Source organism: Maniola hyperantus, chromosome 12, assembly GCF_902806685.2.
Source record: "Maniola hyperantus chromosome 12, iAphHyp1.2, whole genome shotgun sequence".
Classification (NCBI taxonomy): Eukaryota; Metazoa; Arthropoda; class Insecta; order Lepidoptera; family Nymphalidae; genus Maniola; species Maniola hyperantus.
Window position 1 is genome coordinate 136,600 of NC_048547.1, and position 72,089 is coordinate 208,688.

The 72,089-nt window shown below is 42.1% G+C and overlaps 2 protein-coding genes across 2 annotated transcripts; both read right to left on the reverse strand.

Annotated features, from left to right (window-relative positions):
* Positions 1 to 1,000: 1,000 nt before the first annotated feature.
* On the reverse strand, positions 1,001 to 1,690 carry LOC138403130 (seminal vesicle major clotting proteins-like). The gene has a single exon (XM_069502369.1). It carries the CDS (start codon positions 1,688 to 1,690, stop codon positions 1,001 to 1,003), a length of 690 nt encoding a protein of 229 aa, XP_069358470.1.
* Positions 1,691 to 40,250: 38,560 nt separating this feature from the next.
* On the reverse strand, positions 40,251 to 41,378 carry LOC138403131 (mediator of DNA damage checkpoint protein 1-like). Its single transcript, XM_069502370.1, has one exon. It carries the CDS (start codon positions 41,376 to 41,378, stop codon positions 40,251 to 40,253), a length of 1,128 nt encoding a protein of 375 aa, XP_069358471.1.
* Between the last annotated feature and the right edge of the window lie 30,711 nt (positions 41,379 to 72,089).

Genomic DNA, 72,089 nt, shown 5'->3' on the forward strand with positions numbered 1-72,089 from the left:
GATCGTCCGGGCGGCTCTAACATTACTATTCGATCGTCCGGGCGGCTCTAACATTACTATTCGATCGTCCGGGCGGCTCTAACATTACTATTCGATCGTCCGGGCGGCTCTAACATTACTATTCGATCGTCCGGGCGGCTCTAACATTACTATTCGATCGTCCGGGCGGCTCTAACATTACTATTCGATCGTCCGGGCGGCTCTAACATTACTATTCGATCGTCCGGGCGGCTCTAACATTACTATTCGATCGTCCGGGCGGCTCTAACATTACTATTCGATCGTCCGGGCGGCTCTAACATTACTATTCGATCGTCCGGGCGGCTCTAACATTACTATTCGATCGTCCGGGCGGCTCTAAGATTACTATTCGATCGTCCGGGCGGCTCTACATACTATTCGATGTAGGCTCTAACATACTATCGATCGTCCGGGCGGCTCTAACATTACTATTCGATCGTCCGGGCGGCTCTAACATTACTATTCGATCGTCCGGGCGGCTCTAACATTACTATTCGATCGTCCGGGCGGCTCTAACATTACTATTCGATCGTCCGGGCGGCTCTAACATTACAATTCGATCGTCCGGGCGGCTCTAACATTACTATTCGATCGTCCGGGCGGCTCTAACATTACAATTCGATCGTCCGGGCGGCTCTAACATTACTATTCGATCGTCCGGGCGGCTCTAAGAGTCTAACATTACTTGTTATGTAGCGACGTAAGAGCGGTTAGTTGGGGATGGGCTCGCTTGAGATTTTAATGGCCCGAGGGAACAACTTAAAAGTAGGGTTTCAGGTTATTTTGTTGGACTATGATTACAAACTGTTGCTGGAATGCACTTTAGACACAGCGTGACGAACTATGGTCAAATCCTTCTCATTTAAAGAGGAGACCTGTGCTCAGTAGTGAATTGGCGATGGGTTAAGCCATGCTATCTGTTTCTGTTGATATTTGCATACTGTATAACAAACAAATTAGCACATAGTGTGATATCAGCTTATCTCTGCTGTAAACTCTGCGTAGTGCGGTGTTGTGGGTGTCGTATAGTGTCGCGGTGTCGTATAGTGTCGCGGTGTCGTATAGTGTCGCGGTGTCGTATAGTGTCGCGGTGTCGTATAGTGTCGCGGTGTCGTATAGTGTCGCGGTGTCGTATAGTGTTGCGGTGTCGTATAGTGTCGCGGTGTCGTATAGTGTTGCGGTGTCGTATAGTGTCGCGGTGTCGTATAGTGTCGCGGTGTCGTATAGTGTCGCGGTGTCGTATAGTGTCGCGGTGTCGTATAGTGTCGCGGTGTCGTATAGTGTTGCGGTGTCGTATAGTGTCGCGGTGTCGTATAGTGTCGCGGTGTCGTATAGTGTCGCGGTGTCGTATAGTGTCGCGGTGTCGTATAGTGTCGCGGTGTCGTATAGTGTCGCGGTGTCGTATAGTGTTGCGGTGTCGTATAGTGTCGCGGTGTCGTATAGTGTCGCGGTGTCGTATAGTGTTGCGGTGTCGTATAGTGTCGCGGTGTCGTATAGTGTCGCGGTGTCGTATAGTGTCGCGGTGTCGTATAGTGTCGCGGTGTCGTATAGTGTCGCGGTGTCGTATAGTGTTGCGGTGTCGTATAGTGTCGCGGTGTCGTATAGTGTTGCGGTGTCGTATAGTGTCACGGCGCAGTATTAGCAATTCAATCGCTCGCCCTCCCGGCATGGCGCGTGGGAGGTGAACACGTGCTATATGAACGTGTTCATCTCACTCAACATCTTCGCTAACTAAACACATTCAGATCCTCACTCCATCCGAGGGTAGCCAAGGACCGAGGTAGACCCATATTAGTCTTTCATAAAATTAATAGTTTGCTAGATGGTTGCCTGCGACTTCGTCCACGTAGAATTAAGTTGTTCAAAAATCTCGTGAGAACTTTTCCGGGATGAAAAGTAGCTTATGTTCTTGCTTGGAACCAAACGTCAAAATTGGTTAAACGAATGCGTCGTGAAAAGCTAGCAGATAGATAGACAAACGCACACTTTTGCGTGAACAATATTAGTATGGAAGTATGGATTAACATGTCTGTGTGCTGGATGAATCTCAGAGCTCGGAGGCTGAGGTTGGCAGCATGCTCGTATTTCTGAATCCGCCTCCAAAATTATTTCCTCACAATATTTATCTACTGCTATTTGATGTTCCCTAGAACGTAATACTGCGATACGACGACACGTGCGTACGTACAGACACGTGCGTACGTACAGACACGTACGTACGTACAGGCACGCACGTACGTACAGGCACGCACGAGTACCAGCCTATCCTACGCCAACACACGCGAGGAGTCGCTGACTCGGCGTCTTTCATTAAGTACAAACATACAAGTAACATTTATAGCTGACAAGAATGCCACTGGACTGAATAAACAGGCCACACGACGCAGCCGCGTGGTTGGGAGCTCCTGCGTCGGCCAAGTACATTATCGATGGCTCATCTGATCGGTCGCATGCCGCGTGAATATTCATGCGGACAGGCTCGCCGGAGCACGTGCTCGGGTTGCGCGGAGCTCCCACCTCACGACACACACACGTATAGTGCTCACGTGCTGGCTGGCGGCGGTGGGAGCGGCCGCTGAATATTCATGAGGCTCGAGGCGCGTGCCGGGTAATGCACGCGAGCTAGCACGTGCCTCGCGACTCCCGCCCTCACCTCTGCTCCTATCTAAAGCCTGCCGAGTCAATGAATTCGATTTCTAATATAGCTGCAAGTAATAGCCACATTCAGTTGAAGCCTCAAGTAATCTCACAGTGCTGTACACTGTACGTGGTGTAACGTGCACGCACGTAGGGCACGCCTCGACGACGTACCGGTACGCCACAACATCGTGCTCATCAGCTAACGTTATCGGAAGTCCGTTTACTTAAATTGAACGAATATGTTCATATAAAGTAATTCTTGTTTAATCAATGCTTTTGTTATACCTAATTGATGACTTACATGTATTAACACAATATGAATAAAAGAATTTTCTAGAAAAGTGCTATTAGCATTTTCAAACAAAAAGAGGCTAAGTACTTATATTAGAAAAAGGCTATAGTATTATGTACTGTATACTTTTGTCAACCATAATAGTTTTTTATCAATCATTTGTTTAGAGTTTTACTTTCATGCCTCTATTTATGAGTTTGAATGCGTGTTCCTAGTATTTCTTTTCCGCGCAAGTAGCTCAATAAAGTTCACATTGATATTCATAATTGATAATCATTAATTGATAATTGAAATCTTTAATCGCCGATTAGAATACTGGTATATTTTGAGAAGAGACTTTAGCAAAGAAAACATGGCTAAATTTAAGAATTGTTTAAGTAATATGTTTCGTAAACATCATCTGAAATTGATTCAATCTTCAATCAAACATTGAAGCATATAATAGATTTCTTGAAATGTTTTTACTTTTTTACGATCTCTGCTTTCCTTATATTAAAATTAAAATACAACTAAATCGGAAACCTAAGTGGATCTCAAAAGGAATAAGACTATGTTGCAAAAGAAAACGAGAGTTACTATGGAAATATAGAATAAAACCTAATAATAAAAATAAACAAAATTACAAAGTATATGGAAAGCGTCTAAAAAACATTATTAAACTAACACAAAAATCACAAAATGATTATAAAATTAAAACTTCACAAAACAAATTTAAGGCTACATGGAAAATTATAAATGATAACAAACCGAAACCCAATGACAACATTGAACGTGTTAAAAAAAGCGATGAAATAATTAGTGCACCATTAAAGATTGCACAAGCTTACTTACACAATGGGGTATTTGTGAAGGTGATGACGGTTTCATAAAAATTGAGTTAGGCTTATCCCAAATTGTCCTTGCTCTTTTATTATTAGATTTTAAAATTTCACGATTTAGGAAATGTTCATTATGTAATAATACCCACATGTGCAATAAATAATGTTTGATTTGATTTGATTTGATTTGATAGTTGTGTAACATCGACCGTGGCCCGTGGGTCAACATATATACTCGATATTTTAAATAAGTACGATTGTTCTGAGAACATCAAATAAAAGCGATTAAAACACAATACACGCCATATATTGCCTCCACTCCTGTTTTTATTGTGCGTGAGATGACTTCGGTTTGAATTGGTATTTTAATTATTAAGTTTCGTTTCGATCGTTCTTCGTTTTTAATTATTAAGTTTTGAGTATCTGAGGAACAGTCGCAGAGTACGACGAAAACCTTATAAATATAAGATTCAACATAATTGTCTATTGTACCTATTAGTGGACATGAGATTTGGCATAAGTTTCTTTATTTGGTCTAAGATACCTACTTATTATTCCATTAAAAATATACAATATATTCACTATTCATATGAAACTTACAGACTATTTTACAAAGTATTTGACTTAACGTTTTTTTTTCTATAATTTAATTCGTTGAAATCAAGTAGGTGGGTCCCAGAGCAATATTTTATCCGTGACCTCCGGGCGACGGGCGACGGGCGACGGGCGACGGGCGACGGGCGACGGGCGACGGGCGACGGGCGACGGGCGATTCAGCTGCAATCTCGCAATATTAAATATTCTTTAATTAATTCGTTTATTCGCGAACAAAACCTTGAGTTTGATAGATTAAACACGCGCCCGACTCCGTTGAGAATGTATTTTATTTATTCAGTTTTTGAGATCTTGCTTTTACTCGTAACTTCGGAGAGGGAGTTTTGTTTCACCTTTCCGTAAACTCTTCATTTGAGAGCTGGTTCCGAACTGCTCTGTGGTGCGTTATTTAAGCACCAATGACTAATGGGAGGGGACAGGTGAATTGATAATTTCATCATGATCAACCCATTGCCGGCTCACTAAAGAACACGGGTCTCCTCTCAGAGTGAGAAGGGTTTAGCCATAGTCTACCACGCTGGCCATGTGCGGATTAGTAGACTTCACACACTTTTGAGAACATTATGGAGAACTCTCAGGCGTGCAAGTTTCCTCACGATGTTTTCCTTCACCGTCAAAGCAAGTGATATTTAATTATTTAAAAACGCACATATCTCCGTTAAAAAGTTAGAAGTGCGTGCCCGGGATCGAACTTCCGACCTCCGATTAGAAGGCGGACGTCCTAACCACTAGGCTGTCACAGCTTTTTATTGATAGTGTACTCTTATTGAATTGTCAAAATATTAGTGCATTGCATAGATAGGGGTAATAATTTTGAAAACCTAAAGAAGTTCTCAAGTTGATATACCTACCTAGTCGTGGACGGAGACTCGTGCCACCGTCCGCGCCACGTCTTCCAACTATAAATAACAGATTTTAAGCTTATTAGAGAGGCATGTATGTATGTATGTAGCCTTATGTAAACCGCGTCAACATAATACAAGTCAGCCAAACCATGGCGCGATCCTCCACTCCGTACTTCGCGGAGGCTCTAAAGGGAGCGTACAAATCAGCTGAACGGCTATACTTTCTACAATATGGCGCTATAAACGCTATAATCCGTAACGCGTGACAGGTCTGCATTATGGCGATAAGACGCGGCGCTATAAATTGCTCCATTGAAGCCGAAGCAGGAACGAGGGCCGCTCTGCAAAATGCCGTGTACGGACAATGACCGCTATAACGGCGCGCGGCGCCGGCGCCGGCGCTACTTACGCCGATGGACGATGGAGAAAAGGAAATATTTTTACTTATGAGTGCGCGCCACAGTGGCTATGCTGTACATTAGCTTTGGTATCACTTTTGATTTAAATAACTAAAAGTATCACTTGCTTTAATGGTGAAGGAATACATTGTGAGGAAACCGGCATGCTGAAAGAGTTCTTCCTAATATACTCGGCGGTGTGTGAAGACTATCAATCTGCATTTGGTCAGCGTGGTGGACTATGGCCTAAATTTTGAGAGGAAATCCGTGATCAGTAGCGGGCCGACGATGGGTTGAGATATTCATGCATAATTCGTTGTTGTCTGGAAAAGCTATCTGCGTAGGTAGACAATAATGATTATAATCTATCTAGGCACTTGCTTTATTCGAATCCTAGTTGACCCATCTCGGTTTTGTTCGAATGTTTTTTTTCTAGTTGGGGTTTATACGGTCACGTTACAGAGAATCCTATATGAAAATTTTCAAAAATTTACCTAGAAATAAATGCAAATGTTTTTACGACTTTAAAAGGCGGAACTGTTATCATTGCAGGATTTTATTTAAAAATAAGACACTTTTAATGGCGTGAAATACTGCAATGAAGAGAGCTCTATATACTGAGGATGGTTTAGCGCGACAATGAGGAGAACTTACCGTTACCACCATTTTACTTTGGATAACGTTCATTTTACAACCTTTTTAGTTTTACAGTACTAAACATTTACTACAAGTGCATTTTATTAATCATAATTATTTTCAACAATTCTTCCATAGCGTATGAGCTTCTTATAACCTCTTCGATATTAGTTTTTTATGCTAAACAGTATTATTGTCTAGCCGAGAAAGTACACCATGAACCATTTAGGCATTTACAACACTGTCGCAACCCTACTGTACCGCGGATAGCCCGGGCGCTGGGCGGCGGGCGCTGGGCGGCGGGCGCTGGGCGGCGGGCGCTGGGCGGCGGGCGCTGGGCGGCGGGCGCTGGGCGGGCAACAAGCGCCCTGAATAAAGACCAACACAATGCTGTCTCAGCGGTAAGCCTATTTAAATACACGCTATTTTCTTTCACATGCAGTTTAAATATTAAACTGTACACGTTCTTGCCAAGCAAGTATTATATTATTATTGTTAAGTACTACCTGATGTCTACGCTTCATCCACGTTGTTGTTGTTTACTTTTAACTCAGTTAAGGAAAAATAGATTATACTTATAAATAGAGATCGTTAGTAAAATATTGTAGGCATTATAACCAAGTTGTATAGTATTAGGCTATCATTAGGATAGGTATTGCGAAATTGGCGTTTCCCAATCGAAGTACATCTTGTATAGCTATCAGCATGGTCCAAGATCCCACAGCGCCCAGACCTACGTCATTTTAGCTAAGCTAACATTTTGTAAATTAGTACCAGTAGTAGTCTACTATTTGTAAAGCGAGTATTTTCGTACAGGTAGAAGGTGCCAAATAATATTACCTATCTACGATAGCAAATCTGGTATTTGCATAATATATTATACTAGTTGAACTCTTTGATTTTCCGGGATAATAGGTAGCCTATGTCACTCTCCAGGTCTATATCCATGTAAAAAATCTCGTCGATCCGTTGCACCGTTGCGACGTAATTGAAGGACAAACCAACAAAGCAATAAACCAACAAACCACAGACTTTCGCGTTTATAATAAGGGTAGGTATTTATTGCACAAAATATTGTTAAAAACAAACATTCAGTATTGCCAGACCCGTCCCGTGGGGTTTGTTGACGGTGGGGTTGCATGAGGAGGATAGTGACGTCGTCTGGTGGACGTCGTATTGCAGCAGTGTCAGGTCGCAGCGTCGCGTACTACCTGGCGTCGTGCGTCGTGCGTCGTGCGTTTGTAGCGCAATGAGATTCGGAATGCGTTCCTTACATTCCACTCTTCTCTGTGGCGAGGAATCACAGCGGAAAAGGCTTTATAAAACATTCTTTGTACATTTAGTCTCTGCATTATTTTGTTCTTTATTAAATCTGTGCTACCGTCCAATCAAGTGTTTTAATACTTTTTAATATGATAATTAATACATTATTGTTTTTTGAAAAAGAGTAGCTCCATTTGTTTTGATGGAAAACTTCGTCCGTGGTTTAGTGGTACCAGGTACCGACTACCGTACCTACCATAAGCAAAACGGACATTTTGATAAAACGTACATTTGAATTTTAAACGTTTGATTATAGGACTGCATTTATTTCTCAAAATAGGTCCTACAGCAATCATTGCTAATGTTGGTGCGCTCACAAATGCTATAGAGTAGTATTTTATAAAAAAAAATTATTCTTATAGAAATTAACTAAGTAAGTACGGAGTTTTTATTCTTAACTACTCCTTTAGGTTACGCATTGCCGAGATTATATTGTTAGACTGTGAGCCGGTACGGGGAGGTGGAGGGGGGGGGGATAGCTTAGCACCGGATAATCCCTATCGTTATAGATAGTTTATCGGCTCACGCGGAACACTGCGACGCGCTCGATGTGCCGAACCCTACCTACGGGAAAACTTACTTTCATTCAATTACGAGTTTGTGCGCCAAAGTAAACTAGTTTACAATTTCAATTTGTTGAGTTAGTGTTGCTCGGGTTGACGTATTTACATTGTATTGTAAGGATTTCAGTTTTGGATGAGATTCCATGGGTAATCGCTTTCTGCTGTCGGCTGTCTGAACTTGTTTACTGCCACGTGTAAGAACATTCGCTTCTTTTCATACAATAAAGAAACCCTTTCGATTAAATTCATTGTATTGTAGTCAACATGTCACACGGCTGCACGCCGCAATGGCTGACGTGATAAGAAGCATCGCTGCACGGACGCTGGCTGCTGCAATTTTCACAGAAATCGTATTTGATATAACTTATCATTATATTTTACGTCGTATTCGATTACAATACAAGTCATTTCAAAAAATATACAGCAAAGTAATGTGCTCCATTTTTTCTTTCTAAGAATTAGGGTTAGTTTTTCCTTCTAATTTTGACGTGATTAAAAAAATATATTGCTTAGGAACATGTAATTAAGTGGTGATAGCTCAGTGGTTAAGACGTCGGCCTCTATTCGGGGTATCCCAGGCTCGATCCCGGGCCTGCACCTCCAACTTTTTGGAGTTAGGTGCGTTGTAAGCGAAAACATATCACTTGTTTAGCGAAGAAAAACATGTTGAGAAAACCTGCATTCCTGAGAGTTATCGAGAGATAATATTCTCAAAGGTGTGTAAAGTGTGCCAATCCGCACCAGGCCAATATGATAATAAGACTAAACCCTTCTCATTCTAAAAGCAAGCCCGCGCTAGTTAAATTTAAAGAAATTTTAAATAAAAATCTTGTAGGTACATAAAAATTTTTGAAAAAAAAAATAATGAGTATTAAGTATAATAATATGTGCCTACATACTGTAATCAGCTGACCACTATGGGTATGAACATAATGAAATGGCCGCAATAAACCATTACTCGAGCGATACATCGCCATCGGTGGAACTCGCGTGTCACTGAGTGTTCATAATGGCGACGGAATGAAACATTACCAACCGGCCCAATATTGCGTTTGCATGTCGGTGATACGTGGGGGGGGGGGGGGGGGGGGGGCGCACTTCGCGCTATATTGCTTTTGAAGTTAAACATGCGCCATTTGGTGGAATTATCAGCTCACAACATTGTAAACATTATCATGGTGACAGAAATAAATACCCTACGTTTTGATATTCTGTATCTGTAATATTTTAGACGACCTCTCTGGCGCAGTGGTGAGCGCTGGTGTCCCCGGGTTCGATTCCCGGCAGGGGCAATTTTGGAATTCATAATTTGCACATTGTCTCTTGTCTCGCAGTCTCGAGATCGCAGTGAGAAACTGACTGAATGAAACTTAAAAAAAATCATACATGTATCTTTTCTGTCACGTGGATCTCCAGAAAGATTTTCTAAAATTCTACCTGAGTAAAATTAGTTTTTACTTTTTACGCCGGCTCCACACGTCGGCCCCAACACTGTTCGCCCAACGTATGGATCGGGAAATTAGCATCGGCCCCAGCGCAAAGCTAATTTCCCGATCCACATTCCACACGTTGCGCGTTGGGCGAACAGTGTCGGGGCCGACGTGTGGAGCCGGCGTTACACATTCCACACGTTGCGCGTTGGGCGAACAGTGTCGGGGCCGACGTGTGGAGCCGGCGTTACACATTCCACACGTTGCGCGTTGGGCGAACAGTGTCGGGGCCGACGTGTGGAGCCGGCGTTACACATTCCACACGTTGCGCGTTGGGCGAACAGTGTCGGGGCCGACGTGTGGAGCCGGCGTTACACATTCCACACGTTGCGCGTTGGGCGAACAGTGTCGGGGCCGACGTGTGGAGCCGGCGTTACACATTCCACACGTTGCGCGTTGGGCGAACAGTGTCGGGGGCCGACGTGTGGAGCCGGCGTTACACATTCCACACGTTGCGCGTTGGGCGAACAGTGTCGGGGCCGACGTGTGGAGCCGGCGTTACACATTCCACACGTTGCGCGTTGGGCGAACAGTGTCGGGGCCGACGTGTGGAGCCGGCGTTACACATTCCACACGTTGCGCGTTGGGCGAACAGTGTCGGGGCCGACGTGTGGAGCCGGCGTTACACATTCCACACGTTGCGCGTTGGGCGAACAGTGTCGGGGGGCCGACGTGTGGAGCCGGCGTTACACATTCCACACGTTGCGCGTTGGGCGAACAGTGTCGGGGCCGACGTGTGGAGCCGGCGTTACACATTCCACACGTTGCGCGTTGGGCGAACAGTGTCGGGGCCGACGTGTGGAGCCGGCGTTACACATTCCACACGTTGCGCGTTGGGCGAACAGTGTCGGGGCCGACGTGTGGAGCCGGCGTTACACATTCCACACGTTGCGCGTTGGGCGAACAGTGTCGGGGCCGACGTGTGGAGCCGGCGTTACACATTCCACACGTTGCGCGTTGGGCGAACAGTGTCGGGGCCGACGTGTGGAGCCGGCGTTACACATTCCACACGTTGCGCGTTGGGCGAACAGTGTCGGGGCCGACGTGTGGAGCCGGCGTTACACATTCCACACGTTGCGCGTTGGGCGAACAGTGTCGGGGCCGACGTGTGGAGCCGGCGTTACACATTCCACACGTTGCGCGTTGGGCGAACAGTGTCGGGGCCGACGTGTGGAGCCGGCGTTACACATTCCACACGTTGCGCGTTGGGCGAACAGTGTCGGGGCCGACGTGTGGAGCCGGCGTTACACATTCCACACGTTGCGCGTTGGGCGAACAGTGTCGGGGCCGACGTGTGGAGCCGGCGTTACACATTCCACACGTTGCGCGTTGGGCGAACAGTGTCGGGGCCGACGTGTGGAGCCGGCGTTACACATTCCACACGTTGCGCGTTGGGCGAACAGTGTCGGGGCCGACGTGTGGAGCCGGCGTTACACATTCCACACGTTGCGCGTTGGGCGAACAGTGTCGGGGCCGACGTGTGGAGCCGGCGTTACACATTTAGCGCTATTCTTTTTTTAACAACCTTAGTTACTTACCTTCCTAATTTTTTTAAAACTTAGTACCTACTTTTCTAAAATCTTGAATTTTAATACAAATTTTGTAGAACATAATATATTTTATGCCTAAACTTTGCTAAGTCATAAAATACGTAAGTACAATTTATTGTGCTTAATTAGAATTAGAACCAAACCGCTACGCCTCAACATGAAGTGTTTACGTTCATTGTTCACTGGAACTCCGCGACAGGCGACTTGCTGCCACTTGCTGCCACTTGCTGCCACTTGCTGCCACTTGCTGCCACTTGCTGCGCTCAGATATTGTTCGTGACTACTTATTATAACGAACGGGTAAGCACTGTTACAAGTTATGATACGCGACAGGTCGCGTACACCCGCACTAACTCGGTGCGGGCGAGCGCGGGTGACGTGCGGGTGTGTGGGGTGTTCGCTGCCCGATGGCCACCTCGGCCTGTCGCGAATTGTAGGTACATCCCTTGGCATGTACTTTCGCCATGATTTGGTGGAAAAGCAGCGTTATGGTGGCTAGAGAATATACTTTTATGAGTTTACATTTATTGCGCTAGTTGCAACGAGTTGCGTGCAGTCAGCAAGATCACGTCGTTTGAGTTGCTTGTTTGCCATGTTGCCACGTTGCCACGTTGCCACAGGTATGACGTAGGTAACCATTACCACACCCATGTGTGTCGCGTTTGTTTTGCGAACAAACTTCCCGAACTATGTCATGCGCATACTAAAGACAATCTACTTTTCCTTCGCAGACTTCGAAGATAAACAATTTGTATGGTCAAGGTATACATAGGGCTTTCTCGCCGTAGACTAACACCGTGATATAAATGAAAAGCTAAAGTTTAGAACATCTACAGCGAAGAGGCAAAGCTTGTCGCTTACGCGTTTCTTCGATGACGTACGATTTGTTTACTAAGAAAAAAAAGATTTTAAAATATTATCTGCAAAGACTACTTGAGATGAACTTAAGAATTTGACTGGTGCCGCCCCCTGCCGACATTGACATTATACCTGCACGTCCAAAAATATATTAATTACTTTTGGGAACAAAAGGGATTTTGTTTATTGCCTATTTGAATCTAAGCTTCTGAGCGAGCTCATCTTTCCGTTAATTCATTTGGACTTTTTGTAATAATGTAAAGTACGCGGGAGCATTATAACGCCGTGTTGTTCCCTTCCGCAGAGGTAGTAGGTAGTAGGTAGTAGGTAGGTATCTACTCGCGGGAGGTATACACAGTATACATAGTGCGGGTTCAGAGACGTCGGCATTGCGGGCTACGGCGAAGCGGAGGGAATGGATGGCGTCGTTTGGTCGCGGAGCTGCTTCGCGGCATAGATACATAGTGCGCGTTCAGAGACGTCGGCATTACGGGCTACGGCGAAGCGGAGGGAATGGATGGCGTCGTTTGGTCGCGGAGCTGCTTCGCGGCATAGATACATAGTGCGCGTTCAGAGACGTCGGCATTGCGGGCTACGGCGAAGCGGAGGGAATGGATGGCGTCGTTTGGTCGCGGAGCTGCTTCGCGGCATAGATACATAGTGCGCGTTCAGAGTCGTCGGCATTGCGGGCTACGGCGAAGCGGAGGGAATGGATGGCGTCGTTTGGTCGCGGAGCTGCTTCGCGGCATAGATACATAGTGCGCGTTCAGAGACGTCGGCATTGCGGGCTACGGCGAAGCGGAGGGAATGGATGGCGTCGTTTGGTCGCGGAGCTGCTTCGCGGCATAGATACATAGTGCGCGTTCAGAGACGTCGGCATTGCGGGCTACGGCGAAGCGGAGGGAATGGATGGCGTCGTTTGGTCGCGGAGCTGCTTCGCGGCATAGATACATAGTGCGCGTTCAGAGACGTCGGCATTGCGGGCTACGGCGAAGCGGAGGGAATGGATGGCGTCGTTTGGTCGCGGAGCTGCTTCGCGGCATAGATACATAGTGCGCGTTCAGAGACGTCGGCATTACGGGCTACGGCGAAGCGGAGGGAATGGATGGCGTCGTTGGTCGCGGAGCTGCTTCGCGGCCGGGACAAAGAGCTTTACGGAACAATTACATATTCAATATACTTACGTTCTTCCCAAAACGGTGATAGTCAAGTGGTTAAGATGTCGGCTTCTTAGTCAGGAGATCCGGGGTTCGATTCCGGGAACGCACCTTTTAACTTTTCGGAGCTATGTTCGTTTTGTTGTAGGTATTTGTTGGAACCGCCGTCCTCTATCACTGACCGAGTCTTTCTTCATCATTATCAACCATCGCCGGTTCACTACTGATCACGAGACTTCTCTTAGAATGCTGGCTAAATGTGGATTGGCAGACTTTTGAAAACATCTTCGACTCGTTGGGCTCGTTGACGCCGCCAGCGCGTTGGACCGATGACCTGAAGAAAGTGGCTGAAAGCGGTGGATGAGGAAGGTAGAGGAAAAGGCCTATGTCCAGCAGTGGACGCAAACATACTGATGGAATGGACTATGTTAATAATATATTTTGTTATAATTTTTTAGTGTTTTACCTACACTTCAAGGAAATTACTAAATATTTAAAAAAAATATTATGTCAATATTCATGTCTAAGTACTTATAAAATATGTTTTAGTAGTAGCAACAATGCCTCAAGTGGCATTGGTCTGGCCTGGTATAACCGAGGGGAAAATATTTCCACATAACATGTAATTGAGTGGTTTTGTATAATTTGTCCCTAAAGTTGAGTGCGCGGCGTCGCTGTAACTCTGTTAGTGAACTATTCCACTCCGTCGGAGTTGGCCCAACTGTGGGCCAACTGTGGTCCCGAGCAAATGCTTCTAAAACCTAAACACGGGTTAACTTATTCTAGATTTAAGTACATTGAGTTTATTTAGTTAACTAGATGTAGCCCCAAGTCCATCCGCGTTAAAAGCGGGTTGTGATTTTTCGATTTTTAACAAACATGTCTTAAATCTGCTGCTTATGTCTACCTTTAAGAATGCAAGCTCCTTTAAATAAAGATAGTATAATGAATATGCCTTCTTCAACGTCGATATCAGATGTTTAATTCAATACACTCGTAAATACTTATGAGATAACTCATTGAAACACCATGTAATACTTCTTTTACATCTTTATCACCACTTACAACAATACTTCACACTTTTTGAGATTACCTCCCAGCTCTAAAGCTCCAAATGAATTAATTTTAGAACACGCCATTTATCCGACCAAAAGTCACGTTTCTTTTTTTTCATTCATTCAACCGAAAATGCCATTGTATTGTGTATGCCATTGGTCTGAATCGAAAACAACCCACCAATTACAGCCTCTTTGAAATTTCATCCAATGAGATTATTCCTAAATCTCAATGCAGTTGTAAAAAGTATGTGATTTGACTCAAACGATAAATTATTATTTGAAAATCATGACAATAGAAATAATATGTAAAGTTGTATTTAGCAGTTTAATTGTGAAAAGGTTAGTAAGTAATCTCGGACGGGTCGACGATGCAAACGATGTTAGATTTGTGGTAAAGTTTAGCGTAATACATTGTACACCATTGTATACCATAGACAAACACTATTGGTTATTTATTTGCAGTGTTGCGTTATAATGTAATATTGTTATGTCTTATGTATTGTGAGTCCCTGTTGTCGGCTCTTTGCTTTTCGCATCCAATTTGCGCCGTAATTGCAAAATAATGCTATTATTAGAACAGTCTTTAAAATCTGCGCCGTGATTCCAGCCCCGCGGGGAAATCAGACGAGCCGCCGGGGCAAAGCGAGCCGGGGCAAAATGGGTCGGGGCTACTTGAGAGCTTAACTTATAAACTGCTTGGAGGGACTGTCTTCACTTCTGCGAGATTTTGTTGCATTGACTTGATTTTAAAGAGCAGCCTAATTTTTGGTTTAATATGAACGTGATTTACTCACAAGCAAATCATAAGAAGGCTAGGTACAGTAGCTACATAGGTACAGTAGCTACATAGGTACAGTAGCTACATAGGTACAGTAGCTACATAGGTACAGTAGCTACATAGGTACAGTAGCTACATAGGTACAGTAGCTACATAGGTACAGTAGCTACATAGGTACAGTAGCTACATAGGTACAGTAGCTACATAGGTATGTAGCTACATAGGTACAGTAGCTACATAGGTACAGTAGCTACATAGGTACAGTAGCTACATAGGTACAGTAGCTACATAGGTACAGGCTGATGGTACAGTAGCTACATAGGTACCGTAGCTACATAGGTACAGCAGTACATAGGTACAGTAGCTACATAGGTTACAGTAGCTACATAGGTACAGTAGCTACATAGGTACAGTAGCTACATAGGTACAGTAGCTACATAGGTACAGTAGCTACATAGGTACAGTAGCTACATAGGTACAGTAGTACATAGGTACAGTAGCTACATAGGTTACAGTAGCTACATAGGTACAGTAGCTACATAGGTACAGTAGCTACATAGGTACAGTAGCTACATAGGTACAGTAGCTACATAGGGACAGTAGCTACATAGGAAGCTACAGTAAGCTACATAGGTACAGTAGCTACATAGGTACAGTAGCTACATAGGTACAGTAGCTACATAGGTACAGTAGCTACATAGGTACAGTAGCTACATAGGTACAGTAGCTACATAGGTACAGTAGCTACATAGGTACAGTAGCTACATAGGTACAGTAGCTACATAGGTACAGTAGCTACATAGGTACAGTAGCTACATAGGTACAGTAGCTACAATAGGTACAGTAGCTACATAGGTACAGTAGTACATAGGTACAGTAGCTACATAGGTACAGTAGCTACATAGGTACAGTAGCTACATAGGTACAGTAGCTACATAGGTACAGTAGCTACATAGGTACAGTAGCTACATAGGTACAGTAGCTACATAGGTACAGTAGCTACATAGGTACAGTAGCTACATAGGTACAGTAGCTACATAGGTACAGTAGCTACATAGGTACAGTAGCTACATAGGTACAGTAGCTACATAGGTACAGTAGCTACATAGGTACAGTAGCTACATAGGTACAGTAGCTACATAGGTACAGTAGCTACATAGGTACAGTAGCTACATAGGTACAGTAGCTACATAGGTACAGTAGCTACATAGGTACAGTAGCTACATAGGTACAGTAGCTACATAGGTACAGTAGCTACAGTACAGTAGCTACAGTACAGTAGCTACATAGGTACAGTAGCTACATAGGTACAGTAGCTACATAGGTACAGTAGCTACATAGGTACAGTAGCTACATAGGTACAGTAGCTACATAGGTACAGTAGCTACATAGGTACAGTAGCTACATAGGTACAGTAGCTACATAGGTACAGTAGCTACATAGGTACAGTAGCTACATAGGTACAGTAGCTACATAGGTACAGTAGCTACATAGGTACAGTAGCTACATAGGTACAGTAGCTACATAGGTACAGTAGCTACATAGGTACAGTAGCTACATAGGTACAGTAGCTACATAGGTACAGTAGCTACATAGGTACAGTAGCTACATAGGTACAGTAGCTACATAGGTACAGTAGCTACATAGGTACAGTACGCGGCCGAAAGTGAACTACATCGCCCTTTAGAATGATATTTCGGCTTTGTAGAGCATTGTCTCCGTCACTCATACCTATATGACGGTTTGTCGGTCTCGACGACAGAGACAGTGCTCTACAAATTTGCTATCTCCTTCTAAGGGAACATTACTTTCGGCCGCGTACTTGCAGGTAAATGTAAACAGCTCCCGAGAAGGTTAACATTTAGTGGTCTCACTCTCGGAAGCAACCGTCATTATAACATGTTCTTTAGATTCCAACATGTTTTACATTTCCTTACTAGTTACAAGCCTTGTCAAACGCTCCCTGTTTCATTTCCATCGCGCACCTTTATAACTTGTTGACCCATATTCCGCGCCTTCCTGAATGTTTATATAATAAACATCCTATTTACATTTTTTATCCTGATAGGTACATGCTAGCCCTTGACTGCGATCTCACCTGGTGGTAAGTGATAATTCAGTCTAACTTGGCAGGGTATGGTAGTGTAATAAGCCCATACCCCTGTTTAGTTTCTACGCGCCATCGTACTGGAATGCTAAATCGCTTGGCTGCACGGCTTTGTCGGTAGGACGGTAACTAGCTATGGCCGAAACCTACCCCAGACAACAAATACATAATAGCCTAAGTATTTTGTTATAGAAGCTCAGTGAAATATGACTGTCTGAAGATGTTGAGAACTATTAAGTAGGTACGGTACATTCATCATCGTTACGCGACAGATGTCCACTGCTGGACATAGATCTCGATGCGAAGATGAATTTTAGACATTCCCACGAGATAGAGAATCAAAATTATTTATATTTTCGTCAAGCGATGCCGCGAGCGGTTGCTAGTACAAAATAAAGTAAATCTCATTTTTTTATAGCTTTGAGGTTATGAAACAAGTTGCCTAGACTTTGTGTAAAGTTAAACTGTAGGAGCGTCTAAGGTCTGAGGGCCGCATCGTAAAGCAGTAAGCGCCAACGGCCGGCGCCGGCGATGTGCTCGTAACGTTGGAGGTGACCAATCGCACATTTGCCGCTCGTCACATTCATGTGCCGTAATGTTACAAGTATCCGCTATCCGTCGCCTCATTGCACTTGACGCGATTTAACTTGCGAGTTGCGAGTAATAACTTACTAGCTAAATTGACTAAACAGGTTGCGAAGCTGAAGTGCCAATGAGCGGGGCACATAGTTCGAAAACACGATAGACGTTGGTCCCAAGGTGCTAGAAGGGTAACCTCGCATCGAAAACCGAAGCGTTGGAATATCCCCCACTAGGTAAACAGACGACTTTAAACGAGTCACAAGGAGCCGCTGGTTCCAGGCGGCGCGGCGCCGTATATTCTTAACTTCTTCGTAACGAAGCAAGTTGCTTCGTTACGAAGCAGTGCTTCGGTGGCGAGTGGCGACCTTTGTCGCGGTCGCCACTCGTTATATTATGACGATATACATTATATATGTACTAAGTGTACACAGAATTTCTGAAAAAAAATGTCAAGACTACACATTGCCCCGGCATAATCGTATCCATAGCAGGTTTTGTAAGGAATATAGTCACGGTAAAATTACCTTCATTATCAAAGTCAGGCGATCAGTTTCATTGCAAAGTCAGGCGATCAGTTTCATTGCAAAGTCAGGCGATCAGTTTCATTGCAAAGTCAGGCGATCAGTTTCATTGCAAAATCAGGCGATCAGTTACATTGCAAAGTCAGGCGATCAGTTTCATTGCAAAGTCAGGCGATCAAATTCATTGCAAAGTCAGGCGATCAGTTTCATTGCAAATACGGTTCATGTATTTTATTATACCTAACCTTAGTTAGGTATAATAAAACACTACTTCCTACTTATAGAACTACTACTACTACTACTACTACTACTACTACTACTACTATTTTCTACTTATAGAATCATGGGATAAAAACAACTAACGGTTTTTGTGCTATTAATGTCATTCTTGGCACGAAAAATCAAGATCTGTGTCTGGTTTTTAATCAACGAACGTTTCGCTTACTGTGAGCAATATTATTTGCGAAGGACGAAACAATAAACATGAGGTATTTTAGCTGACGCCGGGGCCGGACCCGCGCGCCGCGGCCTGGGACACACTGGGGGACACACTGGGGGACACACTGGGGACACACTGGGGGGCGTTATTGAGAGCGTAATAGAATTTGATGTGTATCGGCGCTCGGGGCCCGCTCTAAACAACAGACAACAACATTTATCGGCGTTTTTATATCGTCCATATGTGAAGGGTCGCGATAAGCTGCTTCCTGGGATTTCATAAGGTTCTCTGAATATACTTACAGATTTTTTCAATGCATGTTCGATCGCAAAATTATTTTACGTAAGAAGCTACTTGTTAACCTAGTGGTGTTAGCCTGATGTTAAGATGCCCGCCTCCTATTCGAGGGGTCGGGGGTCGGGGACACAATCCCGGGCACGTGCCTCTAACTTTGCGGAGGTAATAATATGTGCGTTTTGGTTAAACAATTCAAATATATCCCTTGCTTTCACGGTGAAGGAAAACATCGTAAGGAAACCAGCATGCCTGAGAGTTCCCCATAATGTTATGCAATGAACCAAAAGCTTAATTTGCTGTAATCCGCTGAAACAGGTCGAATCTGTATGGTGCAACATGCAGCATGCGAAATGCACCGCCCGCCCTCCCACTGCTAAACATGCAGGAAGAAGCAGCCACCAGGCAAACAATACGCACCACCACCAATTTTGTAATTTTGCAATTGTACATTGTAAGGTCTACATCTCCTGAGGATGCTCTGGTGTCGCGGCGAAACGTGCGTCGAGTGTGTTTGGGATTTGTGTGGTGCTGCGTGGTGGTGGTGCGTATTGCTTGTGCGTAGCAGTGGGAGGGCGGGCGGTGCATTTCGCATACTGCATGTTGCACCATACAGATTCGACCTGTTTCAGCGGATTACAGTAAATTAAGCTTTTGGTTTATTGCATATCATGGACTAACGCAAAGTAACGCCTGCTCCTATACAATACTCCATAATGTTCTCAAAGGTGTGTGAAGTCTGCCAATCTGCACTTGGCCGGCGCGGCGTGGTGCACAGTCAAACATTTCTCATTCTGAGAGGAGACCCGTGCTCAGTAGTGAGCCAGTGATGGGTTGTTGATGATAATGTATAGGGCGCCAGTAGGTTGCCCTTACAATGTGCACTGTCGTCCGATACAGAAATCGCTAATATTTTAGTGATGTTATCAAGACACAAAAATATATCTGCGAAATCCTGGGTCGCAATTAAATACGGATTCAGCTTTTTGATATAAAGTAACAGCCTGAATAGCGACACCAAATAAAAAGTTAGTTCACGCGTTAATTAAAATATTGTTTAAACAAAACCACCAAACTCTACCGTCCGTTTCATTTAGATGTTTGTCATAATATTGCGAGTGGTGGCGAGTGTGCGGCAGATTTCCCGCGAGTGTTTCATACAATGTTAGCCAACATATTTTATTAACTACATTTAACAATATCGGAAAATACGTGATGTAATATAAAAAATATATAATCTATATTAATCATGACTAATATTCCCCTTTCCCCTCCGGATTCCCCTGCTTAGGCGGATTTTACATAATATACCTACCATGCTTCATGACTACGGGCTACGTTCCATATCCATGTAGGTGATGTAGCACGCGCTACGTCCGTAGCACGTGCTACATCCTACATCACCTACTTATCACATTTTACATGCCATTATTCATAGATGGAAGAATTTTTAAATTCTTAGTCATCTATATATATAAAATTCAAAGTCCTGACTGACTGACTGACATAGATATCAACGCACAGCCTAAACCGCTGGTCCTAAAGGCATAAAATTTGGAGGGTATATTCTTTGTTAAGAGTAAGTATCCACTAAGAAAGGAATTTTCGAAATTCCACCCCTAAGTGGGTTAAATGGGGGATGGAAGTTTGTATGAAAGTCGGTCATTTTTCAAGTTTTTTTGCATGAAAATTGGTATTTGGGTTTTCGATCACAAATAAAGAAATACGTGTTTCAGGATTTTTGGAAAATTTGCCCGTAAGGGTGGTAAAATAGGGGATGAAAGTTTGTATGTGAAATCAACGCACAGCCTAAACCGCTGGTCCTAAAAACATGAAATTTGGAGGGTCTATTCTTTGTAAAGAGTAAGTATCCACTAAGAAAGGATTTTTCGAAATTCCACCCCTAAGTGGGTTAAATGGGGGATGGAAGTTTGTATGAAAGTCCGTCATTTGTCAAGTTATTTGCATGAAAATTGGTATTTGGGTTTTCGGTCACAAATAAAGAAATACGTGTTTCAGGATTTTTGGAAAATTTGCCCATAAGGGTGGTAAAATAGGGGATGAAAGTTTGTATGTGAAATCAACGGTGACCGATCAATTGACAAAAAACAAATGACAAAGTTTCATTTCCCAAACAAATTTTGGCAAAATTATGAATCGTTTTATGATCGTTATAAAACTTATGTTTCTACAAATAATTCATTTGATAAAACAAATTACCAGACAAATTGTTATTTCATAAAATATCATTTGACAAACAATTGATTTCTTTAATCGTGTTAATTAGTAAAACAACATATCGCACTTTTTTTTTGATAAAATGAATTGTTTGATAAAATGAACTGTTTGATAAATACTTTAAGAATTCACCACATCTTTTATATGTCGACCGGGCCGACGGAAGAGACGGCTTACTATAATGGGGGGTCTCTTTCCACCCAGAAAAAAGGCTCCGTCGACAGGCCCCGGTCGACGAGAAGAGACCACCACTATGGTCTTATTAACGTCTATATAATAACGTGATATATAAACGTCTTATTTCCACTAAACAAAAACTGACAAAACTAAAAAGATACAATATTTCAGCGATTGAAATTTTTGTATTAACTAAACTTCAATGGAATGCTCCTGCATTCTATTAAAGTTAATATGAATAATTATTATTGTTCTATCAGGTAAGTTGCGAGCGGTGACACTACGAGTGATTATGATTTATGCCAATTTGCAAAGTTTGCCGGCGCTCCTCACTCGACTGCATCGTAGCTGGAGAGTGGAGAGTGGAGAGTGGAGAGTGGAGAGTGGAGAGTGGAGAGCGAGCGCGCAACACTGAGGAGGAACTTGAACGTCTGGAATAATTGTATGTGATGTGTAACATCGATCTATTCGGTCAAGCGATGGGATCACCTCAAGTCCCGAGTGGCCCGTAGTACTTCCAAAAAGGAGGTGGTTCTCAATTCGGCCCGTTTTTTAAACTTTACGTTAATCTTAAACATATCTTTTTTCATAACATGTTATCAAATGGATACCTTGAACTTTAACTTTTACAAAGTATGTGTTTAGCACGTACTTATTTGTGAATTTGCATCACCGCTTTTCACTTGTTCTGTCAGCTGGAAAGTGGAGTTGCAATACTCAGTGTGGCCCTCTGACCGCCAGCTCTGCGTCCACCGCGCTCGGCTGCGTACCGGAACGCCGGCCGCACCCGACACAAATTATCCGCCTCGCTGAACGGACTCAAGCTAATATTCGCGTCGTTCCCAACGAATTATTGCTCTTTTGAGTGATTTATGTTGAGGGGATTCGGTTGAAAACAACGTTCAAAAGGATTATTTGTTGAATGAACTTTAGCTGAAAATTCATTTTTGAGGCTTCCATATAATTTTTACTCACAAATAAAAAGCCTTTGATGTTTAAGATATTTAAGTTGACATTAATTCTCCAAGACCTTTTTCTATAAGACCTATCTACCTCCCAAATTTCAAGTCAGCGGGAAGTACCCATTAGGTTTTCTTGACAGACACGACAGACGGACAGACAGACAAACAGATAGACAACGAAGTGGTCATATGATAAGGGTTCCTTTTTCCTTACGTACGGAACGGACGGGTACGGAACCCTAAAAGTTGCAAGTTCCAATTTATATTACATTTTTATTTATTTTAACCAGCAAAAATGTTTGAAAAGCTCTTGATAGGTTTCTAAGTATAGAACATCTTATCTTGCAGGGTTGGGATAGCTGACGATGATATCCCTTGACAGGGATGAAACGAATACACAATACAATATTGGAGTGTGGGTACAATGGGATAGTGTTGAGAACTAGTGGGCCGTGTAAGGGAAGGGTCGGAGGCCGGAGCTGACGAGGGCGCCACGTGGGACAGAACAATTTAATCACATCCCTTACTGCCACCAGTATCTCTCTGCGATTATGCTCGGTTTACATTATTCTCCAGCAATTATTGGATCCAGCAAGTTTTGATACTCTATATTTATCTATACTTAGAAGAAAGATTTTTCGTTTTTCAATCCATAATCCTAATCCTAGTAAGTAAATAAAATGTGAAAGTGTGGATGTTGGGATATTTGTTACTCAATCACGCTTAAACTACTGAACGGATTTGGCTTAGGAATGGAGTTAGATTATTATTAACTGGATTAACACATAGGCTACTTTTTATCCCGGAAAATCAAAGAATTCCCGCGGGATGTTGAAAAACGTAAATCGACGCGGACGAAGTCGCGGGCATCAGCTAGTAATTTTAATAATTTAACTTTAGCTTATTTTTTGAAAAGAAATTGTACACGTATTTGACAAAACTAAATGATCTTGAATTCTTCATCTATTGCATGCAAAAACGAATTCGATGCGTTGCTCCGCTGCCGCGTGAGTCTAGTCCAGCACTGGGCTAGATCAGTGCTCTATCATGCTACTGGAGCGATGTGAACCGGCCCTTACATCGTATCGCACCATGTATAATAATTTGTAGTGTCTACTCATTCATATACGTCTAAGTAAAGGTATTGTTATATTGTTTCAATGACCGTAAGTGAATTCTGTTTTTTAACCGACTTTCAAAAAGGAGGTGGTTCTCGATTAAACCCGATTTTTACTTAGTGTACGAGTATGTACTTCGATTTTTCCGGGGTTTGTGGCCCGATTTGCAATTTTTTTTTTAATCATGATAATATATATCGTCTTGTATGTTTTCTGTAAGTGGTACCGCGGTAGACGCCAGCGCAGCCTGCGGTGGTCGAATGGCGCTACTTGGCCGCACACACCTGAGCATCGCATACATCCTCCCGACTCCGGCACCTCGTCGCGCGTGGCGCGTGGCGCGTGGCGCGTGGCGCGTGGCGCGTGGCGCGTGGCGCGTGGCGCGTGGCGCGTGGCGCGTGGCGCGTGGCGCGTGGCGCGTGGCGCGTGGCGCGTGGCGCGTGGCGCGTGGCGCGTGGCGCGTGGCGCGTGGCGCGTGGCGCGTGGCGCGTGGCGCGTGGCGCGTGGCGCCACACAACATGTGAATATGGCCGCGAGTAGGAAGTTCACGAATAAGTTCCAACGGTGGTTTTAAGAGACAAAACGTTTCATCGTAAAGAGCTTCTATATAAATTGTTGTGATTCATCATTTTGAGAGCTTATAATAATACTCATTATATTTTATAATTTTTATAGTGTTTCACCTACACTTGAAGGAAATTTCTAAATAATTTTAAATACTGTGTGTGATGTGTATTTAAAATTATTTAGAAATTTCCTTCAAGTGTAGGTGAAACACTATAAAAATTATAAAATATAGTAAAAAGCAAGTATGTCATTTCTCGTTCAAAGAGCTGCATTGTAATATGGGCCTTTGAAAGTAGTTTCGATAACTGCAAAAAGATGTCGCTACTAGATGGCAGAAACAGTCGCTTCAGTACTGAGTGAGCATACACATTACAAATTTCGTCACTAGCATTAAGCGGGCTTTAGCTTAGTGGTTAGAGCGTCGGGCGCGATCCCAGGAGACGCGGGTTCGATTCCTGCCGGTTCGCAATTTTTGATGTGTATTTAAAATTATTTAGAAATACTCATTATTATTTTTCTAAAAGACATCTGCATTTTTCTCAGTTTGTAACCTTTTCAAGGCCAATCCAATGAATTCAACTTCGTGATAGATGATGAGTAAGACAGAATATGCAAAACGCACGAGAGTTTTTTACTTATTGGTTTGCCAACAGTATGTCCTAATTAGCCCAAGGAGTATGGCGATTCACTGAATAAATGCTTATGACATCAGTAGATCAGCACTGACGTGATACTGAACAGCAGTTGTGCGTAATAAATAGGTACCTACTCGAGTCTATCGAGTAGGAATCGATTATGTTGGGTGTCGTATACGGTGTGTCAGTGTCTAGCAGTGTCTCAACAGTGTCGCAACTCGCAGTGTATCAGGCGGCGCCGATCCCGCAGGCGATATGTCACGCCGATCCCGCAGGCGATACGTCACGCCGATCCCGCAGGCGATATGTCACGCCGCACGCGTGCAGATGCTGCTCGCTTGAGATAAACTTCTTACCAAACTACACTTTTAACAGACACTGCACGTCCTTTGTGCGAGATACGGTTAGCTGTATTGATTGTGTCGCGGGAAATTGCCTCTACTTGAACTAAGCACGTACATATTTCTTGTATTCAAATTCTTTCTATGAATGTGTAACTGCTTCTAGCCTTGCAATTCGCTTTGTTCGAAGAAAAAGGTGAAGTGAGTCACTTTTAAATACAGAACCCTCAAAAATCGTAAATCTATCTACTTAAATATATAAAAGGATTAACTGACTGACTACGCAATGCACAGCTCAAACTAATGGGCGAATCAGGCTGGACATGCAGATAGCTATTATGACGTAGCCATCCGCTATAAAAGGATTTTTGAAAATTCAATCCCTAAGGGGTGAAATAGGGGTTTAAAGTTTGTGTAGTCCAGGCGGACGAAGCCGTGAGCATAAGCTAGTTAATAACAAAAGTTAAAGTAATAAATTGTTTATTGTATTAGTGTAACTTTACTTATGAACGGAATTGAGATATTGGTGATAAATTAATAAAAATGTCTTAAAAACTAAAGGTACCAGAAATGTGGTCTGGGTCCACAAACCAAAGACATAGGATTTTCTAGTGCAAAAGCTAGAAAAAGTCTGTCTTCTATTCTTTCCGAGTAGAGATAACATCATCATTTCATTAAACAATACATTAAACAAAGGACAGAGCTTGTACCGGTTTCTAACAGAATATTAGCGAGACTTTTTGTCTTTTTTCTAATAGCAGCTAAAATGACGTTGCGCCTACTCGTCAGCCCGGGGGAAGTTACCGTAGCAGTGAGATGTAGGCCGAGTGGAGCAGCTCGGGCTGAGAGCTGCTGTAAGCCGCTTACAGGATTCCCTCCGCCGCCGCCGCCGCCGCCGCGTGACATTATCATAATTGTCGGGAATTAAGGAGGCTCGGGAAAATGTTTCATTCAACAGAGGTCGCGGATCTCCAAATAAGTTTCATTATTAACTTTTAAGTGTCCAAAGTGCTTGTTACGACGAGCGTCTAACCTAACACTCGTATTTAGATTTTTTTAAATAACAATAGCGAGAAACTGAACAGGCTGGTCACCTGATGTTAAGTGATTACGACCGCTTATGTATATTTGCATGAGCAGAGGAACCGCCAATGCATTGCCAGCCTTTCAGGAATTATTTGATTCGCCCCATGTTGAACTCTAGTGGGAACTCCTTCGAAGGGAGTTGGTTCCACAGTTTTTAAATACAATATATCAAACATTGCTAAAGCGTTGGGATTTGGCCTATAGTCTCTGTGGGTAACGCTCTAAATGTCTTGGCTTTCATCTAAAGCGTTGAGATTTGGCCTATAGTCTCTGTGGGTAACGCTCTAAATGTCTTGGCTTTCATCTAAAGCGTTGAGATTTGGCCTATAGTCTCTGTGGGTAACGCTCTAAATGTCTTGGCTTTCAAATGTAAGTTAACAATTATAGAATACTATTAAATAAACGAAAGTGTCTGAACTACGAGTAGTCGTTAGTAGAGTAGTCGTTAGTAGAGTAGTCGTTAGTAAAGTAGTCGTTAGTAGAGTCAAATTATGAAACATCTTACTTGAATTTGGGCCTTCAAACTCAAATCATTTACTCAAATTGGGTACCATTGTACACTTTTTAGGGTTCCGTACTTCAAAAGGAAAAACGGAACCCTTATAGGATCACTTTGTCGTCTGTCTGTCTGTCCGTCTGTCTGTCAAGAACATGGTACTTCCCGTTGACCTAGAATCATGAAATTTGGCGGCAAGGTAGATCTTATAGCTGACATTTGGCGAAAAATCTGAAAACCGTGAACTTAGAGTTCGATCACACAAAAAAAAAATTGTGGTCATGAACTAATAATTAGTATTTTCAATTTTCGAAGTAAAATAACTATATCAAGTGGGGTATCATATGAAAGGTCTTCACCTGTGCATTCTAAAACAGATTTTTATTTATTTTTATGCATCATAGTTTTTGAATTACCGTGCAACCCTTAGTGCCCGAGTCTGACTCGCACTTGGCCGGTTTTTTTGTAAGATAATGATGCAATGGTGATAATTACTTACGTAAACCGAATACTAAACCTACAGTAATATGATTATAACAAGTCTATGTAAACCTACGAAGATTCTACAGCAGTAGTGTATATGGTTCATCTTGTCTAAAATATACACACATACTCGCCTGAACTTAAAATACTTAGTTTAAAAATCGACTGAGTTGATCTATTTATGTGCAACTTGACTTCATTAAAGATTTATTACAAAGTCAACAGCCAGTATATCCCTCGATACTTTTCGTGAAAAATAAGAAAGCCGGGACAGAAACCTGTCACTCGTGAGGCGCAGTGTAGTCAATTAAGTGCGGGATCAAAGGCTCCTCGCGAAGTCGACGCGTCACGGCGTCAGGCGAGAGGGATGGCCCTCTTGACGGGACTCTTAACTTTTTGCATTAAATAGAACCTTCTATAGAACTTAAGCTTTATGTTAATCCCTATACCCACATTATAAATGCGAAAGTGTGTTTGTTTGTTGGTTTGTTGGGTTATTGGGTTGATGATGATAATGCTTCTTCCCCCGGAAGCGTAGCAGGAGCTACGCGCGGCACGTAGTAGGAGCTACGCACGGCACGTAGCGGTCGCTACGGCGTAGGAGTAGTATCCGACGAGCGCGATAAATATACGACGTAATAACATAAATCCCGCCGACGCACGACGCGCGCTTTGAATATGTAACGCGGATCGCTCACGGTGTACCGACTGCTTCCGGCGCCATTGTTACAGTAATTAATAGCTAGGTACAGCGATGTGCGTACCAAATCCTACTTACGACAAATCAGTGTCATCGCGAGCCCATTACTGAGCGCTCATTCTCTCAGAATGAGAATGGTTGAGGTCATAGTCATCTAAAGCTGATAAGCAGTAAGCAAGTTTTTATATGAGTAAACAGACTAAAGTTTTCCAACTTTCGTCATTTAAATTAAGAAAATCGCGCGGTGTTACAGCGTGTCCTTGGTGCCAGTAACAGCTCGCACATTTACATTGTGTTGTGGTGCAATTTTGACGAAGTTTAATTACAAGTTGTGGCCGCAAGAGCATTTACCGCGTGGCGTGTACCTATAGTCCGCGACAGGTTGAGATGGCAAGCGGGGTAATAGGTGGGGGGACGCTCTGCACACTGGGTTCCCTCCCCGATTGGCATCTCGGCCTGTTGCGTACAATAATACCTAGTGGCAGGAGTGCAGTGCGGAATGTAATCTGTGTTTAAGTGTAGTCATACGTTAATACACAGAGACCCTCATGTTACTTCTGCGGAAAATGAATTTGATATGTGTCTTAGCATAATGACCTGCAGCTTCGCTCATCAACTCCTCTATCATCTGTTTCTAGAGTCGCGATAGCCTCGTGGCTGAAACGTCTAGGGGATAATGTCTTGTTCAATAACACTTTATTTCACTTACATCTAACGTGAATGAAACAAATATTATTAAATAAGCGTAATATTTGTATGCGCATTGGAATATATTTCAAGAGGTACGCGCTGGAAGGCGTGCGTGAAGCTGCCTACTCGGATACGAGTATCGGGATTGTGCCTCGCATCTATCCTACTTTGGAAGATATTCCTCGAATGTCGAGCATTTTCAATGCTTTTCTCTCTACTATGTCGCTTATGGAGAGTACTCGTATATAAAAATTCCGCCCGAATGAATTTAGGCAAAACCGTGCAGTCTTGTCATATTTACCAAGTCGTATAACCTTTCAACTCGTTAGTACGAGTGGTGACGTGATGAAAACACATACAAGAGGGTCACGGAGGGTCGCCTCACTGGCCGCTGCGTAGCTCACAGCTCTGCAGAGAGACTATGCTTTGTATATCAGACTCAACTGCTGTAGCAGCATGTTACAGATTTGTTTTATAAAGCTACTAGATAATGCGTGACTTCATACACGTGGACGCAGGTTTTTAAAAATCCCGTCGGAATTTTTTATTTTTCCGGGATAAAAGTGGCTTATGTCTATCCCCGGAATGCAAGCTACCTATCGGTACCAAAACCATAAAATTCCTCCACGGGCCGCGCGCTGCACACATTCTGTGTTCTGATCAGCACGTTTTTATTTTCGACGACTAAAAAAATTCAATGCAAGAAGATCTGTTCAGTTGAATCTAAATTTTATTTGAAAAAGATGAATCTTTTTATTAGATTTTTAGATTATAAACCCTAAACCGATTTTCGAATAGTGTGTGGAACAGCTTTGCAGTTTGCAGCGATATAACAATAGAAATTATATGTGAATTCTCATAGTTTTCATCGGCAAGTTTAACGGGCGTTATTCTCAGTAATATATTTTTCTGTAAAAAAAATTAAAGCAGCGAAAACATTCTGAATTCCAACAGTTGCGGTATGTCGCTTGAATATGAATAAAAGAGCAGCTGTGGAGATGTGCAACGATGTCGCGGTTTCCGCGAGGTTCGCGGTTCGCGGTTCGCGGTTCGCGGTTCGCGGTTCGCGGTTCGCGGTTCGCGCGCGGCGCCGACTGCTGCCTTCAGCGTTATTGTATAAACGGAATCCTTTGTGAATGTACAAACTAACGTTTTTATACCCACTTAAATATTTTTAGTGACTTTTATACAATATCGCTGTAGGTAGGTAACAGCTACAATTTTTGTCAAAACTATTTGTTTCGCCACAAATTTTCTAAGTCAATTAACGTTTAAATTTAAATATAAGTACATAGGTATAAGTTGTGCATATAGTTACTCGCGACATCATCAACGATTTCATTGAAATTACACAAAATCTTTTCTTCGTGAGAATCTAGGTATGTCGGACAAAAACTCTACATGCCTTATTCTAGTTGATTTTCTGTTCTATATATTATATTCTCCGTTCGAAGTAGTCACAGCTCGCTTTGGTCTAGTGTTAGGCTTAGTAAATTAAAACTTAGGCACCTCTGAGAGCGTTGTTTGCAAAATGCATTATCTATAGGTATGTGTATAAGCACAAAAGCAGACAGATTGACTGACGTAACTTGACGTAATTTTTCATGTAGGCTTTCTTTATCTTAACTGTTCATTAGGAAAGGATGTTCAGAAATCCCGTTCAAACGAAATCAGCCGGGTCACCTAGTTATACATAGTTATACATAGTTGGCATACCAATTATATCTCTAACTCGTCATTTATTTATTTCAATTTAAATGTTTATTTCAGTAACAAGTTCCCAACTCTATCTAATCACAATTTTAATGGCCATCCAGGTAGTTGAGCTAAACAACCCTCCACAGTTCCGCAGGTCGAGGGGGGGGGGGGGTTGCAGATATCACAAGTCTAGTATTAAAAGTTCCAACGTTGGTTCAAAAGTTAGCGAAGCCAGTAACTGAGTGCGCGGAGCTGACGCCGGCTCACAGTGGGGGGGGGGGGGGGAACACTTGAAAGTTAAATACAGCCACGAAATATTATAATTTTAATATTTAAAAGTTGTCGTCGTCAAACGTCGAAATGGAGAAATGGATGAACGTGGTTTTTTGCATGGGTATAGTCAAAGACATGGAGAGTGACAATATACTTTTGCCCAGAAAATCAACGAGTTCCCACAGGATTTAAAAAATCTAAATCCACGCAAACGAAGTCGTGGGCATCAGCTAGTTCGAAATAAACAAGATCAAACCTGGAGTCTAACAGAGCGAACACAGTAGGCACTTAGTTTCCGAAATGCGAAAAAGCTTTGCAGTACGGGTTTTATCGCAGCACGGTCGGATGCGTTCACACAGATCCGGCCGGATCATACACACAACACACAACACACAACACACAACACACAACACACAACACACAACACACAACAACATTCATGTTAAGCTTTAATATTAAAGACGTTAACGCCGTCTTTGGGCCGGTTGCACGTCATGGGTTAACATAAAGTTACCGGTAAACTTGCCCAGCAAAATACAAGCAAAGTTGCACAAGTCGGTCGGTATTCCTACTTCCACGGTTAACGTTACAGGTCAAATGGAAAACCAATTTATAATATTTAATTGCTTATAACACACATAACCTCAAAAAGTTAGAGATCAGAATTGAAGCCCTAAGCTTCGCAATAGAAGGCCGACGTCCTAACCACGAGCCTGTCACATTGTAGATGACAATTGTACTGTATCGCAGCTAGTCGTTATAATTGACACCAAAAGCTCAGTCGAACGTCACGTGGGCACAGAGTACAGACAGACAGCAGACGTTCGTTAGCAGTGAACGTCGCCTCGCTAGAGAGGTGGGACCGTGGGTGGTGGCCTCGCCGTCAAGGACAAGGTCGCGCCACGCGCCGGGACAACGACATCATCGATTTTACAAACTTTTGTATTGAATGGACATTTTGTTTTGTGGGTGTAGGGCTTTTCTGGGAAATCTATTATTCCATAAAGTCTTCACATTTTAAGGTTTTCTTTACAAACTTTGAATATAGAGAAAATTATTTATAATAATTTTTGGGACATTATTCGTTAAAATTTATTTTCAATGTATTTCTTTTAAGCTAAGAGATGCTTGCGATTGGTTCAGAGATTCTGCTACGACATGAGCTCTGGACGATCTCTAAAGTATGTAACTTTATAGTATATGATAGAGTAAGTGATATAATCCACACTTTGGCTTTAAGAATATTACTAAACTAGCTTATGCTCGCGACTTCGTCCGCGTGGACTACACAAACTTCAGACCACTATTTCATCTCCTTACGGGTTGAATTTTCAAAAAAAAATTCTTAGCGGATGCCTACGTCATAATAGCTATCTGCAATCCTTTTATATATTTAGATATAGATTATGTAGTCTTAACTATTAATCGCATCTACTTCGTCTGCGTTTTTATTGTTTCTTTTGAGACGCTTATATGTTATTCCGACAAGTCGGTGGGAACGCTTGCAGGTGTCTGATTTACGCTGACTCAACGCATCCTGTCGGATTTTCGGCTTATATTTGTTTTCACAAGAGAATCTATGTTTGTACCATATTTCATAGTGTACTACATTGCTACGAAAAGATAATAACACAGTACAGTTTAACATACATAGAGTTTTCCTTACAATTGTATTGAGGAATGAATGCAGGTGTCTTAGTTGACTAGGAGAGAGACAATTGAGGAGGTATGTGATTATTTTGATACCATATTTGCGAAGACTTTAAGACGAGACGAATTTTAAATCAAGACGAATCGTAGGTATCTTGTATAATATATAGCTTCTCTCTTTCTTCAATTTAATATTTATAGAAGATGAAATCCCAAGTGTCACTTACATTTTCATGATGTCATGAGGATATCAATCTCGTTGGTACGCGAGATGATTGGCGCTCGCTAGAGTCGGAGTGCGAACTGCGAACAAGTGCTCAGTACGCTTACTACGAGACTTTATGTCTCACCGACGTTGATAATATTCGAGTGTCGAAACACTTCCGCGTTGTAGTAAACTGGATCTTAACTGCCTTGTTTTAAAGCTCTAGTTTGTCTGCACAACGCTTCAAGCGGAAACGTTTTTTATTACGATAACGAAACTTAAAATCAATGGCATTGAATTTTTGACTTCAATTCAAGGCTCTTTAGGTCCATTTTACTTTTTTATTATTGTGTTTCGAGCTTTCGACTCTCGAATGCTAGCAACGTTGGTGAGACGTGCGTACAGAGAGGTCGGTCTCCGGAGGCTGCGAGCAATAAAACACAACGTGCGGTGACCGCGCCATTTTATCCCAAAAAATCACAGAGTTCCCACAGGATTTTTCAAACTTTAGATTGAAAAATCCACGCGGACGAAGTCACAGGCATCAGCTAATATCGTAGGACTTATTTGAATTTAAAAGAAAACTAATCTGTTCTCTTAAAAATCTGGCCGATAGAGCAGATTTTAAATGTGTTTTTTTAAATATCTTTTTTTAGGAAAGCAGTCGTATTTTTTTAGATACGAGTTGTATTGTTAGTGTTTTTTGTAACCATGTACAGTGCGATTGGTCGCTCGCTAGTCGCTAGGTACTGGTGGAGCCGATTGCAGTTGGATAAGTTTTCCATGAACTAGCGAGCTATTGCACGAGGTTTAATCAGCAGAAATATCCCCGCGATGCATCGTCAATACAATATCACTAGTATTGAGGAAAATGACGTGCTTTTATAGCAGAATATCTTCTGATTGAAAAATGGAAGATTCTGCTCTGTCGCATACAATATCTCATCTTAACCAGGATTCTTTTTTGCTGATTTGAAGCAGACGACGTGAACCTTCAAATTGATTAAGTTTATAAGTCGAGTACTTAAGTGAAAACAATAACTGCTTAGTTTTTTGGCGTTTTTTCTCAATCTGGTTTCCGAATCGGTAGTAGAGTCTTAATTAATTGCAAAATAATGTACCTAGTTTGATACAAAACATTTGAATTTTGAAATGTCCAAACCAGAGTGTTCCGGAAACGTTCACTTTACTTTGTAACACTATAATATTATTATAGCAAAGTTCACTTTACTTTGTAACACTATAATATTATTATAGCAAAGTTCACTTTACTTTGTAACACTATAATATTATTATAGCAAAGTTCACTTTACATTATAATTTTATTATAGAAAAGACGCGTCTTCGTGTTGACATACCAACGTACTTTGATTAGTATTCAATTGAGACCCACACTAAAGTCATATTGTCTGGAGCGCACTATCAATACCCCTCGTAAAAAGAGAAATAAATTAAACAAATAGGAATGAACAAAAGAAAATAGGAATGCAATTTCCCGTCAGTTGAAATGTTCAACGGAGCGGACGCAATAAATGCCAGAACGGAGAAACTCTACTTACTACTACTACTACTACGGGTAGCTTCTCGACAAACAATACTAGCTAGTTAGAATGAGATTGATTCCTGGCTGGATCTGAAGAGTTGAAGAGCGGCAAGTAACGGTGCTAGACCCTCCACTCGGCGGACAGGAGCCGTTGCACTCAAGTGCCGTTGAAGTCCCTGCAAGAGATCTATGTCCAGCTGTGGACGTCTATCGGTTGGTAATATTAATTTAATTGAACTTGTACGAAAAACATTTACAATAAAGAGAAAAAGAGAGTAAAATTGGACAGGGAAGCACTTGTCTCTATGAGAGATCTCTAACAGTAACCCTTGGCAGTGCGACAGGTGATGATGATGATGCTACGACGCATCGTTGATACCAAGTTTTTTAACTCGAGTAAGTTTGATTCTGTTTCATCTTAGACAGACTTTTCCGAGAGCGCACCACCACCCATTTCCCACGACGTTCTTAAAAAGTCGTCAACGTCGTCAACCCAGCAGCTGGAATTGTCCCAAACTGTGGTTGCAAGAACGCGGTCTCCACTCTAGAACACGTCTGGCCGTAGAACGAATCCCCGGAACGCACGATGCCACATAGAAACCGCTTAGATACATCTCTTAAGTTAAGCTTTAATTAAAGTGTCATACTTCTTCTAAGTTAGCCCGTTTCTGAGATTGTATTGTCACTTACAACCAGATGAGGTCGCAGTCGCAGGCGTTTGTCTCGTGTTCACGAACGGCCGACCCCGGGCTCGCGATAACATCTGCCAGCTGTTGTCTTCGCCTGCGGAGTTACTGCTAATAGGCCTGTGATTACATCGCCTCGGTGGGAAACAAATATTGAGGGTTCAGTACAACTGCTGTTATTTCACCTGCTCTGTAATGGTAAAATTAAACAAAATAAAACTTTTCAAATGAAACAATAGAGTTTTTTAAGAGAAGAGATAACTTTTAAGATTAATGAATTTAAGTTTTTTAAAGTTTCCGTTTGAATTTCCCAAAATCTCGTTCGTTTGATGTCGTCTGTCTACCTACCTGTCGGGAGTCTTTCAACGTTGCGTTTTTCGGTGCGAGGTCTAGCACATTGGGACCCCAACGTCTATCGATTTTTGAACTATGTGTCCTGCCTATTGCCAGTTCAACTTTCCAACCCGCTGAGCAATATTAGTTCAGGAGAGTTCGATTCTGCTACGGATAAATTTCTGATTTGACTATGTAGAGAAACACCAAACATAGTTCTCTCCATGGCTCGGTGAGTGACTCTGAGCTTTCTTAAGAGGCTATCATTGTTAAAGATACCCAACTTAACATATAATGTTCAAGCAGGTGTGTATTGTAATGGTGGTCACGACAAGACATATCGCCGGCACGCTGCGCTCGCCGCCGTCGCACAGCGGGCAGACTAAAGTCAGTCCCACATAAAAAAAAATTACAATCAGTTGTAGTGTATTTTTATTTTTAAAATCTGTGAAGATAGGCCAAAACATAGCAATACAGGCGTAAATCTGTCATTGTTAAATGTTTGTACATTTTAAGCATACTATTTTTCTATAGTAAAAGCTAAATATGCATAATATATTTACTGTTTTATCAGTTCAGATTATCAATTACCAGCCTTTGTTATTTTACTAAACTAACTCAAAGTTAACTGTGTTAATATTTTCGTAAAATTGCAAACCGAAAATATTATTACATCGTTTAAATGGTGGAGCGCAGAGAATGATGGATAATTATAATTACAATTATATAAAATGATGGAAATATTCATTCCAACAGTTTAATTGATCCAATTAGTAACATTGATGCATACGAAGATAATGTGAAATAGTAATTTATGCATTTGTAATACTGACTGATTTAATTTCAATTTAAATGAACGCTGAAGATAAATTCAATTATCTTCTCACCGGCTCTTTGGTAGTAGTCGTCTTTGTCAGGATAGTATGAACCTCCCTGGCGCAGTGGTAAGCGCTGTGGTCTTATTAGTGGGAGGTCCCGGGTTTGATTCCTGGCAGGGGTTTGGAATTTTATCATTTCTAAATTTCTGGTCTGGTCTGATGGGAAGCTTTGGCTGTGGAGGGAACAAATCCTATGTAAACAGGCTTGAAGCTCTACAAACAACATTTTGTCATCTACCTGACATCTAATCCGTGGTGGATTTAGAACATACACACTTTTGCCGGCGACGCATTGGCGGTTCCTCTAGTGCTGCGAATGTGCGGGCGGGCTACATGGGCGGCGGTTATCACTTAACATCACGCGACCCAACTGCTCGTTTGCTCGTTATTTTCATTAAAAAAAGTTACTCGGTGCGAAATTAATTATAATACGTAATCTGACGATAAATTTTTATTTTCCAAAAAATACTTCTTCTTCCTTACCTTACCCCACGCTACGTGGGGTTGTGCCGACCCCACGCTACGTGGGGTCGGCACAACATGTCTTTTTGTTCCACTCACTTCTGTCATTCGTCAACGTATTATCCACCCGCTTCACACGCATATCCTCTTACTGTAGAAATACTGACATTATTAATTTATCGATTATGATTTATATAGTAATTAGATAAGGCTAGCTTTAAGTTTTATTGTATTAAAAAAAAAAAAAAAAAAAAAAAATTTATCGATATACGTACTTGTTCTGTATTTATATACAGGCTATATAATTTAGCTATCAGTTCAGCAACACTAGTACAACAGTTGTGTTTATATTGTAAGTACTGTCAAGGTAGTGGAAGTTGGCGCCCCAGCGGACCAAACTTGGAACTCAATATTATTTACATAAACCGTAGCGACCTCCCGGCGCGGCGGACCTGTGGCCTTAGTATGGGATTTGCCATCTTCTCCAACGTTGATAGAATTCGAGCGTCGAAACACTTCTGCATAAAAGTGAAATAGACTTTAAATATCTTGTTTCAATGCTCAAGTTCGTCTAAACATTTAGAGCTAGCGCACCAAGCGGATATCGTGTGAAATTTAAATAGTGGTACCTACACAGTTTTTGACTTTGACTCAAAGAATTTTAGGACCGTTTTACTCAAACGTTGTTATGTTCAGATCTCGAATTCCAAGATGATCAATTAATATCGATAGATCGAATTCTAAATCAATCGATATTCGATCATCTTGGTGAGTAGGCTTAGCATAAGATTTTCCATCCTACCAACGTTGATAGGATTCGAGCGTTGGAATATTTTAGCGTTTTAATTGCCTTGTTTCAAAGACTTTTAGGGTCTGAAGTCTGACATTATAGTGTTTTAGGTTTAAAGACTTTATTTTCTCAAAAAAGAACAAAAGTTCACTTAAAATAAAATAAATAAAAAATCTCCTCTCAGAATGAGAAGAGGCCCTCGCTTAAATCATCATTTTACTGACGTGTTGAGTGTGTTCTGAAAAATTCGCGCGGTGTTGTGTGTTGGTGATGTGTATTGCTTGATTTTCCTGCGTATTTAGTGGTGGGAGGGCGGGCGGAGCAAATTGTACCTCACAGATTCGTTTTTTAGCACATTACAATAAAGTAGCTTAATTTTAAACCCCTATTTTACCACCTCAGGGTTGAATTTTCAAAAATCCTTAGCGGATATCTACCTCATAATAACTATAGCATGCCAAATTTCCTGCCTGCCTGATCCGTCAAGTAGTATGAGCTGTGCGTTTATAAATCAGTCAGTCAGTCAGCTTTTCCTAGATTAGGCTTGTAGTTCTTCGTATATCATGGAATTGGGAAAAGTAATGCCTGCTTTTATCCAAAATTTTGCGTTTCTTTAAAGGTTTTAATATCACTCAAATATGCTTCTGTTTATTTCGGCGTTACAACTTAATTAACCTAATTATATAGCGCAAAGAATGGCGCCCTCTCCCGAGATTAGCGCTTCCACTGCGCTATTTATTATTTAAGTAGATGGTAGAGCATTGAGGCCACGATATAAAAGAAGGCGAAACCCTTTCTAATTGCCATTAATAACATTAGAGTCCTGCCTGGAGTATACGTTAGATACACGTTAGGTAAACAAACGCGAAATGGCGTTGGCGCAACACTGTTACTTTGTATGAAGACCAAAGGCCGTGATTTTCAGTTCCATTTAATTTGACTAAGTAATTAACACTACTCCGGTGTCATATCGCATTCCCAGATCAAAACTATTTCAACAAAAAAACATTACCTTTTGATATAACTTTATTTGGTTAGTTTTTGTTAATCATTTTAGTCAAAAGATTAAAATGTTGATGTTAATTTGTTATGGTATTAGTCTTGGATAGATTTCAGAGTAATGGGGGAAAGCATAGAGGAGAAGAACTTGAGGTACAGGTCACGATCCACGACCCTCAGTGATCGCGATGCCGATGGCTACAGATTGTTACGGTAGGTATTAGCTCAAAATATAACTGCAGTGCAATGTAGCGCTTTGCCACTACTGGCGCGGGTGTTATCAAAGTGAACATAGCGCTTTGCCACTACTGGCGCGGGTGTTATCAAAGTGAACACAGCACTTTGCCACTACTGGCGCGGGTGTTATCAAAGTGAACATAGCGCTTTGCCACTACTGGCGCGGGTGTTATCAAAGTGAACACAGCACTTTGCCACTACTGGCGCGGGTGTTATCAAAGTGAACATAGCGCTTTGCCACTACTGGCGCGGGTGTTATCAAAGTGAACACAGCACTTTGCCACTACTGGCGCGGGTGTTATCAAAGTGAACATAGCGCTTTGCCACTACTGGCGCGGGTGTTATCAAAGTGAACACAGCACTTTGCCACTACTGGCGCGGGTGTTATCAAAGTGAACATAGCGCTTTGCCACTACTGGCGCGGGTGTTATCAAAGTGAACACAGCACTTTGCCACTACTGGCGCGGGTGTTATCAAAGTGAACATAGCGCTTTGCCACTACTGGCGCGGGTGTTATCAAAGTGAACATAGCGCTTTGCCACTACTGGCGCGGGTGTTATCAAAGTGAACATAAATCACTCAAAATACTCTTTGAAAACGCACTACAGATGCATCTTTAACTTTTTTCAAAGTTTAGTTTGAAGCCCTTTTTTAGCGATGATAGCCTAGTGGTTAAGACGTTCGCCTTCTATTCGCGAGGTCGGAAGTTTGATCCCAGGCAGTAGGCACTCCTCACGCACCTCTCACTTTACGGAGCTATGTGCGTTTTAAGTAATTAAATATCACTTGCTCGGTGAAGGAAAACGTCGTCAGGAAACCTGCATGCCTGAGAGTTCTCCATAATGTTCTCAAAGGTGTATGAAGTCTGCCAATCCGCACTTGTCGAGCTTAGTAGACTATGGTCAAACCCTTCTCATTCTGAGAGGAGCCCCGTGGTCAGTAGTGAGCCGGCGATGAGATGACTCTTGTGTACATGGTGTACCTACAGTTAATTAAATAAAGTACTCCCCATGAAATATAATGTAGATGTGTTTGTCTGTGGCACCTACCTGTGGCACCGCTCCTAATTTCCAAGTGGTTTCAATGCGGGTTTACCTTCATTTAGAACATTTTCACGAGGCAGATTCATACGTATAAGTAACACATTCACATTAAATTCAACAAGGTGAAGTTGTGGGCCACCTCGGGAAACTGACAGAAGTTACAAAAATTAAATAATTTCTTAAGTAGACTTAGGGCCGGGTCACCAACGTAAAATAAGTCTTATCCGAGGAAATATTGCCAGGTTTTCGATACAAAAACTCTCATTACGCCCAATTTATTCCTTGGTTACGTTTCTCGACGTCGCGTTGGTGAAATCAGCACTAAGTATTTCAAATAACAATGCGTGTATGTAACAGTTTAACCAACATCAAAGTTTATGACACGAGTAGGTATCGATGAGGGCTCGGCCAATATCAAGAATAACGCTTTTGTGCAATCTCCGGCCAATTCAATTTGTCTGCTGTTGTGTTGTGTTGTGTTGTGTTGTGTTGTGTTGTATTGTGTTGTGTTGTGTTGCGCCGTATCTTTGTTCCGGGAATCCAAAAATGTTTGTGTTCTGAAGTGACATGTTCCAATTTATTTCCAAATTCGATACCAGAATCCGTGATACAATGTATTGCTTTATACTGTCGAAGAGAATCGGCTTTCCACGTAAAGGATGCCCTCCAATCCATAGTTTCGTCGAAATAAAATCGGTCAAGTGGCAGCCGGACTCCCACATGAAGGGTTCCGTACTATCAAACAAGAAGATGTGTGTACTTTTTATTTTATTTTAATTTGCATGGCGGCAACTAAACCCATGCAAAAATCACGTCGATTAGTTGCTCCGTTGCGACATGATTGAAGGCCAAACCATCAAACCGACAAACAGACACACTTTCTGGGTAATGAAATATGGGCACTTGATGGGTAGTGATAGACCTTGGATTGATCACAAACAGAACAAAACAAAGGAGAAAGTAAAGAGTAATAATTTAGAACAATATAAGATGGAAAGCGATGTCGGGCCTCTCTGTGGATGTAGGAGACGGATGCGGAGGGCATTCCGCACGTTGGCGTGCGGATGGAGCGACGACGCGGAGGGCATTCCGCACGTTGGCGTGCGGATGGAGCGAGGACGCGGAGGGCATTTCGCACGTTGGCGTGCGGATGGAGCGAGGACGCGGAGGGCATTTCGCACGTTGGCGTGCGGATGGAGTGAGGACGCGGAGGGCATTCCGCACGTTGGCGTGCGGATGGAGCGAGGACGCGGAGGGCATTCCGCACGTTGGCGTGCGGATGGAGCGAGGACGCGGAGGGCATTCCGCACGTTGGCGTGCGGATGGAGCGAGGACGCGGAGGGCATTTCGCACGTTGGCGTGCGGATGGAGCGAGGACGCGGAGGGCATTTCGCACGTTGGCGTGCGGATGGAGTGAGGACGCGGAGGGCATTCCGCACGTTGGCGTGCGGATGGAGCGAGGACGCGGAGGGCATTCCGCACGTTGGCGTGCGGATGGAGCGAGGACGCGGAGGGCATTCCGCACGTTGGCGTGCGGATGGAGCGACGATGCGGAGGGCATTCCGCACGTTGGCGTGCGGATGGAGCGACGATGCGGAGGGCATTCCGCACGTTGGTGTGCGGATGGAGCGACGATGCGGAGGGCATTCCGCACGTTGGCGTGCGGATGGAGCGACGATGCGGAGGGCATTCCGCACGTTGGCGTGCGGATGGAGCGACGATGCGGAGGGCATTCCGCACGTTGGCGTGCGGATGGAGCGACGATGCGGAGGGCATTCCGCACGTTGGTGTGCGGATGGAGCGACGATGCGGAGGGCATTCCGCACGTTGGCGTGCGGATGGAGCGACGATGCGGAGGGCATTCCGCACGTTGGCGTGCGGATGGAGCGACGATGCGGAGGGCATTCCGCACGTTGGCGTGCGGATGGAGCGACGATGCGGAGGGCATTCCGCACGTTGGCGTGCGGATGGAGCGGACGACGCGGAGGGCTTGTCGCTGCCGTGGAATGTCATTATGTGAGGGCGTACATAAGGGCTGGGACACATGCCGCGCGACAGCAGCGACGCGGTCGAACGTCTCTCTGACGCGTGTACATGCGGCATTATCATCATCAAAATCATTGATGTAGGAGGAAGCTAGTGACTCAACCCTTCGCTGGCCAACTACTGAACACGGGCTATCCTCTCAGAGTGAGAGGGGTTTAGGCCAAAATCTACCACGCTCGCTAAGTGTGGATTGACAGACTTCACACACCTTTGAGAACAGGCATGCAGGTTTCCTTGCGATGTTATCCTTTGGCGTTAAATTAAGTGATATTTATTTAATTGCGTAGAGAGAACATAGCCCCAAAAAGTTTAGACATGTGGGCCCGGGACACACGAGTATATCTACTCAAGTGCTCAGAATCGAACCCCCGACCTTCCGAATATATGGCATCGTATCGAAAACGGGACATTTGTGCTGAAGCTTGAAGCATAAATAACTGTGGTGTTAGCAGCTCAGTGAAAGGTACTCGTTTACAGTGCGACGTGGCTGCAAGTATAAGCCGCCGAGCGCTGCTGTCAGCGGCACGGCGTCTGCCTGTCGCCGCGTCGCCGCGTCGCCGCGTCATGTCGCGGGCAGCTGGTGCCGTATAATTGCTTCATTACTTACAACACTTTAAATACCTACTTGTTGTTTACTTTTACAAGTTTTACAATACTAAGTTGCAAAACATTATCATCTTCATCTAAATATATAAAAGGATTGACTGACTGACTGGTCTATCTACGTACAGCTCAAACTACTGGACGGATCGGGCTAAGAAAGGATTTTTGAAAATTCAACCTCTAAAGGGGTGAAATAGGCGTTTAAAATTTGTGTAGTCGCGAGCATAAGTTAGTCATCAATATGGAGTAGAGATGTTTCAACATTCTGAGAGGAGACCCGTGTTGATAGCGAGCCGGTGATGGCTATGATGGGAATGACCGATTTACAAAAACTTCCACTCGAGGGAATCCGAGGCGGATCAGCTAGTATCTGAGTTTTGTCGAACTGCCATTACACAATAGCACGGAGAGGGTAACAGAATCTGTTGAGCTCACACAGATTGGCTCGGACGGACGGAACGACAACGACCTGCGCCGAATTGCTCCCACGTTGCGAATTATCGAAATCGAAGCGCGTTTTGTATTTCATGAAAGCCGTTTCCCGTGGGCAGAGAAACTCTATCAAAGTTTTGAAGAATACTATAATATAAATGTTGAATGAATATTAATTTGCCATCTGCTTGGTTGTAGACTACACTTGTTACTAACCTGATGTTCAAAGCATCGATTTAATCGATGGTCGAAAGCAAATACAAGCAGTTTAGGCTATAATGCATCAAAAGTGTCGAGCTCGACATCAAAAACAGTTTCCATCTCAATAGTACGCGACAGGTCGAGATGGCAATCGACGTATGAGGTGGGGGTTTTGCGGGTATGCGGGGCGTCTCCAGTCCGATTGCCATCTCGACCTGTCACGTACCTACTATTTTTTTTAAACACAACATACGCGACTCATTTAATAGTTATTTCATCAAATAAAATTGTCGTGAAACTAACAAAAACCCATATAACAGTAGATGTAGTACAAGAAAAAGTTTTCACGTAGAGAGGTGTTCATACCATGTGACATCTCCCAGCGATTCGTATCTCAGCCATCTGCAGCATCCGTCGCTTTGGGAATTTGCAAAAACTCGCACAAGCTCGTTTGAGCTGCGCTTTGATGTTGCCGCTAAAATTCTACATTGAATTTTTTATGTGTGACGTGATCTCGAATGAAATTTGCACAATTTTTGGTGTTTCTCTCTGAGTGAGATCACTGAAATCTCTACAATCTTTTGATAGAATACCGCAGTAAAAACGGTTAGCAAAACTACAGTCGTAGTGAGTATATAAACATCGTAATGAGTATATAAACATCGTAGTGAGTATATAAATAGTCAGTGGTCGTAGTATTCATTCTTACAAAAATTATAAACTTTTCAAATTCCACAGTTCCCAACATTCAGTTACTGATTCCTAGCAGTTTGGATTGCTGTACCTTGCAGCATCAGGATTTAGGAGTTGGGACTTGGAGTTCAATAACAGAACTGGTACTTGGTGGCTTCAGTATTCATCATCATAAATTCCTGAATCCCTATGCATTAGGGATGTAGGACCCCTGCAGTGCAGTAGAGGAGTTGGAGTCAGAATTCTTTATGGGACCATCTCACTAAACTTCTATTGAGTAAAATTAATATTTTAGCAAATCCTTCAAGATTCAAGATATCTTGAAAAAATGTGTAATTTTTTATCGACTTGAACCTGGGATCTCCTAATGATGAAACTACAACGCTAAGGACAAAGGATCTGTTTAGTCACTAGATAAAACATTTTAATATATTATATTATATCTCCGAGTGACTCGTTTTCCCACATCAGGATTTTTGTCAGGCACATAAAAAGGGTCGCGTCACGCAGTGTGATGTACCGCGCGTCGCGCGTCGGCCGCACTATTAACTTGACTCGAGATAAGAGCCTCTCAGTGTCACGTGATTATGTGGAATTTATCTAGTTGAATAAGGACCTCTTTTTTATGTTCCGATTGTTTTCTATTGCCCTTTGACTTATCCCTAATGTATTAGATTCAATGCCGATTGTTTGCGAGCTCTACTCGATTAATAGAAATAGAAAGATTTTTATTCAAGTCAACTTTTATAAGTGTTTTTGAATTGTCAAGTGAATTTATTGTCCCGAGCCAAAGAACGCGCGAGCGAGAACACTCGCGTCGTTGCGTGTTAGAATAGAAAAAAAACATCTAGTTCAATGAATGTAACAAAAATCGTTTGGTAAGTTTCACGAAAAGCCAATTTACACACTTACAAATCCTAGTTAAATATTGTAGCAAACGATTGAAAGTGCGAAAATTGAAAAATTACTTTATGCGAAAATGTTATCACTGAAGAAAATTAATAACCCAATGAAAGTAATTCAAACATGCCCATTGCTACCTTAAAAGTACACAATAATGTGAACCCGACCGAACCCAGATCTTTCGCTTGTATAGGAATGGCAAGAATGTAGAATGTGTGGGATGAAACCACTTCCGCTCCTCCTGTTATCTGTGTAAAGCGTTACGAACCAGTAGCAGATTCATTAGTCAAGGTATGAATAAATTCAATGGATTTTAAGGGTTCCGTACCTCAAAAGGAAAAAAGGAACTCTTTTGTCTGTCAAGACCCGTCAAGGGAATCAAAACCTATAGGGTACTTTCCGTTGACCTAGAATCATGAAGTTTAGCAGCTGGTAGCAATGTCTTATAGCAAGAGTAAGAATCTGAACACTGAATTTTTAATACCATCACAATAAAAATAGTGCTATTTCTTGAACGATGGTACAGAATCTTTTGTGTACGAGTCCAACTCGCACTTGACCGGTTTAATAATCCCAGAAAATGATTTAAAAATATCAGAACCGGAAGACGCCCGCCTCCGCCCGCCCTGGGGAAATAAAAGCGAGCCGAGCCGGGGCGGGCGGCGCGGCGTTACCGATACTTACAAATTGCTTCATACCACGCTTCATTAGCTATCTATGAAGTGTAAGCTTACTTAGAAATACTTACATTTAGTCAGTCTATGAAAGTGTTTCCTATGTAACGTACGTGAGCACTAAGAAACAATTTTAAGATCCTCAACAGCTAGTTTGTACCTACTCGTAGTATCTTAATTAGAAAGTTGAAAGAGAGCACTACAAAGCGAATAAATAAAAATGACCACATTGGAGTACATCGGTTGTGGGTGACGGCTCTTAGCTTATCACAAGTTCTCATTACCCCCCAGCCCGCTCCGCCCCGCTCCGCCCCGCTCCGTCCCGCTCCATCCCACTCTGCCCCGAGCGCCGACACTCGCCAACAAAGCCTAGGTTTATCTTTCAGTTTTTCATCAGAGTAATGTAAAGCTAATTTTCTTGGCGAGACTACTCTCTCAGTAGAATGGAAAATTACTGCGATAAAAATATCTCACGTTTTTAAAAGCAACTATGTCTTATTATGGTAAGGTATCCAATTCAATCACCGGTTCAATACTAAGCACGGGTGTCCTCTCACAATGAGAAAGATTTGGCCATAGTCCACCACGCTCTTCAAAGTGCAGATTGGCAGACTTTTCACACCTTTGAGAACATTACGGAGAAGTCTGACATATGCAGCTTTCCTCAAAATGTTGTTTCACCGTTAAGGAAGAATAATTAGAGCCTCAATAGCTCAACTGGTAAAGGAGTGGACTGAAAACCGAAAGGTCGACGGTTCAAATCTCGCCCGTTGCACTATTGTCGTACCTACTCCTAGCACAAGCTTCACGCTTAGTTGGAGAGGAAAAATGGGAATATTAGTCATTTAACATGGCTAATGTTCTTTTCTTATTTAAAAAAATAAAAATTATTTTAAGTTCGTAAAGTTACAGGTACGAACACCCGACATGCGCAATGGGAAACCGACGTTTTGATTATTAGGCTGTCATTTGGAAATTACTTTTTCCTAATTGACATAACCGGGAATAGACCTGGAACCTGTGATTCCAGAGGTCACAGCGTTGCACTATAGAGGCCGTTGGCTATATAATACCAGATTTGAGCTTTAATTGCGGTTCAATGATCAATCTATTCCACACCACTCCAAAATACTAAATAACATTAGACGTGAAACAAATAAGACGGCATGGCGTCACTAATCGAATAGTCGAATAGTCGGATAGTCGAATAGTTCCCGCGTCGATAATAACCCGAATCATAATGCTTTTATGGCACAATGAAACTGAGAGAAATATCTACACATTGTACAGTCATGCACAGTAATATACGACTAAGTCACTCATGTACAGTTATGCACAGTAATATACGACTAAGTCACTCATGTACAGTCATGCACAGTAATATACGACTAAGTCACTCATGTACAGTCATGCACAGTAATATACGACTAAGTCACTCATGTACAGTTATGCACAGTAATATACGACTAAGTCACTCATGTACAGTCATGCACAGTAATATACGACTAAGTCACTCATGTACAGTCATGCACAGTAATATACGACTAAGTCACTCATGTACAGTTATGCACAGTAATATACGACTAAGTCACTCATGTACAGTCATGCACAGTAATATACGACTAAGTCACTCATGTACAGTCATGCACAGTAATATACGACTAAGTCACTCATGTACAGTCATGCACAGTAATATACTAAGTCACTCATGTACAGTCATGCACAGTAATATACGACTAAGTCACTCATGTACAGTCATGCACAGTAATATACGACTAAGTCACTCATGTACAGTCATGCACAGTAATATACGACTAAGTCACTCATGTACAGTCATGCACAGTAATATACGACTAAGTCACTCATGTACAGTCATGCACAGTAATATACGACTAAGTCACTCAGTTTCATTGTGCTATATACTTAGCTGAAATAGTTACAATGCGTGAATTTTGATTTTTGTGTGGTTTAGCGATATATATTGGGGTCCCAAGGTGTTACAATGGCGACCTCACATCGGAACGTGCAGCGTAGGAAGACCTCCACTTCAGGGCTCAGGCGGTACATAATTCTCATCGCAAGCTGTGGCAACCACTAGTGGGTCTACGAAATAGCATTTATACGTATTTCTTTCCTTTTGTGTAATTTTAAGTTTATTATTAGTAACCTGTTGATTGCCCTTTTAAATAAAATAATGATGATTATAGTTTAGCGTATGTTTTTTATATAAAAATAGCGAGTAGACGAGCAGGCGGATCACTTGATGTTAAGTGATTACCGCCGACCATGAATATTTGCAGAACCAGAGGAACCGCCAAAGCGTTGCCAGTTTTCAGAAAGTTGATCTGTTCCTTGAATAAGGCCATTTTGAAATGTAGTAAGAACACCGCCGAAGGGAGTTGGAAGGCAGAGCGTATCCAGCGAGCCGGTCTACTTTATAGTGTTCTTTCTAATTAGAGTACTTGTAATTCCTAGCGCCCTCGCAGCTAGGTACTAGTTAAAGTTCGCAACATCGCATTTCTCTACCGGCATCCTCTGGGAGTGTAAAATGGAACTAGATACCAACTTGGGTTTTATCTAGTTTGCGCTAAGTATAACAGTTTTGTTACAGTTTTTAAGTTACAAGCAAATGTGTAGTTCTTTATCGAATTGTAACTTTAACTTAGCTTTGACAACACCGTAAAAGAATATCAATAAGAGATATTTAATTATTTTCATGGAATGCATTATTTCGAGTTTAAGACACTCTAGAGTAAGCTTGTTATGTGTCAATATGTCATTTGTTATGGAGATCAAGCTTTGCCACGCTGAACCCCAGGTAGGCTGGTAGGCCTTTCCCTTAGGCGACGGCCGATGTCACGCACGAAACCCTTCGCTTCCTCGCCCCCGCAGCCCATCGTCTCCACCGCCAGTGGAATGAAGAGGTATTACCTCAGAAGAGGGGCATATTTAAAGGTTTTCCTCGCGGCAGCAGACTCTGCAGCGGCGCCGGCCTCCCGCCAAAATTATTCCGTAGAAGAGTTATTTAGGTATCCATTAAATAATATATTTTTAAGGTGTTGTCTACACAGAGGTGCAGCGTGCGACAATCTTGAAGTTTGCGGCTTTTATAGCGCCTCTAACCCAACTGACAACATCACGGTTTACGTCTGAAGAGATGGTGTAAAGATGGCTGCTTTCTCACGGTGGTAGGTGGGTCTTTAGGGGAAAAATCTGAAAAGTGTGAATTTAGGGTTAGATCACACAAACAAATTAAATTGTGGTCATGAACTCGTAATTAGTATTTTCAGTATTCGAAGTAAGATAACTATATCAAGTGGGATATCATATGAAAGGGCTTTACCTGTACATTCTGAAACAGACTTTTATTTATTTTTATGCATCATAGTTTTTGAATTATCGTGCAAAATGTCGAAAAAAACGAGTGTAGTACGGAACCTCGTTGCGCGAGTCTGACTCGCACTGGACCAGTTTTTCAAATAAACTTCTACAATTACTTTTGAATCGTCAAAAGCATCTACCATCGCGCAACAGAGTATCATGGGAGGGCGCCTTATCAATCTGAGCCGAGCGCGTGATATGAGCATCAAATAAGTGAGATTCATTGTCGTCCTAAATATCATAAAGCCGAAAAAGTTGCCTCTTTCCGGCCGCGACGCAAACAACTCATACTCATCATTATTACAGAGCAAATTACGCCGAAGTCCCCGGGGAAGTTTCGTGATAAACGTCGTGAACTTTATATTATAAGGAGCTTGTTTTTGTACAGCTACACCATGTTGGTGAAACGTGCGTAGATTAGGTGGGCACCAAAAAAAACTCAACAACAAAAAACAACAAACAAAGTAGATATCGTTTTTCAGGTTTCTAACCCCCAGAGAACTTCCGTGCGAGGGTATTTTTTTCGACATTTTGGACGATAATCAAAAACAATTATGCATAAAACTAAAAAAAAAACTGTTTTAGAATATGCAGGTAAAGCTCTGTCATATGATACCCACTTGGTAAAGTTATCTTACTTTGAAAATTGAAAATACTAATATTTGCTATGAACTTTTACTTTTAGTTTCTGTGATGTAACCACGGTTTTCCAACTTATTCATTTACTTGAGCAACTCGTATAAGACCTCCTACCTACATACCAAATTTCATGATTCTAAGTCAACGGAAAGTACCCTATAGGTTTTCTAGGACAGAGACGACGGACATACGGACAGACAGACAGACAGACAACAAAGTGATCCTATAAGAGTTATTTGTGGTTGGTTTGTGTTTGTTGGTAAAAAATTAAAAAGTGTTAATTCTTGTACAACGGAACCCTTCGCGCGCGAGGCCGACTCGCACTGTTTATTTGTAGGTAGGTACTTACTTATGTTAAATTTGAGACAAAATAACTAAGACAGAGCCTAATGAAAGGGCAATAATCCGCATGAAAAAAAAAGAAACCAAAATAATATAAACTGCAAGAAATTAAAGGGCCAAGGTGCATTTAAAGTTACAAAATAAAAATTGTACTGGAACAATACAAACTTAAAATGTAGAGACAACCCGCAGCCCTTCAGGCATCAGCTGTTAGTATAAAATGTTCTCTTTTTAGTGGCTTCATATTTCGTCCGAAGGCTATTGTAATGTAACACATAGCGGAATAAAAAAAGGGACGCGACAAAGGACAAAAGTCAACTAGTCCAACTCCCACCGGCTCCTCGGTGCCTCGACCGCCATCAATACGAGTCGCGGGAGGCGGGAGGCGACAAGGACGCGCTTATTTTAATATCGAGCCTTCCATATTGTCTCACATTATTTACGAGAATTCACCATCGGACGCATACGTTTAACTCCATAAACCATCCTTTCACACCACACCTAAAATAAGCCCTACGGGTTAACAAATAGAACACAAAATGCTTTGTAAAGAATGGAAACATATTTTGATAACTCCTGTTTTTTCTAGTGTCCCAAAGCGATACTCGTTGAAAGGAAAATTTTGCTTTCTCAGAGTGATAGCCTGCGCCAAAGATAACTTTTCTTTCTATATGTACCTACTAGTCATGATTTAGAGATTTCATATCTGAGATATACCTATATCTTTTGTTATTACAAACTATATACCTAATCATTTTACCTATTTATTGCTTATTCCCAGCGTGCGTTACAATGCCTTCATGAAGGAAAAATCAAAGAGTTACCACGGGATTTTAAAAATCTAAATCCATGCCGTCGAAGTCGTGGGCATCGGCTAGTTGATATATTGCCATGGTTCAGGAGGGAGATTATACCGAGATGATCCTGAACAAAACCAGTAACAGTAATCGAAAAAGATAAGATCTAATTGAAAGTAATTTTAAAAAGTGTCGCCTTTAAGACTTAGCTGCAGTAATTTGATCGTGTTATACTTTGTGAAGCTAAATAAAAGCAAATATTACGGTCGTTTGGCGCGTACATCGTTCGGAACGCTAAGAAGCGGCCAGTAGGTATGCCAATACCGGTCGTTTGGCGCGTACATCGTTCGGAACGCTACGAAGCGGCCAGTAGGTATGCCAATATCGGTCGTTTGGCGCGTACATCGTTCGGAACGCTACGAAGCGGCCAGTAGGTATGCCAATACCGGTCGTTTGGCGCGTACATCGTTCGGAACGCTACGAAGCGGCCAGTAGGTATGCCAATACCGGTCGTTTGGCGCGTACATCGTTCGGAACGCTACGAAGCGGCCAGTAGGTATGCCAATACCGGTCGTTTGGCGCGTACATCGTTCGGAACCCTACGAAGCGGCCAGTAGGTATGCCAGTACCGGTCGTTTGGCGCGTACATCGTTCGGAACGCTACGAAGCGGCCAGTAGGTATGCCAGTACCGGTCGTTTGGCGCGTACATCGTTCGGAACGCTACGAAGCGGCCAGTAGGTATGCCAATACCGGTCGTTTGGCGCGTACATCGTTCGGAACGCTACGAAGCGGCCAGTAGGTATGCCAATACCGGTCGTTTGGCGCGTACATCGTTCGGAACGCTACGAAGCGGCCAGTAGGTATGCCAATACCGGTCGTTTGGCGCGTACATCGTTCGGAACGCTACGAAGCGGCCAGTAGGTATGCCAATACCGGTCGTTTGGCGCGTACATCGTTCGGAACGCTACGAAGCGGCCAGTAGGTATGCCAATACCGGTCGTTTGTCGCGTACATCGTTCGGAACCCTACGAAGCGGCCAGTAGGTATGCCAGTACCGGTCGTTTGGCGCGTACATCGTTCGGAACGCTACGAAGCGGCCAGTAGGTATGCCAGTACCGGTCGTTTGGCGCGTACATCGTTCGGAACGCTACGAAGCGGCCAGTAGGTATGCCAATACCGGTCATTTGGCGCGTACATCGTTCGGAACGCTACGAAGCGGCCAGTAGGTATGCCAATACCGGTCGTTTGGCGCGTACATCGTTCGGAACGCTACGAAGCGGCCAGTAGGTATGCCAATACCGGTCGTTTGGCGCGTACATCGTTCGGAACGCTACGAAGCGGCCAGTAGGTATGCTAATACCGGTCGTTTGGCGCGTACATCGTTCGGAACGCTACGAAGCGGCCAGTAGGTATGCCAATACCGGTCGTTTCCCGTGACTTTGCTCGCACAAATCTCTGAACAGAACATATTTCCAGAAAGTAACTGTTATGAATGTTGACAAACGTGTCTAGACAGAGTTATATTAGCAACAAACAGACCGATAAATAGACTAACACAAGCTGCTCCGATACATGCAAAAAAGTAAAAACTAAAGCTGATTTTGTAAAAAAATACCAATTAATTAATCGCTTTCATCATCATGGTTAACCCATCGCTACCGGCCCTCTGCTGAGTACGGGTCACGTTTCAGGATGAAGCCATAGTCCGCCACGTTGGCTAAATGCGGATTGGCAGACTTTACACATCTTTGAGAACATTATGGAGAACTTTCAGGCGTGAAGGCTTCCTCACGATCTTTTCCTCCGCCGTTAAACGCACATAACTCCGAAAAGTTAGAGGCCAGGGATCGAGCCCCCGACCTTCCGAATAGGAGTTGGACATCCTAACTACTGAGCTACCACGGGAAGCACAAAGAAGCAAATGACATTAAAGTAGTTTCCTTCAAAGGTTTTCCTAGTAGGTTGATCAAAGTTAGAGTTCCTCGTGTTACAAGTTACAACAGTTACACCACTTTAAAAATGGGTTCGATTTTGGCGCGCGTGATATATACCTACATATTTCGATAAAAATACCGCTTTTAGTTAAATCTGTTAAAAGCCCGTGCGTTGTTCGCGCGTGACACATGCACGTTGGATTTATACTGTAGGACTATTTTTTTTACATTTTCATCTTTGCTACGCTGGTAGTGCTACGACGTAGACGCTATGACTTGTATTTTTATTGATCATCATTCATCATTGAATAAAATCAGAAACTATGAATATTATAAAATGTATGTTATACATACAAAAAAGTGTCTGTTAGTCTGTATGTTACCGTTTGAACAATTTAGACGGAATTTGGTGCAGAAATAGCTTGAACTTGAACATAGGCTACTTTTTGCCCGAATAAACAAATCATTCCTACGAGATTATTAAAAATCTAAATTCACGCCGTCAAAGTCGGGGCAGCATCTTGTATTTATATAATCTTCTTAATTATTCTTCTTCTTATTTATTTCAGCATTTCAGTAACACTTTAAATAATTTTCTGATTTGCATTCAATCTTCAAGAAGTTATTCTCGCAGTCACAGGCATCAGGATATATTATTCAAATGGCTCGAACTGAGTGAAGTAGACGCAAGAGATGTGCAAAGTGAATAAACTACGGAATTCAGAATTGGTACAGAACTTGCTGCCAGCCACTCAGCACACAGAATTCTTAAGAATGAGACATCATCATCATTATCGCCGGCTTACTACAGAGCACGGGTCTCCCCACAGAGGGAGAAGGATTTTGGCCTAGTCTACCACGCTGGCCAACTGCGGATTGGCAGACTTCACATACCTTTGAGAACATTAAGGAGAACTCTTACTATGTAACTACAATTTCGCTTCGAAATGGCACAAAATAACTGTGATTTCATATGGCACACCTTTTCCAGCGTACCTACTTGTATAATGTCCATTTCAGTGATCAGTATGCATTATTATAAATGTGTATTCGCATAGAGTTTCAGTTAAATGTAACTTACTTCGAAGAATGTTTGTATATGAATGGCTAGCTGATGCTCGCGACTTCGTTCGCGTGGCTTTCAAAAATCCCGTGGAAACTCTTTTATATTTATATAGACATTTTATAGTGACATAGGCTACTTTTTATCCCGGAAATTATGTCACTCTCCTGCTCTATGACTATACCCATGCAAAAAATAACGTTGATCCGTTGCTCCGTTGTAACGTGATTGAAGGACAAACCAACAAACCAATAATAAGGGTAGTGATTAGCCATAAATAGACGATACCTTGTCCCGGTCTAAACACGGGATACTACTTGTATTCCCTTATTTGGAGTTCCGTGAGACCAACACAGAATCCACGAGCGGCGCTGCGTCGTCGGTACTCGGTACTCGGTCGGGGAACTCGGCTCGTGACGTCATGAAGTGAGCCTGAGTTCGTGACTGCTAGTATCTGCCAGAGCGTTCCGTACTCTGTCATATACGAGATGGCAGTCGGGGTGGGGACGCCCGGTGCGGGACAGCGCGCGGGACGTGCGGGTGTGCGGGGCGTTCCCCGCCTCATACCTCGATCGCCATCTCGACGTGTCGCGAACTATACTTATAATGTGCTTTAGTTATTTTGATTTCTAATACTACTTATTTATACATTTTTAGATTATTTCGCTTGGTGTAAAATACCGCATAGTCAGTTTTTCACACTAGAACAGTTTCATTTTCCTACAGATTCACCTGCAAGTTGTAAAATATTCCCTCTATCTGTGATGTCACTACTAACTTCGAAAGTTATAAATTGCTTCTGATAATACTTAATATGAATTTCACGTAAAAATACAAAATGTTCGGTGGAACGAACATCGTTAGCTCAGTGATACGATATGAGTAATGTGCGGGATTACTGCGCCGGGACGCATCGCTGCAAGCACTTTATGTGGAGATTAATCACCGCCAGCTATTTATTGCAAGGCAGCGGATATTGCTCGTCCGTTGTATTGTTGCTTATATCTTAGACGGCATGCGCACTTCCCACCGTCGTATTTGATCGCTATAGTTTTAATAAGCCTCGTCTACCCCAGACAAGTCGCCAACAATGGCCAAAAGTATTTAATAAGCCTCGTCTACCCCAGACAAGTCGCCAACAATGGCCAAAAGTATTTAATAAGCCTCGTCTACCCCAGACAAGTCGCCAACAATGGCCAAAAGTATTTAATAAGCCTCATCTACCCCAGACAAGTCGCCAACAATGGCCAAAAGTATTTAATAAGCCTCGTCTACCCCAGACAAGTCGCCAACAATGGCCAAAAGTATTTAATAAGCCTCGTCTACCCCAGACAAGTCGCCAACAATGGCCAAAAGTATTTAATAAGCCCCGTCTACCCCAGACAAGTCGCCAACAATGGCCAAAAGTATTTAATAAGCCTCGTCTACCCCAGACAAGTCGTCAACAATGGCCAAAAGTATTTAATAAGCCTCGTCTACCCCAGACAAGTCGCCAACCGTAATAGTAAGTAATCAATTATTCTATCTGTACTCTGAAGATAATTCAAAATTGCATGGACTTTTTTTGATAATTAAGTAACATAAAAAAAAAAAAAAAAAAACATAACGTTGCCAAATAACTTATCGATAGATTACTGAGTTAAAATGAGACTCTACTCAGTTAAATAAGAAATCTATGGAAAGAGCCCACTGCCCAGGTAGGCTAAGTAAACTTTTAAAAGTGCTTTTGAATTGTCAAGTGAGTACCTACTGGTTTGTAATACATACCCTTTGCGAACCAACAAGCATACCCTTTGCGAACCAACAAGCATACCCTTTGCAAACCAACAAGCATACCCTTTGCGAACCAACAAGCATACCCTTTGCGAACCAACAAGCATACCCTTTGCGAACCAACAAGCATACCCTTTGCGAACCAACAAGCAAGAAACTCAGCGGTTACTCTTTTTAAAGATAAAATACTTAATAAAAAAATTGAATTAAGATACTTAATTCAATTTTTTTAATAGAGATAGCGAGCAAAAGAGCAGGCGGGTCACCTGATGTTAAGTGATTACAGTGCTATTAAAAAAACTGCTTGAAAATGATTTTATTTATCTCATAAATATCAAGGAACAGCTTCTTATTAATGTTCAAATGATCTTGCTTACTGCAGCCTCATAAATATCCTTTTCATAAATAAACCTTAAACGTAGGAGTTCCTTCGTAGTGCGCTCCAAACAAACGTAGTTTGGCTACCATTGGACTACTAACCAATCAAACTCAATGTAATTTTGTATATGCGTTCTAAGAACTACTGTGGTTTCCAGATTCCCCTTGTAATATTCGTTATTTAAGAGATAGCGGTTTTGTAGAAAATCGAATCTGTCGTTGAGACTGACAAAACATCACACAGGTATGAGTGACAGAGACAACGCTCTACAAAGCCGAAATCTCATTCTAAAGGTCAATGTACATTATTTTCTGCAGCGTACAATACAAATCTTTAAACCCGTATTACTTTAAAACTTGTCATTTTTACGGATATCTGGCAAACCACAGACATAAATATTAGTTTCTAGAACGTGTCTACAAAACTTGATACACCGAGTTCGTCTGATTAATATTATAAAAGCACCAGACTACGTTTGTATGCAGCGAGTGACGCATACCGCCATTAATAAGATGCTAGCTTCAGAGATGAACAAAAACTTTTGTTAATTAAAGTGAAACGGATTTGGCCGATAATTGAATTCCTCGCTCGACCCTCGCGCCACGTCCCTAACCCTTGCATTCCGCAGACTACTGAGAGCTATTGGTTCTACGATAATCCTAATGAAATTCCTTTGACCTGAAGTGAGGGTATTGCGAAGGAATAATGTGGCCAAAGTGTAAAGGTTCCGATATTAAAATAGCTCGTGGTTACGTTGAAAAGATGAGAAGTTTATGCTCGAGCCCCTAGCCTGTCTGAATCAGCTGTGTGGGCGTGACTTCGCGAAGCACTGAAATACGATTGTATGAAAGCGACGCTTTGGTTCCACGTCGAACATTTTATTGAGTACCTAAAACGTTTCTTTTTATTCAGTAACAGGCGCCCGTGACTGCGATCTCTCGTGGTAAGTCATTCAGATGACTGTATGCTCACTGCTCAGCTAATACTGGCATCAGTAATTTAAACAAGTTGACAACAAGTAATACGTGATGCTCGTAGAGCACGTTTTGACTTTGCTTAGACGATACTGTTCAAAGGAATCAGCGTTGTACAGGCATAAATCTATTTTATTAACTGAAACTTACATAAACCTGCGCCAAGTCACAGTAAGTACGCTCATAGATTTCAACCAAAGATGGTAGCGACCAGCGAGCAATCTGCTTTGAGCCTTACGTATTTCATTGTAGATTATGTTCTATCATAGTGCTATGGTCAAATTCTTCCACTTATTTTTATAATTCTTAGTGTTTAAAAAAAAATTATACTTAGGGTTTTTTATAGTGTTTTACCACAGAATATATATTAGTACTAACGGTTTTACCTACACTACAAGGAAAGTTCTAAATAATTATAATTTTAGCGTACCGTAGCTTATCAGAGCATCGTGCGCGATCCCAGGCGATGCGGGTTCGATTCTTCCGCTCGTTAAAAAGTCTATCAAATACCAAGCGATAGAAGTTTGTTTGAGATCATTGAGATGTTCTACATTGAAATTAGGTGTCGCAGTCAATTTACTCTGTGACGAAAAAGGAAGTGTCGCTCAGTAGGGCGATTGTCTAAAACCTGCATCAATCATTATTACAATCTCAATTGCTCTGATTGGCTGAATTTGTGCGATTCTTGTTGCAACAATGCATTGCGGCCAATAGTGAGCGAGCATTAACCAATCAGAGATGATAGCGATCGTGACATTGTAGCTGTCAAACAACCGCGGTAGGGCCACAGATCTCTACAGATAATTTATGTTTTGTTCTTTATTCAATCCACGAAGCAAAATCCGATCACCTACCAGCTATAATATTACATCTCTCTCTCTCTCCCTCTCTCTCTCTTTGCCTCTCTCTCTTTAGTTGGTCCTTCAAGACTGAGGATCGTGATCGCTTCCTTGGCGAGTCAACATTTTTAGCCACTTGTACAGCATCGTAACCACATCGTAACGGTTCGTTCCCTTCACGTGGTCTGACCACGCAGTGTGTAGATCTTCCTCGTAGTATCTGGCCTGCCACGTTCCCAACCATGGCCAGCTTCTCGGTAACTAAGGATGCGCTGAAGGCGTCCCCATTACCCATAACCATAACCCATGTCGCAGAAGTACCCATAACGTTACGCATAAATATATAAGTAGGGAATAAAATAAAATATTCTGTACCGTTTAAACTGTATTGTTATCTCTGCGTGCGTGCGTGTGCGGGGCGCGGGGCGCGGGGCGCGTACTGCGTAGTGAAGAAACGAGTTTATCGCTCTTTTACCCCATTTGCGTTCGGTCGTGGGGATTCTGTTTAAATGTGAGATTTTCGTGTTTTATATTATGGCCCTCTATTGTAGTAACTTACAATTTAAGTATATATTTATGATCATCCGTGCCAAAACTACGGCGCGTCCGAGTTACAGTATAGTTATATTTAGTTAGCTAGTTATATAGTTATAGTGCTGCCAGTAACGTGTGATATTATGTATGTTCACTAAGTACTGAAGCGACTGTTAGAGAGAATGTTGCCAGACCTCTGCAGCCTGTCCTCGCACCGACGTGGACGCGGACGCGCGACGGCGACACGTGGGCGGTGGGCCAGTAGCGAGTGCCAGACGCACGTCAGTCGCGCGGTTGCCGGTCGCCGGTCGCCGGTCGCCGGTCGCCGGTCGGCGGTCGCCGGTCGCCGGTCGCCGGTCGCCGGTCGCCGGTCGCCGGTCGCCGGTCGCCGGTCGCCGGTTGCCGGTCGGCGGTCGCCGGTCGCCGGTCGCCGGTCGCCGGTCGCCGGTCGCCGGGGACTCTAATGTTATCGCATACATTTAGTAGCAACGGTAGTCAGGATACTATAAGCGAATGACATTTTTATAATCATCATCATCAACCACCAGTCCCATACTGAGTACGGGTCTCCTCTCAGAATGAAATCTCAAATGTAAATTGTGTTTTTTTAACAACTATACAGGTTCGCGCTTGACTGTAATCACACGACACAGGACATGATGCAGGCTAAGGTGCAGCGCGCCCCTCCAGGCGAAGGCATCAATATTATAGCTAACCATTGACTTATTTATATTAATTCGTTTTGGACAGGGTTATTGAACAAACAAAATGGCACCGATTCAGTGGTGCTTTAGCACCAATGCAACCTCAAACGGGATTTCAAACGGGTCGTTCATTAGTATCTAAGAGGTGGCGCTGATTTATTTGATTCCAAAACCGTGAAAAATTTTGTTCGCTTGCGCATATCTTGTCATTTATATCGATGTAGCGAACTAAATAGTTAGTAAACCTTTTTCACTCCGAGAGGAGACCCGTACTCTGTAGTGAGCCGACAATGGGTTGATCATGATGATGATGTTATATAAAAGTTAGTTGTAATGATTGCAATGGGAATTTAACTAGGAACTTCGCTTTGCGATTGGAGAGACACAAGGGTAAAGCGCGGGATGGTGTGGCAGAGTGTAACTTCGCTTCGAATCAGTGCCAGTATCAGGCTCATAAATTAAGATTCTGACTTAATCCCGAGCTCCAGCAGCTGCAGGCCAGGTGGAAACGATGCTCGGTGTAACTGACAGCGACGCGTATGATTTACGAGGCGCGAGCTGCCGGCAGACTTTGATTAATTGGAGGTGCCCATTCTATGAAGCTCACCTGACTGCTCTACTGACATCCGTTTATAGGTTCCGTAGGAAAACAAGGAAATCTTATACTTAGTTTCGCCCAGTCCGTCTGCTTGTCCGTTTGTCAGTGTCGGCTATCTTACTTATCTATGACACACTCTCTCTCTCTCTCTAGATATCACAGCTATTTTAAAAATTCACTAAGAGCTATAAGGTTGAAATTGAATACTTAGTGAAGGAAACATCATAAGGAAATCTCCATGCCTGAGAGCTTTCTACAATATGCTCAAATGTACGTTCACGTACAGACTTCAGTCTGTCAATCCGAACATGTTCTGTGCCGTGGACTATGGTCTAAAAATAAGATAATACTTATGTAATTATTTGTCTTGAATAGCTCAACCAGTTTTAGGGTCCGTCTACCAATGTCCACACACCAGAAGTTCAAAAAAGCTGGTAGTAACCAAATTTATTTTTCGTAGCAATTTCATAGCTATAAAATTTAATTGCTGTAGCTTTAAATGAAGCTGCTATAAACAAGTCAGACTTCGAGAGCATCTGTGTGAAATGTAAGCTTTAAAGTTTCGCAAAGACGAGCAAACGTTTTAATATAAGGTAGTATTTCACTGCCGTCACAAACAATATGTTATTATTTGTTGGCTCGCCGTCTCGCGGGGCGGGCGGCGGGGCGGGGGCGGAGGGCGGGCAGGGTAATAATATCCGACATGTTCGTTTTACAGGAACTCACAATAAGGCTATTAGATACATTTAAATTTTGCATAAGTTCATCTCTAGTAGAAGTTAGAACTGATTTATTTACATAGCTCCAAAAATTTTGTCTGGTGTGAGGCCAGTGAGGCTACGGCCGTGGCTAATTACCACCTTATCAACAAAGCAGCGCCACAAAGCGATTACGTTCGTACGATGCCGTGTAAAACCCAATAAGGGGTATGGATTTAATAAAATTAATTTAAAAAAATCCTATGTTAGCGGACCTCTACGTCACAATAGCTATCTGTATGCCAAATTTCAGCTCGATCCGTCCAGTAGTTTGAGCTGTGCGTTGATAGATCAGTCAGCTTTTCCTTTTACATATTTATACGAAGGTCTGGCACGCGCTGGCTCTCAGTCTACGGCGCGGCGCGTCGTTACCGCCAGCCGGCGCGATCGGCTTCCATCCTATCATTATACCTACGACATATACGATGATGCTATATCTTATATTAAACTTGCGAACAACATGCTGCTCATTGCTTCACAAAAAAGCTAGATCTGGCCCCCTATAAGGGTTGGGGCACCTCTAACTGTTCGGAGCTATGTGCGTTCTAAGCTGTAACTTACTTGCTATAACTATATATTCCAATATTATAAATGCGAAAGTGTGTGTCAGTCTGAAAGCCTTTCACGGAACATCCGTTCAGCCGATTTTGACGAAATTTGACAGAGATAGCTTACATCCCGGGGAAGGACATACGCTACTTTTTATCTCGGAAAATATAGGAGTTCCCACGGCATTTTTAAAAAATCTAAATCCAAGCGATCAAAGTCGCGGGCATCATCTACTAATTACATATTTAAGCTTAAGTCAGAAAAGCAGGTTAAAAACTTATTTTATAAGTTATTAAAATGTTCCCTCATATAAAGCTTGCACGTGGATATAATATGTATGTAGATCACAACGCGTAGAGGCTTATCGAGAGTTTTAATCTTTATAATAACCTAACTGCAATATTAACTTGATTAGGGCACAATTGCTATTGCAACCACATAATTAAAATAGCGACCTAAACACGAAAAGTATTTAATAGTCGTCGAATCTCGAGTCGGAACGAGACTGGCTTAAAAACCTTCAAACACCGGTATTTATACAAATCGATTCAAGATGGCTTCCCGCCATAGATCACGTGACATCGGATGAGTCAAATATTGTCTAATTCATTAAACTAACTTCAATAAGCTAACACATATAACTTAGTTTAACGTTAAAGGACAATTGAAGTTTCCTCACTGTATTTTCCTTCACCGTTAAACCAAGTAATATTTAATAGTTTAAAATGCCCATAGCTCCAAAGAGTTAGAGGTGCGTGCCCGGGATCGAACCCCCGACCCCTCGAATAGGAGGCTTAACCACTTAGCTATTACCACTTGTATTTTTTTCATATAGAAAATTAATGAGTTTGTAGCAAAGTTTCATTTATCTCTACAACAATTATTCGAAACACTCAAAGAAAATGAGTATTCCTATTTGTAAAGCTCCGTCGGTAATGGTAATACCAGTAATACCAGTAATACCGTGAATATTTGAAAGTAGCAACATTATATTTTGTTTCACGACTCCTATAGTCCGCGACAGGTCGAGATGGCAATCGGGGTATTAGGCGGGGGAACACTCCGCACACCCGTATGTCACCCGCGCTCGCCCGCACCGAGTTAGCGCGGAGGCTGTGCGGGTATGCAGAGCATTCCCTCCCCGATTGCCATCTCGACCTGTCGCGCACTGTACAATACCGAGGAGGAGAGTGAGGCGGTAAAGTACACAGCTTTTGTAATTACGTGTTTCAGACGGTTTGCTTAATTCCACTCCCACGACACTGACACGTCACACTAGCGACGTTTGATTCGACAAAAAATTTCTTTTTTCAGAGCGTAAATCATAGGAGTTTCTCTACGTGATCAAATCAGAAATGGAGAGATCCGTAGGACTTAGGAGAACTAGAGTAACCGACATAGCTCAACGGGTTGCGAAGCTGAAGTGGCAATGGGCAGGGCACATAGTTCGTAAAACCGATAGACGTTGGGGTCGCAAGGTGCTGGAATAATTTAAGGATTAATATATATATATATATAATAATTTAAGAATTTTAAGGAAGACGCAACGTTGGAAGACTCCCCAAAAAGTCGATAGTGTGAAGCGTCGTTTACTTTTCCAGACAATTTGGAAAGCTGTTCGGATTAAAAAGTTAAGGAAAGCCAATGAGTTCCGTACGTTTGTTCTGTTTCCGTTGTTATTACTTTGTTTCTGTTCCGCTGGCTTACAAACTTGCGATTATATTACTATTATATTTTAGCTACAGTATTCAGCAACAGAAAAGCAAGTTCTATGTTAAAAATAAGTCTTATGGTTACGGTAATAATTTATTAAACAGGTGTCTGTCAGGGGGTTGCCAATTGCCACCACACAAGTATCTGGCAATACATGACGTGATTTCTAATAAAAAAAGTAGACTTTATACTTTGACGTAAGATTTTTTACTTCTTAATTACCTGCAAACGTTCCCCTCAGTGTTGGGGACAATACGCTGATAAACTTTTAGCTTTTAAAAATAAGGAAGGTCTGGCACGCGCTGGTTCTTAGGCCAAAACATCATGTCTCAAAACTTAATTTGTCATTTACGACAATGGAAAGAGAGTAGTTCATTTCATTTCCAAATTATATTACAGTAACGACCACATAACACGCTGGCTAGTCTATTACTACATAGTATCATGCGATCTCTTACTTAAGAGCTTTTCCAATACTGAGTTACTGATTTTTATTATTTTAATCAACACTGCAAATGTTAAATAACATAATAGTCCTTTTCAACACACTTGCTCATAAAGTGGCTCTAATTTCACCGCAATTAAGCATATAATGACACCTATAATCAAACTGTGACTATTTCATTACAATTATTCACAAGTGTGCTATAGAGTTTTTATTTTTATTTTATTGGTTGAGTTGCTTTGTTCTTAAAAAAGTTTTGATACAAAAAAGATCGTGTTCAATAGTTTTTACTATTATTTTCTTCACAAGTGTGTTGAAAAACGTCGTATGATACACGTGTGTATTGGTGATTACCGTCCTCGGCTATATTAAGACCCTCAATGGTGCCTCAGCGGTAATCATCAACATTACACACTTGTACGATAATGTACTATTTTGGCATTCATATTTGTTACTTTGTTGTACACAAACATCACCCGATTGAAAATGGAATGAAAATAAAGTATAGGAAGCCATGAAAGTGAAAACGGCGACTCAATCAAAACCGTTTCAAATCTCGCGCGTGAAACGTAATTTGAATATCATTTCGTGCGAGTGTTGACTTCCGCTGAGACGCCCACCTCCCCACTCGTCCGCCCCAATCGAATTATACGCTACATTTAACACTCCTCTGAACATGATCGCACACAAGGAACGAGCCACAAGAACCGCACGTGTGAAACGCAGTGTATTCAGGGTCCTTATTTTCTAAATCTCGTATCTTATACGTCAGTTATACGAAAGATTTTGCTGTAAATTTTGCCACAGTCATTGCTGTAAATGCAGCACCTATCCCTTAGGCCTCCATTACAAACTGCTTGAACACCACTATCTACTAATTTTCACGCGAGTACAAAATCTCAGCAAGCAAATCTAGATATTCAATTCAACTCTATTCGAATTGGATTTAGTCATCGATGGATTTGATAGATATTTAATAATATATCAGAAAATATCCGTGATATTTGCAGTTTTATCTGCGCTGGTTCTTGCTCGTATTACTACAAATTTTTTGGACGAAGAGGTGGCATTATTACGAAGTATTAATAAACAATTGGAACGTAGCATATATATTATATAATTGCCAGTAAATACATTGCACAATGTTACGGTAATTATTTTGAAGCGTACAAATTACAATCAGCCTTGTAATGACGAGAAATAATTACGATAAGTACTATTAATTTACAATACAACGTATCCTGCATTTAGTCAATTATAATACTTCGAACCTGCCAAAGAAATGCAGCCGGCGTTCTGTTCTCATGACTTTCGTTTTTAGCGTAATAAAAAATGCGGATATTGCGGTTGTGCATCAGCATCCAGTGGAGCGAGATCACGTTTTGCTCGTTGCCCGCCTTCAGCCGAAACTTGCCCGCAATTGAATACCGCAGTTTGGCAATGTTGGTGTGAACGCAAACAACCTCCAACTTTGCTGTGCTGTCTCCAAACTGTGACTAGCGACTAGCGACTAGCGACTAGCGACAGAAGATCACGGGTAAGAGCCCTCGCCCACGGCGACTTTTTGTAGCGATGCTGTCGCGCGTTTACTAAATGCACGCCAGCATCACTACTAACGCGTGTTAGTCGCATTTGCAACGCGCTACTGCATCGCGACTGTATCGCTGCAAACGCTCGACTTTGTCGGACGACATCGGGGGAAGAACGGAGGGATGGTAGCGCGTGAATAGCAGAAATGAAACCGAGCATCAGTGCAACATTTTTCTCGTTTGCATCGAGACAGAAGCGCGACAATATCGCATTTGCATCGCGGCTGAATCTGAGACCGTGGGCGAGCACACAGCTAGCGACCGCTTCGCGACTGTATCGATGCGGACGCGCGACAGCATCGCTACTGTATCGCTACAAAAAGTCGCCGTGGGCAAGGGCTCTAAGTGGCGGTTATGGTTAGCTGGTTGTTATTTTACTAGCAAATCATAATTCCAAGTAGTAGTTAGCAGTTTCAAATTGTAATAGGTAAATACGATGTTGTCGACTGAACAATATAACAATATGTCGATACTTCTGAGGACGAGTGGTCGGTAATAATATCGTTTTATTCAAGTTATTCTCTACATAGATTGATGAGGTACTTATTTGCATACATTCATTACTTCTGTGATTGTGACTATCATAATATGAAATTATAGCTACTTCACTGATGCAGCTTTTCCTCGACTTTAAAGTATCCACGTGGATTTAGGGGGTTGAAATATCTCGCTAAAATTTCACAAAATTCTTTGTTTTTAACTACTTAAGTCTTAAGTTTGTAGACCAAGTGGTTGGAGCTACTTGATGAAGCCAAAACAGGACCGTTATGTTTTTAGTGGTAAATTTAAAAAGATAAATTCATTGACTGACTGACATACGTGCCGCAGTCAATTAAGTAATTTAGGTAGGTACTACCAGCGTGGAAGAACATTCGCCGAGGCGTACCTACCGCTAAAAATCAAAACATAACACTCCTATTTTGAGTTGATCAGAGTCGGGTAATTAGAAGCATCTTAAGTTTAGGAACACCGGAGCGTGCTCTAACCGCCGCCGCCGCCGACACTGAACTGCACTTCGTCGAACTACGAGTACAAGTACACCTGCTAATACTTTGAGAAACTCACGCCTTCGTCTACCTATAGTATAGTGCATTCAATATTGACTGGCGTGTTTCCACTTGAGACCGACATTAGCAATAACAATAGGATTACATTCGACATGCCACGTAATGAGAGTTGAATGTGTTTTATCGTAATTCCGTACGAGATAGACTATACTTGTACGTTCTTTGTAAATATTTTGTGTCAGTTTAAAGGCGAAGGAAACAAACAACTTTGTGCTCGGTAACGTAATGAGGCGACGGCGCAGGGCAGGTACCTACTTAGTCGGTAATATTATGTTTTTCAATCTCGCGGTAACGAGGTGCTTTGTCGCGCGTCGCGGCCGCTCCTAACACGAGATTAGCTGGGAAATTGACCTGCGGCTCTAGAACAACCTGCGCGACAACACTTCTCGTGTTTGTTTCGATCGTTTTTATCAATAAAGCGTTGTTCCGCGAAAGATATGTTTCACATTGGTTGTGCTCGGGCTGCTGCGATGAGGCAACTTACTTAGTTATATAATATAGGGTACATTAGGTATCAAAAGCCATTTTTGAAGTATACAACAACGTCAAATCGTTTTCAAAGTTAAGTTGATACCCATTACAAATCAAACAGTATTTTATAGTTCCTAACTATTTCTCGCTAATAGTAGTATCTCTCGACGAAGGTTGTAATGTAGCAAATATTGTAATACTAGCTTATGCCTCCGACTTCGCCCGCGTATGGAATTAGGTTTTTAAAAATCCCGTGGGAACTCTTTGATTTTCCGGGATAAAAGCCTATGTCACTTTCCAGGTCTTTATCTATACCCATGCAAAAAATCACGTCAATCCGTTGCAACGTTGCGACGTGATTGAAGGACAAACCAACAAACAAACATACTTTCGCATTAGAGATTGATGACCGGACAGAGTTTGGGTAAGTTAAGATGATAAGAACTTGTTGCGCGTTGAAAATGAAATGGAGCGACGCGCATATCTAGACACGTGCGTCATATTGTCGTCACCCGCTGATAGATAAGTAGCCTTAGTTGGTTTTTATATTTGCTGTTGGCATAAACAATGAACCTATTTGAAAGGCAAAAAAACAATAGATGTAACCCAACGATAACAATGAAGATTTTTTTAAAGTAGTAAATTTAATAACCCTAGAAGATATAAAAAATGACCAACACTCAAATCTAGATCCACAAAAAGAAAAACTTGTATTTGAAAATGGAATTTATTACAAAAACAATAGAAGAAGGAAAAAAATCATACTATCAGAAGAACTTAGCAAAACTCTAATAAAAGACGTCCATGACACTTATTGCCACATTGGGAGGACTCAGATGATAAGTAAAATAACACCATTTTACACAGCAAAGAATATCATCGCAAGCATTAAACAAATTTGTGATGAATGTGAAATTTGTATAAAAAACAAATCAAGGAGGAAGTCAAAATATGGCTTAATGTCACATTTAGGTCCAGCAACACGTCCGTTTGAAATTGTCTCTATTGATACAATTGGAGGCTTTGGAGGATCACGGTCAACAAAAAAATACTTGCACCTTCTGGTCGATCATCTCACAAGGTATGCCTATATATTCACATCAAGAAACCAAAGCTCCACAGATTTTATTAAGCTAATAAAAAATGTGACACAAAGCTATAATATAGATATGGTATTAACGGACCAATATCCTGGTATAAACTCCAAAGAATTTAAAGAATTCCTGAAGAACGAAAGCATAACAATGATTTTCACTGCTGTGGATTCACCATTTTCTAATGGACTTAATGAAAGGCTAGATCAAACTTTAGTCAATAAGATAAGATGCAAAATAAATGAAAGTGATAAAAAAATAGCATGGACTACTATTGCACAAAAATGTGTAGGAAAATATAACGAAACAGAACATACAGTTACAAAATTTGCTCCAAAATACCTCTTAGAAGGCGAAAATGTAAACATTCTACCACTTGAGATGTCACATATAACATTATAGATATATAATTTCCTAAATAAGCTAAGAGGTAGTATATTAATTAGCAAGCCTCGCTACAGCTCGGGCTGGTCCGGGTGCGAGATGGGCGCCGCTAACGCCGCGCCACCTGACTCAACTGGCAGGGTACCTGATCGAAACAGTTTCATTTAGATTTAAGCCCCACATCCATACTAATATTATAAATGCGAAAGTGTGTCTGTCTGTCTGTAGCTGCTAGTTTCACGGCCCAACCGTTCATCCGATATTGATGAAATTTGGTACAGAGTTAACTTATATCCCGGGGAAGGACAATTTCAATTTCATCCCGGAAAATTGATGAGTTCCCACGGGATTTTTAAAAACCTAAATCCACGCTTACGAAGTCGCAGGCATCAGCTAGTAATATTATAAATACGAAAGTGTGTTTGTTTGTTGGTTTGTCCTTCAATCACGCTGCAACAGAGCTGCGGATCGACGTGATTATTTCCACGGGCATAGGTAGTTAGTTAAACACCTTGAGAGTGACTCTTATCCTGAAAGAAATCTCATGAGATTTTTGAAAACCTAAATCGACGAGAATGAAGCCACAAGCATCAGCGTGTAGACGATTACAATTTTGTTTTGAGTTCATTGAAGTTGATTGGTTTTAGATTTAAATATGACCCTTTTGTCCTTATTATAGTAAGTGAAAAGATATTGTATTGTATTTCTGTAAGTAAGTAATATAATTCCCAGCGCGTCTCGGCTGGGTCGGCTGGGTCGGCTGGGTCGGCTGGGTCGGCTGGGTCGGCTGGGTCGGCTGGGTCGGCTGGGTCGGCTGGGTCGGTTGGGTCGGCTGGGTCGGCTGGGTTGGTTGGGCCGGCGGCGCGCGGCGACGAGCTTCAAATATAATTAGAGCTGTTCATCACTCACTGTAGCTAAATGATTATTACAATGCTGCTCGCACTGAATAAACATTGCAATATTATCCAAAAACAACGAAAAGTATTGAAGGGATACTCTCAACTTAGGTTCATTTCTCTCAGAAATCACTCAAATATAAATGTACTAGTTCATTTCAAACCCCTATTTCACCCCCTTAGGGATAAAATTTTCAAAAATCCATTCTTAGCGGATGCCTATGTCATATGGCAAGCTATCTGCATGCCAAATTTCAGCCCGATCCGTCCAGTAGCTTGCGTTAATAGAACAGTCAGTCAGTCACCTTTTCCTTTTATATATTTAGGTGACGGCTAAACGCGCGTGTTAGTCGGATCAGTTACACCCATATTCACAATCATTACTCTGTTCCACCAATCACATTACTGAATAATGCAGTGTTACGTTCTAAATAATATCTGTCCCGGCTTTACTCACGTGTTTAGTCGACGTTAGCCCGACTAGTTTCGTCGACTAAACACGTGAGTAAAGCCGGGACAGATATTATTTAGAATGGGAATCACTCACGGTAGTTTAAACGCTAAAACAGTGTTACGTTTATTTTCAATAATCTAAATGGTGGAACCCACACTATGCACCCACACTATTCGAGGGCACTGGGAGACCTCATAATTAATAAGTAATTGTGAATGCGGGTGTCAATCTCCTTAGCGCCGCATCGCGAGCAGAGTCCCATCCCAGACGGCTTTGAACTTGGAAACTATATAGTTGGGCATTTTCCGACAAACATATCGTGAGATTAACTGTCACACGAGTACAGTGCGCGGCAGAATGACATTTCGGCTTTGTAACGCGTTGTCTCTGTCACTCATACCTATAGGACGTTTTGTCGGTCTCAACGACAGAGACAATGCTCTACAAATTTGCAATCTCCTTCTAAAGGTCGATGTACATTACTTTCTGCCGCGTTCTGTAGGTAGGTTTTGTTAACTATTTGAAGACTTCGTCCTCCTCCTTAAGGAGCTCGGGGGTTCGCTCCGACACTGCTTCATGTGAGTTTAATTAACAATTAGGTTAGGTTAGGTAAACAATAAAAATCACTTGCTTTAACGATGAATTACAACATTTTGAGGAAATGAAAATTCTCCATAATGTTCCCAAGGAATCCTCCAAACTAGCACTTGTTGGCACGTCACTCGTCATCGCTCGACGACAACAGCGACGACTGATCATAAAATCAATAGTTATTCAGTTAATTTTAATTGCGTATCAAAATTCGGCACGGAGTTTCAATTCGTTTCTGAATCTTTTTTGTACTTAATCAGATTTTTAATTTATTCGAGTCATTTTATGAGAAGGCATTGAAATGATAAGTAAAGGTTTGAATGCAGCATCCGTTACTTTGGGGATTCGCAAATATCGCCGAGCGTCGCTTCATCTCCGCTTTGATGTTCTATTTGAATTTCAAATTGGGGTTTTTTGTGTGACCTCCGGAGTCCCGGTGAACAGATCCTTCTCGTGATTATTTATTAATACATTTTTTGTGGAGGTTCCCAGATAGCGAGTTTGATCGTAAATGAAAGTAAACATTGCTAAGACGGTTTTGATTTTCGGAATAAAATAAAACGAGACTGATTATAATATTCATGAATCAGGATATTTATCCTACATTTATTCGTTTCTAGCTGCTGCCCGCGACTTTGTCGGCGTGGAATTAGATTTAAAAAATCCCTCGGGAACTCTTTGATTTTCCAGGATAAAAAGTAGCCTATGTCACTCTCCAGGTCTTTAAGTACACCCATGCAAAAATCACGTCGATCCGTTGCTCTGTTGCAACGTGATTGAAGGACAAATCAACAAACGAATAATCCAACAAACCAACAAACAAACACACTTTTACATTTTATAATAATATGGGTACTGATACCGAACTTACGTCTTAGGACCGGTTCACACTCACAGAGTGCAGTGTCACGGAGTGGAGCGGAGCTGAGTTTTTAGTTAACTGAGTAACTAGTTAACTTACGTCTTAAAACCGGTTCACACTCACAGAGTGCAGTGTCACGGAGTGGAGCGGAGCTGAGTTTTTAGTTAACTGAGTAACTAGTTATCTTACGTCTTAGGACCGGTTCACAGTCACAGAGTGCAGTGTCACGGAGTGGAGCGGAGCTGAGTTTTTAGTTAACTGAGTAACTAGTTATCTTACGTCTTAGGACTGGTTCACACTGACAGAGTGCAGTGTCATGGAGTGGAGTGGAGCTGAGTTTTTTATAACTAGTTAAAACTTATTTTATTTGTCTTTTTAGAGTTCCGTACGTTAAAAGGAAAAAAGAACTATTATGGGATCACTTTGTTGTCTGTCTGTCTGTCTGTCCGTCTGTCTGTCTGTCGTGTCTGTCAAGAAAACCTACAGGGATCCCGTTGATCTAGAATCATGAAATTTTGCAGGTAGATAGGTCTCATAGCACAAGTTAAGGAATAAATCAGATAACCGTGAATTTGTGGTTACATCACATAAAAAAATTGTGTTCAAGGAAAAAATAATTCGGTACCAAATCACATACCTATAGATTGCGCTATTGTCATTAACTTTCAGTGTTGCACATAAAAATGTTAAACTATCTTGTACGATAGTACGGAACCCTTCGTGTGCGAGTCCGACTCGCACTTGACCGGGTTTTTTACTATGGTGAGAGTTCTGAAGAAAGAGTCACCAATCCATTGCCATCGATGGATAACTAAAGTGAAAAACTGAGAAATTTAGTTTTTAATGTTTTGAAATGTGTATAACGCCGACAGGCAGGTATATAGCCCGCCGAAGCAATGGAAACTGTAAACCATCCATCGATGCCACGACCAACTATGTCGAAACCAATTTCCTCCGACGTGGCTTCGTGATAAACCTATCGATATTAATAGTGGCTCTCTTTAATATTGTATTTACTTGTAAACAATATTTCGCTTTATGAAGCTTTCCGACTGTGACGTCACATGGATTGAAGTTGCAATTTCATGTATTTCACTAAGAAAACACCGTTGCTTACCAATCCGTGTGACGTCATGACAGCTCATCAACCTAAAAAGATGGCGGGTAGCGTTTTCGCGGCGAAATTTGACATGCACAATTTAAATGCATTTTTATTACACTTATCGTTCGAATAAATTTTTTATGAATTTTTGGTAGTTTACTATCACTTTAGGATCAAATTAAGACACTTTTCTAAAAAGGGTAAAATCCCCAAAGAAGACTATAGCTGTTTTCTCTGATGTAATTTTACGCTTGGATTGCATCGCAATACCGGTGTTCTATCCTAACATAACAACACCTATCTCCAATACAGGTCGTTATGAGCACTCGCCATGTAATCGAACTCGAGCCCCGAGCGGACAACTTGGCAACTAGCAAGCTGAACTCGCTAACGTTGTAACAAGCTGAGGCCACTCTGCTGTTATTACTTATCCCTAGTTTCTATTGTCTTGTTCGTTGAATCGGAAACTTTAATCATCATTGAAAGTTTTTCCTACGAGTGCTACGAGTGCTACGAGTGCTACGAGAGGTCATACAACGTACGGGCTTTAATGAAACTATTGACTTTTAATCTTGGCTAGAATTTAGCTTATCTTAGATAAAAGTCGAGTTAAACTGTTATCACAGCTCTGTTTATTTTAAACTAGCTAATAGCTAGCTGCCCGCGACTTGGTCCGTGTGGAATTATGTTTTTAGAAATCCCGTGGGAACTTTTTTATTTTCCGGGATAAAAAGTAGCCTATGTCACTCTCCAGGTCTTTATGCAAAAATTCACTCAGTTCATTCAGTTGCACCGTTGCGACGTGATGAAGGACAAACCAACAAACCAACAAACAACACATTTTCACATTTATAATAAGGGTTCTGATTGAGAAAAAGGCATGCCTGAGAGTTCTCCATAATGTTCTCAAAGGTGTGTGAAGTCTACCAATCCGCACATGGCCAGCGTGGAAGACGTGGATGGCCTAAACCCTTCCCACTCTAAGAGGAGACCCGTGCTCTGTAGTAAGCCGGCGATGGGTTGATCATGATGATAATAGGTCACCAATCAAGGGCTAACAAACAATGTAGGTACATTCCATTATCATGTTAGCATATTAACTTGTTATCTGCAACGCGCGTGCTGATAGCCGAAGAGGCTAATGTCTACTCTGTGCTAATGTTGTATCTGGCAGTTACGCACCCTCATTACACGAGCGACTGGCAACTTGTCGCCCGCCGCCGGAAACAGTTTTAAATGCCAGAATAATGGCCGATAATCCCGCCCCTGGGCCGTTTCGTTCCCCGCGACCGAATTATCTGCCGTTGTACAAATAAACGACCTAAAGTT

Coding starts and splice junctions, on each gene's coding strand:
- LOC138403131 (XM_069502370.1), bottom strand. CDS start 41,378: ATGCCGCATGTACACGCGTCAGAGAGACGTTCGACCGCGTCGCTGCTG.
- LOC138403130 (XM_069502369.1), bottom strand. CDS start 1,690: ATGCCGGGAGGGCGAGCGATTGAATTGCTAATACTGCGCCGTGACACT.